Raw genomic sequence first — 71,786 nt, 5'->3', positions numbered from 1 at the left:
CTCAATGACCTTGTTCCTCATCTAGCACATCTCCGATCTCTTCCTACAATTTCCTTCACACGTGACTGTTGTTTGTTGCCTCCTGATCCATCTCACGTCACTGTTGCGTATTGAACGAAGTTGAGCAGTGTATAAGTATGTGTATACGGTGCCTTGTAATTATCGCAGAAAAAAGAGAAATAGAAAAAAGAAAACAAGGCTCGACATGGGCCTTTCGCTATCCAGCAAACTCCAATCGATTTTCCAAGCTATGTGTGGAGGTGCGTGCTCTGCTTTCGGCCAGCACCGATTAGGCAAAGGAGGAAATCGAGCTAGCTGTGCTTGTTGTTCGTTAGGCAGAGGAGGAAATCGAGATAGCTTTGCTTGCTGTTCGTTAGGCTCTGTGCGCGTGTGAGTTTGAGACCTAGGATTTGGGTTAATTTCCAACAGCACAGCGGTGCAACGGCAACAAGAGGAGGAGGAGTCTGTGCAGCACGGCGCCAGCCAACTGCACTAGTGCGAGAGGCTCAACGAGAGCTTTGAGGCGCACATAGCCCTGCTTCCTCTTGGATCAAAGATATGATGTGATCAGTGGTGTGCCAGAGAAAGAAGAAGGTCATTGAATGGCTGACAATGAAGCTTTACATGTCAGAGTGTGTTGTAGCAAATGGCCACAAAATCATAATGGTACTCAGCAAAGACACAATTGAGTAGTTTGTCTGAGCAAAGGACATGAAATAACGGTGTCCAGGAGCAAATTTCCCCTTATTTTTTCTCACCTTAAACTTTAGATGCTGCTACACTCATGTACTATTGGGGCTTAGGGCTGCTTAGGGCGGGAAAAAAAGCTCAAGCCCCATAATCTTAGGGCTCGTTTGGACGCACATGGCTAAACACCCATGGTAGCAAATCCCTCGAGAGGAATTTAAGGTGCAACGGATATCCCTGTCCCCATGGGGGAGAAATCACCGTGGCCTGCAAGTAGTTGTTTGGATCTAAGGAAGAGGAGAGATTTGCGCACACGGATAAGGTGGGGATGATAGAAGCTCTCCATAATCCATATCCTGCTTCGTCCGATGGGAAGAGGAGCCTCGAGCGGGAGCGGAGCTCGGGCAAGGACGCCCTCGGTCGCCGCAGAGAGGCGGCTGGGTCGCTCCGGTTGCCGAAGAGAGGCGGCGGGGTCGCGCACAGGCGCCGGAGAGAGGCGAGAGAGTCGCTCGGGTCGTTGGAGGTAGGACGCGGGACGCTCGCGGTCGCCGGAGGGAGGGGAGGGCGTCGCCGGAAGGAAGAACTCTGGAGGACAGCGCCGTCGCGCCTACGCATCGAGAGAAAGAGGGCGAGCGAGCGAGCCGGGGATTACCTCCCGACCTATCGGGTCATGGAAATGTCTCCCAGGGAAAGGCCAAGGAAAAGGCCGGGATACCTCCCCCTCCTGGTGATATGGCTGGGGGTGGCCTGATCTTTCGATGAGATTGGTAACTCTCGATTTGGGTAGGAGGTGACGTTGACGATCCGACTATGATCTAAGAGGCAGCGCCTTAGCAATCGATACACCAACTTCAGAGGGTTATTGATCCCGCGGGGGCACGATCAATCTGACCACGAAGGTCTTTGTTCCTGCAAGCAATCGAAAAACGAGCAAGAACAAGATAAATAGCAGATGCAATCTAAAATTTGGACCTTACGACTATCTAGTACATGGAAGCATGTGGATTGTTCAATTAGAGCTATTTCCCAATCAATATAAGCTTCAGCATCATTATTTCCATCAAAGAAAGGTCCAAAACAATTATTGGCATTACAAGGATTGCGATATACCTTTGCCTTGCCAATGTCAACAAGAGACGAGGAGGATGGATGTGGTGAAAAGCACTCATCGCAGTCATGTGATAGCACCGGTCTATTTTCCATTCTTTGTGTAATTCCTATCATGGTTAGTAGAAAACAAGAAACAAATCGTAGGAATATGTTCCTATCAACTACTAGGATGTGGCTACAAGTCACTCAACTTTCAAGCTAAAAATCAAATTCTTACGAGTTCTTACCATGCAAAACAGGAAGGTGATGGCCAGCGGCGTAACCAAGCCCTCTGAAGATTGAATGTATCGATGCCTCGGTAACAAACCAACCTAGGTGTAGAATCTGTGGAGCTTGGAGGCTTTTGTGAGTAGAAAGAATAAGCAAATAATCAAATTAGCAATGCAAAGTTGAAAAAATGCTCAATAATGCTAGTCCTAGCTGCTCGAGTCGATAAAAACGAATTACAGAAATAATCTAAGACTAGATACTGAAGAAGGTATGATAGAAAGATCAAAACAAAGGTAAAAAAAGTAAATCTCTGGGATTTCTTTTTCTTTTTTTTTCTTTTTGTGTCCTTTTGTTTGGCTTCGTTTTCTTTTTTTTTTATTTTAAATCTTTTAACCCCAGAAACTCACGCAAAAGAAGTAAAGACCGGAAAACTGCACGTCGGTCTGTCAAAGAACAGCAAAGGATGCTGTAAGAAAATGTCAGAAAAATATGGAAAAATATGGGTTAGGAGCGTATCGAAACAAGTTTTCCAGCAAGTGCAAGATCACTCAAATCGGAGGCCGGACGGTGGAGATAACGGAAAAACACTGGGCTTTAGCGACGCCTGAAACCGGATGCAAAAACTTGGAAGCTCTGAAAGTGCACCTTACAAACCGAATTTGAGGGCCAAAGGGCAGGGAAAAAAGCCCTGGATATTTTACTGTGCGCCTCGTCGTGAGCTTTCCAAAAAGTACTAGAACGTCCAAATCCGAGTTGGTATGCAAAAGATATGCCCGTTTTACTGAACACGGGTCAAACCCACTCGGAACTATAATTCTCCTCAAGGTGGATCCGAAACTGATTCTTTCTCTCTCTTTTTTTTTCGTTTTGTTCTTTCTTTCTTTCCTTTTTTTCCTTCCTTTTCTTTCTTTTCTTTTTTCACAACTTTCCAAAAAACAAAATTTGACCTATTATGAAACACTTTCCAAAAGCACTCTCGATTGGACTCAGACTCAAACTCGGTGTAAGACTCGATGGAAGATATGGTGGCGGTGGAAGAGTATGGCGTGACAGTGTGGCAGGAAGTTTGGCGGCGGAAGATTGATGGAAAGCCTGCGTCACACGAAATCAAAAGACAAACACAATTTCGATCTAGTAGAAAAAATCTAAAAAGTGATCCAATCTAATCCATCAACTCGACACGATCAATGCAGCAGAGATTCAACAATGGAAAACTAAAGTGAAAATTGCAAGGCTCAGATTGGTTCTAGGACAAGGTAACTAATCTAATTTTTTTGGCTTTTTCTGGACGATAGGTAAAAACAGATCTAAACTAGGGATAAATTGAAAGATCTCACCGAGCAACCTTAAGCTTTGATACCACGTGATATGGCTAGGGGTGGCCCGATCTTTCGATGAGATTGGTAACACTCGATTTGCATAGGAGGTGACGTTGACGATCCGACTACGGCCTAAGAGTCAGCGCCTTAACAATCGATACATCAACTCCAGAGGGTTATTGATCACGCGGGGGCACGGTCAATCTGACCACGAAGGTCTTTGTTCCTGAAAGCAATCGAAGAACGAGCAAGAACAAGATAAATAGCAGATGCAATCTAAAATTGCGAGTATACTATATCAAACCAATGTCTCAACGAGACGATAAGTTGGGGTTCCGACAGCGGTAAAGCAGGTGGTCTAACCGACACACGCGATTACACGAAGTAGTAGCGATGGCTAACTTTTAAGTAAACAAAACCCAAGTCTCCATAGGGGGCCTCATGGGGTATATAAGGTATATAAAGGAGGAGGGAGAGAGATTTTCGTCCACCTTGATTAAGGAGGCCGAAATCAAATTCTATCTCTAACTTTTGGAAACCGAAAAACAGAACCATCAGTTTGTTTTGTCCGCCACGGTCAGCACGCGTGGAATCTTCTTGTGGGGCCAGATCCGTTGGAAAGGTATTGTAATTACCTTTCCAACCAGTACTTGTTTGCTTGATTTGGACTCCGGGTGGTGCCTGGGTGATTATAACAAATTCGGGTCGTCTGACAGCTCGGACCCGAATCGGATTCAACTTTAATTCGTGATATCTTTCTCTAGCAAGCTCCGAATCATGTGCCATTTGATTTGTTGGAAAGTACACTTGAAATCCTTCCCTCTCAACTGCATGGAAGTTTTATTCTTGTTGCATCTCCCGCTGGCCTCCATTGTATCTCATCTTGACCTTGGATTAGAAAAGCTCGACCAAATACCTACATAATATAATGATACAAGATACTAGCTCTGCCTCTTCATGCATATGAAATTGGAAACAAATAGTACTTGACTTCACCTGATTATAAATGTTATTGAATACTCTAGAATTGACGGTGCCAAAGGCCGTATGCATGGTTAGCATGTCCATATCACCTGGCCTACCAAATGTGTCATTGGGCTTCCCTGGGTTAATTTGGTCCGTGGTTTTTTCACCCAGGGAAAGGGCCGGGATCCCGGAGGGAAATTGGGCTACCAAACGAGCCCTTATGGTGTGTTTGGTTGGTGACCCAAATTGAGTGGGTTGGCTCCAACCAGATTTTGAGGGTGGAGCCAACCAAATTTCTTGTTTAAGAGGTCGACTAGAGTATATTTGTCATGGCCCAGCTGGAGACCCACAAGAAAGCCTATTACGATTCTAGAAGTCCATATGCAAAATCTTGAGACCCAAGATAAGGAAGCTTAATTAGAGTATATCACCTTATTGTAACCGACTTGTACTCTACCTGAGACCTGACCTCCTGCATATATAAAGGACCAGGAGGGGGAGCCAAGAGGACATCAAATCTAGCATAGAAGCCGCCTAGACGCACTCGCCAGATCAACAAGCAGGACGTAGGGGTTTTACCTTCTGAGGGCCCCGAACCTGGGTAAATCGTGTCCCCTGTGTCCTTGTTAGCCGATGAGATCGCCAACACATACACTTGAAACTTTCCTAGATATAAGTCCACCAATATGGACATTGTCGAAGTCCCAACTTCGTCATTGGCGCCGTCTGTGGGAAAGACGTGTGTTGGAGACACGACCTCGGCGGTTCCATCATCAGACAACAAGTCATCGACTCAGGCGGAGTCGATGATTGTCGGAGCACGGTCTCCGGCACCGGGGATGCCGGGCACCCCCTTTTTGGTTCGGTGAAGGGCGAGGTGATCGCTCCGGCGATCGCCGGCGTGGCGATAGACACAAAGTGTAGACACACGGATTTTACCCAGGTTCGGGCCACCCGGAGGTGTAACACCGTACGTCTTGCTTCGAATTGTATTCATAGGTTTTAGTGCGTACAGATCACCCGAGGGGTTCCCGGGCTAGCTACTTAGGTGAGCGCTAGGCTATGTTCTACTTACTCGGGTTCCAACTGAGCTCAACCGAACCCTTTGGCCGGTGGCATTGGCCCTCCTTTTATAGTCAAGGGGATACCACAGGTGCCATTGCATGCAGCGTGACACGTTGCCTGGACGCATGTCACAGCCACACGGAACACACTTTCGCTCATCCATGCTGGACGCCATGCAGCGCCCGTTCCACTGTACATGGTAAAAAAAATGGTTCTCAGGTCAGCCGCTCTAGCCTTGCTAAACAAGACTAGGCCTGCTGATAAGACTCCTGTCGGTGCAATTAAATGCACTGCGCCCACCGTATTGTGCTGTCTTCACTGTTCCGCGGGTCCCGCCTGCATGCCCGAGCGCGGGTTGCTGGGGTGCACCTTCCCGGCTAGCGCACCTGCTAGTTGCCGGGAGGCGTCCCTTCGGCTTCCCAGGACCGGGGTTCCCAGGAGCACTTTGTGCTCAGCCCTTAGCTTTAGCTTCACTAGGAGTCGTTTCCTCGAGGTAGACTTCCCGGGCTCGTCGCTTCCTGGGAGTCCTTCCTGATGGGGCTTCGTCACTGGCGACCCACGCGTCCCGTATCAGTGGGACCCCGTCGGCCACTAGTACGACAGTAGCCCTCGGGCGTGGGCCTATCCGACGCGTGGGTCCCAAGGGGGAAACCCCTTGGCACCCGGCCTCGTGGGCCGCATTTATAGTTCCACTTCTCCGAGCGAAACAGTCGGGCGCACGATTTTGTGTCTTATCCCCCTTAATCACCAGAGAGTTAAGGCCACGTCGCGCACCCCCCTCTTAATCTCCGATTCTTTAGGGCTCTTTATTGCCCATCGTGGGGGTGTCCATTGCAGTCCGCCAGCCCCGATAAAATACCCAAGGCCAGCGGCGGGCACTGCCCATTGTCTCCTCCCAAGCTCTCCGCGCCCCAACTCCGACCAAATCTCCTCTCCACCTCTGCCGATGTCTTCCAAGGGCCAGAACCGTCCCAAGGGGAGCACCAGCAAAGGGGAAAAACACGACAAGGCCAGCAAGAAGGAGCTGTCAGACAGAGCTCGGAAGGATGACGTGATGCGAGCTAAGTTCGCTTTCTTCTCCCCCGGGTACAACGGCGAGGAGTCGACAAGCTGGTCCTGGCGCTGGCCACCAAGCACAACGAGCACGGGCCAACGCGGGTCCTCCCCGTCACCGCGGAGCGCGACGGGCACTACTTCCGGATCTTCGGGAGGTTCATCCTTACCGGGTTCGTGCCGCAACACTCCTACTTCCTCTCAGGGGGTCCTACGGGCTCCTCATGGCACAGCTTCACCCCACGTCGTTCTTCACATTGGTTGTTTTCCAACACCTCTGTGAAGCTTTCGTGGGGGTGATGCCATCGGTGGCGCTATTCCGCCACTACTACTACCCGAGGGTGGAGAAGAAGGCTCCCCTGTCCTCGGGGGTAGTGTTCCGATTCTGCGACAGGATGAAATCGGAATTCATCGAGCCGGGGAAGAAGAAGATCGAGCACGAATGGCACCGTGACTGGGGCTGGGTGCGCACCGACGAGCTCCAAGAGTTCCACAAGGAGCCCCTCGGGCCTCTGAAGGGATCTGACGACTAGACGCTCCGCGACCCGAAGGACAAGGAGCTGGCCCCAATCTGTGCGAAGATCAAGGCGCTCCATGAGGCCGGGCTCACGGACACGGATGTGCCGCGCCGCTTCATCGGGAGGCGCATGGCCCCCTTGCAGCAGCGCTCGCATATGGCGTGGATGTACACCAGGGCCGGCGACCGGACCTTGGCTCCAGCCTGGCTGACAAAGTCATGACACGCAGGTCATGCAAATATTACACACATGCATCAGATACATATAAGCCATACTATTCACAACAATCCTGCAAAAACAAGTTAAGCGTAGAAATCCATTCTACCGAATTGATGTGAACTCGCGACGACAACTAAGGCGCTACGAATACATAGCACGGCGGTCCCTATTCTGAAATTTCCTTCATGGATCTCTATTCCGATTTGATCAATCGCATTGATCTCGTGAATCGTATCCAGATTTACGTTTCACTGTCTACTCCGATGACGGAAATCCGACCGGTAGGAGTATATTGTGTCACGATGTGGCGACCTAGACCATTAAGGACCTAGAATCACTGTGTTTATAGTACTAGTCCCTGGATCAATGCTAGTACCCACAGTTCACGATGAAATATCATAATTCATGTCTTTATTACAACGTATAAAAGATAACAATCCAGAGTATTATTACACAACGAAAGTCTAAAAAATATCAAATGAAGATAAATGAGCTTCCATCCACGCCACAGGCAAGTTGAATGTAGACTCGCGACCCTGTGTACCTCCTTCCTTTAATTATCACTCTCTGCACATGTAACATCCCAAAAATTCAAACTCTTCCATATGCATTGCATTCATGAGCATCATGCCACATTTGCATCCTTGAATCAAAATTTGAATTTCAAAAGACTTTAAAATGGTTTTATTTCATTTTAAAACCCTAGTATTTCACCCATTTGAGCTTTGGATTTTAAACCAATAGGGTTTATCTATAAAAAGGGGTTTATTGCATAAATGAGCTATCCCATAATTCTTAAGATTTAATTTGGAGTTGAAAAACTATTTATTTCAAATAGTTATAAAGCCCTAAAGGCCTTTATAGGGCAAAATTAATTTTAACTATTATATTTTGAAGGGAATTTAGTCCCAAAAGTTGAATCATATTACAATATGATTTTACAAATTTTCTAGAATTTATTTGGATCAATTTGGAGTTCAAAATCAAAAGATATCAAAGAAATCAGAAAAGGAAAAAGAAAAGAACAAAAAAAAAAAGAAAACCGGACCGGCCCGGCCAACTTGGGCCGAACCGGCCCCGTCCTGACCGACCCGAACCGGGCCATTCCTCGCGCGCGCACCCGCAGCCCAGCGCGCGCGCGCACATCGCCACGGTCGCTGACAGGTGGGCCCCACCTGTCAGACCCTTTTGTCCCCGAAGGAAAGCCGCCAGAATCCCCGCGCGCGACTGCCGCACACAATCTCCGCTGCCCCGTCTCCGCCATGACCGCCGCGAGCTGTTGAGCGCGTCACTATAAAGGCAAGCCATCCCCGTTCTTTTCCCCCTCTCGCTCGCCCGAATCCACGCGCCCACGCTGCGAAATTTCTTGCCGGAGCAAAGCGGCCGCCGCCGCGTTTCTTGGTCACCGCCGGCGACAGAAAGGTTCATCTTCGTCGGCGCTTGCTTTCTTGTTCTCCCCTCGCTTTCGCGCGCCTCCTAACACGGTTCTTCTCGTACTTGGTTCACCGCAGCGCCCCGACGACCCGGACCCGAAGCTCCACCGCCCGCCGCCGCGTTCAAGTCGTCCTAGGCGTCGACTCCGACGACCCCGAGGGACGCCACTGCCGCCTTCGTCTTCGCCAGCTGAAGCCGCGTCGCCCGCGCCCTTCCCTGAGCCTCCTGCCTCACCGGAACGCCGCCGCCGCTGCTCCCCGCCGCCGCCGCCGACCATGCCGGAACCCTAGGCCGCCAGAGGTGAGCCTGATCCACCCCGACCGTTGGATCTTGATCAACGGTCAAGATTAAAACATTTAAATCGAACCGGTACGCTTAGACCTCGGCCGCACGTGTTATTTTAAGTTAGATCTAACAGGTCACGTTATATCCCATCCCGAACCGGTACTGGACAATCACAGAGCGCCACGTGTCCTTGTTAAAAATGAAAAACTTAATCCCCGGTTTAATTAAATGGCAGTTTTGCAGAAAAACCCCTAGAACATCAAATGTTTATAACTTTTAAACCACTGGGCCAAATTTGACAAATTTTACCTTTCTGGAAAGCTCTTGACCCGTCGAATCTTTTAGCATAGTTTAAATTTAAATTTTAATAACTTAACCACAGTCAATTTACAGAAAGGCCTTTAATGCCTTTTAAATCATATCTTTTTATTAAGAAATTCTTTTTAATTGAAACCAGTGCCCAAGAATTTGTTTTATTGTCCTCTGTCCATTGGACAGAGAAATAATTTTTTTTGAATTAAATTAATTGGCGGATGCCAATAAAACCTTTTTTTAGGGTTTTAATCCCTTGTTTTGTTTATTGCAATTAACCTAGCATACAAAGTCTTAATGGCAAATGCTTTGGACGAAAAATATAATCTGGTTTTATTTCAAATAAAATCAACCCAATCATGTCACATGATATGCATTGCATCATGGCATATAATTCTTTTTGCTTGTATTGTATGTTTATGTATGCATTGTGTGTTTCGTTTAGTTTTCTCGGAGAGCGAACAGTGTGATTGCGAGGAGTGCTTGAATCCCAACTGCTATCGAGGCAAGTTCACTTTGATCATCATCCTAATATTTTATTATGCACTAGTTTTGTTAGTTGCATTGTTAGGATTATTATTGTACCTATGCTAGCTATGATTCTCCTAATAGTATAGGATACTCTTGCCATGTCCTCACCACCAATTGCCATCGTGGTAGTAAATGCTATGATATGATAGTATACGAGGGTGGTATTATTACAATGTGATATTATTGAATTAAAGTGTGATTTTCCTAGTGTATGGCAAAACAAGTAATTCAATGAACCGTCCTAGGTGGGCTGCTTTGAGTATTTGAGATGTATGCGACGTCCTAGGTGGGCTGCTTTGTATCTTGATATTTCATCATGAAACTGTGTGTGCTAGTCAGTCGATCCTGGGACTAGCACAGTAAGCACAGAGATCGAACCCTGTAAGGGGGTGGTCGCTTCAGCACATGATAGGTGCAGATAAGTACATTCAATGTACTCGCAAGCAAATACCCGTGAAGTTAGGAGAAATGCAAGTACATGCTTATTGGATAGTTCCTAAGTGACTTCTATGGTTCTTTTGCCAAAACAGCAAGTATTATTTTGAAATACTCATAATAGCTTTTCTTTGCAAAACTCTAAATCTAGAATTTCATAGAAAATAGTTTGGAAAAGTAGATATGGTCTTTCTGTGGAATCTCCATGACCTAACTATGTATTCTGGGTCAAACTGACACTCACATAGCAACCCTTGATTTCCCTGACCCATTCTGTGGGATCCATCGAGTAGATACTCATTCTGTGGATGCTTCCATCGAGTCAAAATAGTTTTTGGTTTTTGAAAACAAAACTAGAAGATCTCCTCTTAACCAGACTTAGTAGCTCAAAGATCACCCGTAACCAAGGGCATGGCTAATCGATTAGATTGACACTCTCGAGAGATTTGTACACCTTACCCACCAGACACAATCAGTCCAAAGTGTTGCCTAACGACAAGCGTGCGCAACAGGTAAAGATTGTGACGAAGTTTTTCACTAGAAGCCCCCTATACTTAATCCTGGCACCGCCCGCCCCATTTGAGTACACTGGCCCCTCTCCCAAGTAAGGGTTTCCTGCTAGTTACTCGACTAAGCCAGAGCCATAATAGCAGGTGGTTGTACAGGTAAGCTTTTGGGTTCCATTGGAAAAGAATTGAACTTTTAGATTCTGGACGGCGGTCCCCACCGAATTCCTGAGCATCTGCAAAGCCGAATTGGATGCTGCCCTTGTCGACAACCAATAATGGTCTCAAACATACCACTCCGCCCAGTTGAAAACATTTTGCACTTAATACTTTGAAAATAGTTTTGGGTCTCTCCCGGTACAATAATGTAGCAAGCACTTTGTAAAAATCTTACAACTAATAACTTAGGGTAATTGGTGGCATGACAATAACCTATAGGCATACTACTTAGGACATAGCTAATAAATTGCAAACGCATTTTATAAATACTTCATAACAATATAAACCTACACATGCATGCCTACAACTTGTAAACAAAGTAGCATATGCAAAAGTTATAGGATTCTAGATGATCAAAGGTATCCACTTGCCTGAGCCTGAGTTGCTGTAATGATCAGAATTTCCCTGGCACTCTTCGCACTCACACTCGGGATAATCTATCGCGAAGAACGAAAGCAACAATGAATAACTTGTTCAACAACTCCAAATAATAACTCCAATAAGAACCGAATAAGAATTACAAAAACTTAAATTTAGAAAAGCAGCTAACAAGTCACAACTAATACTAATCCAACTGTAAGCACAGATCTAAGGCTAGGAACAAGATTTGGAACCAAATGGAGACAAATTGATAACCTACATGCTGATAACAGATAACAATTCTAACAGAAAGGGAACAGTCGAAACACGTCTGAGCTAACGGCACAGAAGGTACTGAAACTAAGAACGTAACTTAAGGCTTATAACACAGAAAGTTTCATCTAAAACGGAGCTACGAAACAAAAGATACAAGCCTACGAAAGTAGCTAATCAAAAAGAGGGTTCTGTGAATACAGTTTTCAATTATTAATCTAGTGGAGTAATCTAATTACATGTTACGTGAAACGTGTTCTGAGGTGTAGAGTTTTATCCAATGTTTACATTACAGAAAGAATAAACCAAAAGGGATTTATAGATTTTAAACTCTACAAAGTGTCTAATCAATAACAGTGCTGGCTAGACTAAGCCGGTGTCTAAGTTCTTTTTAACAGGTAGCTAGTTTTGACAAACTTTTAGTTCATTATCTAAATCTACAAAAGGTGCACAAAATTAACAGGGTGTAACACAAGACCTACTCGTCAAACTACAAAAACTTACAACCTAAACGGGTCTACAATCTAGCTAACAAGAACGTCGAAAGGTATCTAATCTAAAATAGACTACTGGGAATAGCTAAGTTTCGAGGGATTGGTCGGGGCTCTTGAGGGTGTCAGGTTGGAGGTATTCATAGAACGCGGGGCGCTCGGGATAAGGCCGGCGGCGGGTGAGATTTGAACGGGATTAGGTTTTGCTTAAAATTCGGACGAGATAGAGTCCGGGTCAGTTTGATTCTTGTTGGGATTGATTCCTTGCCGTGTGGATCACGAATTGGCGAAGAAATCGCGGAGAAAAACGGTTCGAAGGGTGGTGTTCGAGGTGGACGGCCATGGATGCCGGTGACTCGAGCTCGGGCTTGGCCGTGGCAGGGGCTGCGCGGGTGAGCGGCGGGGCTGCGGCGGCGAGCGGCGGAGCTGGGACGCCGGGGGGGGGGGGCGGTGGCTGGAGCTTGGCCATGGCGTTCGGCCAGAACAGGCTATGGTTGTGCCTGCGTGAGGAAGAAGGAAGAAAGGAGAAAAGAAAAAAAAAGAAAAGGAAAAGGAAAAAGGAAAAAAGAAAAAATGAAAAAGGAATGATGGCCGTTGGATGGGGAATGGATGGACGAGATTAGAAGACACCCCTTCGGTAGACTTAAGTGGAAACGGGTTTCACGGGAACACGCCTTCATGCAGAGAAAATGTACTCAGCGGAAGAAAAAGAAAAACAAATAAAGAAATAACTTTTCTGGGTTTCTAAATTGCCAGAAAATCAAATAAGGCAAATAAAATACCAAACGGCATCGAAAAAATTTCTGAAAATTCCTGAAAATTTCAAATACCTATTTGGAAGTTAGGAAAAATATTTTTAATGCATATGCAGCTCAAAAAAATTCAAACAAATGCATATAATCACTTTTAAGGTCCAAATAAACTCCCTATTAAATTGTAAGATCATCTCCAAACTCAAATATGGGCAAAATGATATGCATGTGACGTGAAAAGGTAATAACATCCAAATTAGAAAAATTCGGATGTCACACATGACCTTCAACATCATCGCATCCGGATTTACGTTTCACTATATACTCCGATGGCGGAAATCCAACCGGTAGGAGTATGTTGTGTCACGACCATCAGCATCACGATTATTAGAATCGAATATCCATGATCCCCGAGTATAATCGATCAATCGATTGAGTACAAAACCGATCTAACACTTAGATCGACCACCAAGATAGCAATAGATCACATCTACTACTAACCGCATAACACTTATGCACGTAATCCGAATCCAAAATAGACAGCATCAGCTCTGATACCACTGTTGGGGAATGCAGTAGGCTACGCTAGCACAAAATAAAAATTCTACCGATTCCGCCCGGATCAATGCTGTAGATAATGGATCACGAGATTATCACTACACGCGTAGACCCGTAGCGGAAGTAGAGTCGATGATGCGTGTCGATGCCGAGTAGTCGTTCGGCCTGCTCCGTCTCGTCGATCCCACGAGTAGTTCGTCCAAGCGCCACAGGTGCAGCGCCTCCAAGGTATCCATACGTACAGGGAGGAACTCCGTTGTAACATCCCAAATTTTCTATTTCGGATGTTCGCACCTTTTCATTTCTTATGCATACCACCTTGATCATATCTTAAAATTTTGGTGTTCGTTATGATGCATTATTGAAAGTGTTGGAAATGGTGTTTTGAAATGTGTAAGGTTGATAGAAATTGATTTGAGAATTTTCTAAAATTTAAAAATGCATTATTGGATTTTATTTTAATTTATTTAAAGCTTAAAAACATTAAAAATATTTTTATTAATCTATTTTTAAGTGGGAATAATTTTCCTGGACTCTAAATGAAATATATTATTTTACAGAATTTTGGGAATATTTCTGAAGCCATTTGATATTTTAAATGATTTAAATAGAATTTCGGGTGAATTATAGATCTTGAAAAGTGTTTTATAATCATTTTCTTTTATTCTTTTTCTTTTTCTCCGGAATTTCGCTTTCTCCGCGGGAAAGCGTATTCTCGGAGAAATACACTTTCAACTCTTCTCTCTCTCACTGACAGGTGGGGCCCACCTGTCATCTTCTTCCTCAGGCCACCTCGCCCACGACTCCGGCAACCGCCGCCTTCGCCCGCGATTTCCGGCCACGCCGCGCCGCACCGACCCCGCTCGCCCCTGCGCCTGCCCGCGAGCGCCCGCGCCACGCCAACCTTGCGCCCGCCCGCGCCCTCGTTCGCCCGCGCCCGCGCAACCGCCCCCACCGCCGCCCACACACTACGACCCCGCATCGACTCCGCGCACGACCGCCCCGCCCAAGCGCGCCGGCCCGCGCTCGCCTGCGCCAACCGCCGCCCTGCGCGCGCCCGCACCCGCCGCCCGACCCCACCGCCGCCGGCGCCACGTTCTACACCTCGCCCACGCGCCCCCGTGCCCTATAAAGCACCCGCGCCCCCTCTCGCGCCCGCCCTCGCCGCCCGCTTCACCCCTGCCCCGTGCGCCGCTCCCTGCACCCAAAACCGCCACCGCCGCCGCCCAAACTCCGGCGAGAAATTGCGGAGCTGCGCTGCCCCGTCGCCGAGCCGCCACCGCCTGCGCGATCCCCGTGACACCGGGAATCTCCTCCAACCCTTCTTCTTCCTTCCCAAGCTTCGATTCGTCGATTCCGTTCATCTCCAGTGAGATTTGGGGTATGGTTTGGTTCATCTCCATTTCCTTCGAGTAGCCCTATTCTTGCGTTGATTGTTTGCAACCCTCTAATCATTACGTGCTCTAGTTTTCACCATGGTGTAGACTGTATGTTCTTCTACAATTTCTCTGTAGACAGTAGCTGTAGATGGTTCATCTCCTGCATTGCATCATCATCGCAAAACGGTATTCTTAGCAGCTTTTCTGCCGTATCTCTGCCGCGGCAGGAAGTTGTAGCACCATTCTTAGCGGGTAGCCTATTTCGCAGTAGTTCTTCTTGTTATCCGTAGCATCATTTTAGTTGATTCTTTATGTATTTTGAACTTTAGGAACACCCCTTCACAGCAATTTCCTAGTTGGACCGTTTCAACTTCACCTTCACTAGCAGCACGACGGTAGAAGTTCATATCCTGTACTGTTCCGTTTTAGAGTAGCCACATTCACCTGTTCATATCTACTGCCTCATATCTCCATAGTTAGTGAAACCAGTGCCATTTGGAAGAGTAGATCATATTCTTGGATTCCTTTGTTTAGTTCTCTGTCATTGGAATATTTTAACACCAGTATTTTTTCAGTAGAAATTAGTATTCTTTGTCTGTCAGAATCTGACTAGCCACCTTTGGAAGCCAGTAACTTTTGACCTGTTTATCCAATTGACCTGAAACCTGTTCCGTTAGTTAGTACAACCTTAGAACAATAGTGTAGCATATGTTTCATGCCATGTTCTGTACTTTAGCACCTTTTACCTGTCAACCCTAGTTGCAATCTGTTAACAGTAGCAGATTACTGAATCTTCAGACTTAGCCACACTAGCCTTAACCTTAGACTTTAGAACTTTGTTTGTTGATACTATAGTATTGTTTGCATGAAGTTGAGGCTTTGTTCTTGAATGTTTGTAATACATTCCTTTATTCGAAGTTATTTGGAGTTATATTTGGATTTGGATATATATTTGAAACTATGTATTTATTTTGTTTCGTTCTTCGCGTTAGATTATCGGACTGTGATTGCGACGAGTTCCAGGGAGTTGACGACCGCAACAACTTTTCTAAACCAGGCAAGTTACACTTATTGATCATGTAGTACCTATATTTTGCTTAAGCTATCTTGTTTACAATGTCATAGGGATGCATGTTAGAGTTATTTCTTTATGAAGTATTTATCAAATGCGTTTTCAACATGTTTAGTTATTCCTAGTAGATTGCTTATAGGATTTTATTGCCATGCCACCAAATACCATAATTTATGTATTTACATTTTGCCAAAGCATGCTATACTATTATAACAGGACGGGACCCAAACTATATTGAAAAGTATTAAGTGCTCTTTATGAGCTAGTATGTTTTTGGAAAAATGTTTTCGAAATAAATCCAAAATGTTTTATCTGGATGGAGTGGTATGATGGAGGTCAGTTGGCTGTCGGCAAGTGTTGTAACCCCGTAACGGGTACATGCTCAGGAGAAGGTGGGGACCGCCGTCCAGAAATCCAAGAGTTCAAACCTTCTCATGTACCAAAAGGCTTCTTGTGCAACCACTTGCTATTATGGGCTCTGGCTTGGTCGACTAACTAGCGGGAAACCCTTACCTGGGTATCGTCATCCGGAGAGGAGCCAATGTGCTCCTATGGGGCGTGCGGTGCCAGAATTAGGTATCAGGGGGCTTCTAGTGAAAGACTTCGTCACAATCTTTACCTGTTGCGCACGCTTGTCGTCAGGCAACACTTTGGACTGATTGTGTCAAGTGGGTAAAGTGTACAAACCTCTCGAGAGTGTCAATCTAATCGATTAGCCATGCCGCTGGTTACAGGGTTCGATCTCTGTGCTTCCTGTGCTAGTCCCTGAATCGACTCACTAGCACACACAGTTTCATGGTGAAATATACAAAAAACAAAGGTCAAAGTACTTTATTACATCGCATCATTCAGAATTAAATAGTACTTACAACCTCGCATGACCCCTTGGGCCAGCATAATCAAATACTATTTCAACATCATAAAACATTGTTTTCAAAACTGCAGCGAAAAAGGGTAGAACATAAGGAACACACTACTCCAAGGTGAGAGCATGTTGGAATGTAAGCACATGACCCACAACATAACGACGAACCTCACTCATCGTCGGATCCACCTGCATTGTTAATTGCACCACTATGTGGTCAATACATTTGAATGTATTGGCAAGTTCACCAGAGTTATAAAGGACCTACCAAGTACATGCATAATTTGGCTAGGAGGGATTTGGCTATTTGCATAAAAGCATGATTGTTCAATCCTATCATTTTTAAACAAATAGTTTTAATTCTATTAGACACGGGGTAGAAACACCCATGATCCTATTAACCTAGGCAAATTGAGTAGATACATCAATGCTCCTATGCAGTTCAATCAATTCATTTTATTAGGAAATTGGAATGAGTGAGACCTTCCTTACAGCCCCAATATCTAGTTGTTCATAATTGTCCGTAACCGGGGACACGGCTAAGTACTTAGTTTGACACTCTCGAGAGGTAGTACACTTTACCCACAAGAAATCGACGTGTTAATCCCTTGCTGTCCTCAGGGTAGAGTAGCAACGGCATCAATTACAGGAATTTTCAGAACATATTCCCCCAAACCACCTGAGGGACGCGTTCCAACCTACACTGCTACATACCGATGTCACCTCGGATCCAGGTTCATATCTCTTACATCCATCCTGGCAGAGCCCATAATACCATGTGGTTGTACTAGAAGCTACTAAACAGGAAACTCGTCCAGTCTCTGGTTACCCCAGGTGGCATTCCTCAATTGCAACGCAGGTGCTCCCATAGAAATGGCGAGACGATTCATAGAAATGGACCTGACGTCGCATACATCTCCAATTCCTCAAAGCAGCCCACACAGGACATTTCATTGAATTACTTGTTTTGCCATACACTAGGACAACCATATTGTAATTCAATAGTATCCCATTGTAATAATACCACCCTCGTATATTATCATAGCATAGCATTTTAATACTACGATGGCAATTGGTGATGAGGACATGGCAAGGGTACCCTATACTACTAGGAGAAATCATAGCTAGCATAGATACAATAATAATCTCCTGATTGGTTGGTATCGGTTCGATTAAAATTTAAATGTGAGATCTAATCTCGGCCGTCGAATGAGATTGGATGGTCGGGATCGAAGATGGAGCTCACCAGCGAGGTCTAGGGTTCCGGCTGCGGCGCGGGCTCGGGTGGCGGCGGCGCGGGCGGTTCGGGGAAGCGCGCGGGAGGTGCGGCGCGTCGAGGCGGGGTCGGGGTGGCTGACGGGGTCGGCGCGGCTCGGGGTGGTCGGCCGCCACGCCTAGGACAACGCGAATGGGACGGCGAGCGGCGGACGGCGGCGGAGCTTCGGGCTCGGGCGTCGGGGCGCTGCAGTGGACCAAAATCGATGAGGTTCACGTCAGAAGAAGCGCGAGAGAGAGAGAGAGAGAAGAAGAGATGTGCAGGTGGCTTCGAGGATGGCTCACCGGGACGTCGTCGGCGAGAGAAAATGCGGCGGCGACAGTGGCGTCTCCGGTGAGGAATTAGGGAGGCGTGGGCGCGTGATCGGTGAAAAGGAGAGGGGGAAGAAGATGCGCAGGCTCTGGGCTTTATAGGGACTCGCTCGGTGCACTTTGGGAAGGCCGGGGCGAGGAGATCGCGGCGGAGACGGCGCGGCGGCGAAAACGGCAGGCGACGCGGGGATTCCGGCGCCTTCCTTCGGGGACGAAGCCTGACAAGCGGGCCCCACCTGTCAGCGGCTCGGTGCGGGCGACGCGTGCTGGGCCGGTTCGGGCGCGGTCGGGACGGGGCCGGTTCGGCCCATTTGGCCGGGCCGGTCCGGTTTTCTTCCCTTTTTTTTCCTTTTAGCCTTTTCTTTTTTTCCTTTTTCTCATTTCTTTGATATCTTTTGATTTTGAACTCCGAATTGGCCCAAATAAATTTCAGAAAATTTGTAAAATCATTTTTTATCATGATTCAAATTTTGGGAGTAATTTTCCCTCAAAATAAAATATATGAAAATACATTTGCCCTATAAATGCCTTTAGGGCTATATAACTATTTAAATAAAATAGTTTTTCAACTCCAAATAATTATCCAAAAATTATGGGTTAGCTTATTTATGCAATAAACCCCTTTTATAAATAAACCCTATTGGTTTGAAGATCCAAAGCTCAAATGGGTGTAAACCCTAGAGTTTAAATTGAAATAAAAACTTTTAAAGCCTTTTGAGATTCAAATTTGAATTCAAATATGCAATTGTGGCATGATGCTCATGGATGCAATGCACATGTAAGAATTTGAAATTTTGGGATGTTACAGACCTAACCCCCTTAAGATGAATCTCGTCCTCGAGATTCTTGAAGATCATCTTCAAATTCCCAAGTGGCTTCGTCTTCAGTGTGATGGTCCCACTGAACTTTGCAAAACCTGATGGTCTTGGATCGGGTTTGTCTCTCAGCTCTATCCAAGATTCTAATCGGTTTCTCCTCATAGGTGAGGTCACTTTGTAGCTGGACTTCTTCTAGTGGGATTGTATCTCTCAGGGGTGTGTCGGCCATCTCGGGGTGATACTTCTTCAGCTGTGATACGTGGAAGACGTTGTGGACATTGGACAATGCTTCCGGTAAATCCAACTTGTAGGCTACCTCTCCTTGGCGTGACAAGATCTTGAAAGGTCCAATGAAACGGGGTGCTAACTTTCCTTTGATTCCAAATCTCTTAACCCCGCGTATCGGTGAAACTCTGAGATACGCTCTACCTTCAATCTCGTAGGTAACTTCCCTACGTTTGGAATCTGCATAACTTTTCTGTCTAGACTGAGCTACCTTCAGTCTGTCTCGGATCAGCCTAACCTTTTCCTCGGCATTCTTTATCATATCCGGGCCGAATAGGCTACGGTCTCCTACACCATCCCATAGCAATGGTGTTCTGCACTTTCTTCCATACAAAGCTTCAAAAGGTGACATTCCTATGCTGGCTTGGAAGCTGTTGTTGTATGAGAATTTTGCATATGGCAGGTTGTCATCCCAACTGGATCCATAATCTAGAGCGCAGGCTCTCAGCATATCCTCGAGGATCTGATTCACACGCTCGGTCTGTCCATCCGTCTGCGGAAGAAAGACTGTACTGAATTCCAGTCTCCTTCCTAGAGACTCATGTAGCTGCCCCAGAAATCTTGAGGTAAATTTGGTACCTCGGTCTGAAACTATTTCCTTGGGTACTCCGTGTAAACACACTATCCTGGATATGTAGCGTTTCGCTAACTGTGCGCTGGTGTATGTGGTCTTCACTGGTATAAAATGGGCAACCTTGGTCAAACGGTCAACCACTACCCAAATGGAATCAAATCCTGATCTGGTCCTTGGTAAACAGGTGATAAAATCCATGCCAACTTTATCCCATTTCCAGTCCGGTATTGGCAGCGGTCTTAGAATTCCTGCTGGTTTCTGGTGTTCGGCTTTAACTCTGTTGCACACAGCGCACAAGGCAATGAACTCTACGATGTCTCGTTTTAATCCGGACCACCAAAATGTTTCCTTTAGGTCCATGTACATCTTTGTGTTTCCAGGGTGGATTGAGTACGGTGAATCATGGGCTTCTTGTAAAATCAGCTTTCTGATTTCCTTGTCCTGCGGTACGCAAATGCATTTACCGAACCATATGGTTCCTTGGTCACCCTCACGAAAATCTTTGGCTTTTTTGATAACCATTTTTTCTTTTATTTCCTTTATTTCAGAATCGCCCTTCTGTGCTTCTCTATTCTTATCCAGCAACGTGGGTTGTACTTCCAAAGTAGCCAAGTAACCTTTCGGTATGATTTCAGGTCTGAGGTCTTTGAACTGTTCGCACAATTCTGGCGGTAATTCCCCAGCTGTCAGTCCATTCAAATATCCCTTGCGGCTCAAAGCGTCAGCTACTACATTAGCCTTGCCTGGATGGTACTGTAAGTTCAGATTATAATCCTTTATCAGCTCTAACCATCTTCTCTGCCTCAGATTCAACTCTTTCTGGGTGAATATATACTTCAGGCTCTTGTGATCTGTGAACAACTCACAGTGTTTTCCCATCTGGTAGTGTCTCTAAGTCTTCAAGGCGTGCACTACTGAGGCCAATTCCAAATCATGCGTGGGATAGTTGCCTTCGTGGCTCTTTAGTTGTCGCGAAGCGTACGCTACAACTCTTCCATTCTGCATTAAGACTCCTCCCAATCCTTGACGTGAGGCGTCACAGTATACTTGAAAATCCTTCTGCAGGTCAGGCAAAACAAGGATGGGCGCAGACACTAGTCTTTTCTTCAATTCCTAGAAGCTCTCTTCACATTTCTTATTCCAGGCAAACTTCTTCTCTTTCTTTAAGAGCTCGGTCATGGGTTTTCCTATCTTGGAGAAGTTTTCAATGAACCTCCGATAATATCCAGCAAGTCCAAGGAAACTGCGGACTTCTCCGACGTTCTTCGGTGCCTCCCATTCTGTAACTGCGGCAACCTTAGCTGGGTCAATAGCTACTCCGGCTCCTGACACTATGTGTCCTAGAAAGCTGACTTCAGACAACCAAAAGTCACACTTGCTGAATTTGGCATACAGCTTGTGCGCTCTCAGCTTCTCCAATATCATGCGCAGATGCTGCTCATGCTCTTCTTTGCTCTTGGAATAAACCAAGATGTCATCGATAAAAACCATGACAAACTTGTCCAAGAATTCCATGAACACCTTGTTCATCATGTTCATGAAGTATGCTGGTGCATTGGTCAAACCAAAAGGCATCACGGTGTACTCATACAGTCCATACCTAGTGGTGAAAGCTGTTTTGGGAATGTCCATCTCTTGGATTTTCAGCTGGAAATACCCTGATCGCAGATCGATCTTTGAGAACACTTGTGCTCCCTTCAATTGATCGAACAGATCATTGATTATGGGCAAGGGATACTTATTCTTTAAAGTCACCTCATTTAGTGAACGATAGTTAATGCACATCCGCTGGCTCTTGTCCTTCTTTTCCACAAACAGGATAGGTGCTCCCCACGGTGATGAACTGGGGCGAATGAAACCTTTCGCTAACTGTTCAGCTAGCTGCTTCTTTAATTCTTTCAACTCATCCACAGCCATCTTATATGGTCTTGGCTATGGGTCCACTTCCTGACATTAACTCAATGAGAAACTCCACATCACGGTCTGGTGGCATGTCTGGTAATTCCTCTGGGAATACGTCTGGGTATTCCTTCACTATTGGTACTTCGTCCATGCTAACACCCTTAAGAGCATTAACCTTGGGTTTCTTAAGCTCATGGGTTGACTTGTACCGGATGCTTCTCTTGTCTGGGGTTGTAAGTGTGACAGTCCTCTGGGCACAGTCTACTAAACCTTCATACCGTGTCAGCCAGTCCATTTCCAGGATTAGGACCAGTCCTCGGGAATCTATAACTATGAGATCAGAGGGAAAAGTGTGTCTCCCAATACTTAGGGGTAGCTGGTGGCAGTGTCGGGTTGCAAGCATTGTTCCACCTGGTGAGTTTACTTTCATAGGTCTACTCATGGTCTCAGAAGGTAGTTTGCCTCTTTCTACTAATACTCCTGAAATGAATGAATGCGATGCACCAGTGTCGAATAGAACTAGTACTTCAAAAGCATTAATATGGAATGTGCCAAGTATGATACCTGGTTCCTCGGTGATCTCTTCCACGTCCACGTGATTCACGTGGCCCTTCTGAAACGGATTGGGCTTGTTCCCAGTGCCATCTTGGTTCTCCGGGCAGTTGGTGGCGTAGTGTCCCAACTTGTGACACTTAAATCACTCTACTTTGCTCAGGTCCTTGTCGGCGTTGTGGTTCTGACCAGTGATGGGCCTTGGGCTGTAACATTCCAAAAATTTCAAACTTTTACATGTGCATTGCATCCATGAGCATCATGCCACAAATTGCACATTTGAATTCAAATTTGAATCTCGAAAGCCTTTAAAAGATTTTATTTCAATTTAAACCCTAGGGTTTTCACTCATTTGAGCTTTGGATCTTCAAACCAATAAGGTTTATTTATAAAAGGGGTTTATTGCATATATAAGCTATCCCATAATTTTTGGAAAATTATTTGGAGTTGAAAACGTATTTTCTTTAAATAGTTATGTAGCCCTAAAGGCATTTATAGGGCAAATGTATTTTTATATATTTTATTTTGAGGGGAAATCACTCCCAAAAGTTGAATCATGGTAAAACATGATTTTACAAATTTTCTGAAATTATGTGGACCTATTTGGAGTTCAAAATCAAAAGTTATCAAAGAAATGAGAAAAAGGGGAAAAGAAAAGAAAAAAGAGAGAACCGGACCGGTCCGACCGCTTGGGCCGAAACGGCCCAGAAAACCGACCGTGCCCGACCGCGCCCGAACCAACTCGCGTGCGCGCGTCCGCTGCCACTGACGCGTGGGACCCACACGTCAGGGTCTTCGTCTTCGTTTGGAAACCGCCCGCGCCGCCCGCGCTGAGTTCGCGCCGGACGCCCCGCCGCCGCAATCCCCGCACCCGCTCACCCCGGCCTTCCCGAAGTGCCCCGAGCGCGTCCCTATAAACCTCAAGCCCCCCTCTCTCCTTTCCCCCAGTTGCCTCGCCGTCTCCACGCGCCCACGCTGCCGGATTTCACCGCCGAAGAGCTCTGTCGCCGCCGCCGCTCACCGCGTCGCGCCGACCTCGCTGGTGAGCCATTCCGCCCACGTTTTCAAATTTCCGGAGCCCCTCACGCTTGCAGACGTTTTGACACGCTCATTTTGTCGTTTGATGCACCGTAGCGCCGCCCCCGTCGTCGCTCGAAGCTCGCCCGAGCCCGTGCTCGCGCCGCCGTCACCATTGTCGTCCTAGGCGAGGCGTCCGACCTCCCAAGACGTGCCGACCCCGTCCTCGCCTTCGCCGCGCCACGCCGCACCTCCAGTGCACCTCCCCATCACGCCCGCGACGCCGGAACCACCCGCCCGTGCCGCGCCGCCACCGGAGAAGCTCGCCGGAACCCTAGGTTCCCGGAGGTGAGATCTCATCCGTCCGTTCTTAACCCACGGCTGAGATTAGATCCATTTTATTTCATTTAACCGAACCGGTACCGACGAATGAGATGCGACACGTGGAACCCATTTTATGAAAATCTAATTTTAATTCCCCGGAATAATTAAATGGCACTTTTGCATAAAAGCCCCTGTAACTTCAAATGCTTATAACTTTTAAACCCTTTGGCCAAATATGACAAACTTTACTTTTTTGGAAAGCTCTCAACATTTAGAATCTTTTGGCACTGTTTAAAATCAAATTCGAATTTTTGAATCACATTCAAATTACAGAATAAGGTTTTATACCATTTAATTCATAACTAATTATTTAGAAGTCCTTTTTAAATGAAACCAGTGCCCAATTTTTTTTTTATTATCCTCTGTCCATTGGGAAAGAGAAATAAATATTTTGAATTAATTTATTTGGCTGATGCCAATAAAACCTTATTTTACGATTTTAAACCCTAGCCTTTGCTATTTGTTTAAAACCCAAATTGCATATGCCTAATTATCAATGCTTTGGACCAGTAGATCACCCGAATAAAATAAACCCAATCATGTCACATGGTTGCATCGCATCATAGCATACATTCTTTTGTCATTTTTGAATTGTATGTTTATGTGTGTGTATATTGTTTGTATTTGAATAGTTTTCTCGGAGAGCGAACCTTGTGATTGTGACGACTGTTTGAACTCCAACTGCTACCAAGGCAAGTTCACTTTGATCATATCCTATTACTGTCTGTTTTTAAAATACTTATGCATTAGAGTTGTTTGTAAAAATGCATTGACAGGACTATTACTCGTACTTATGCTAGCTATAGGGTTACCTTTGCCATGAATCCTCCACCAATAGCCATCGTGATTAGTATTGCTTAGCCATGCTATGTCAGTAAACGTGGGAGGGAATCTCAATCACTATGAAATGATGATGTGGAGTGATTTTGGAAACTTGGCAAAAACAACCCTAATGAACCATCCTGGGTGGACTGATTTGAGATTTGAGATGTTATGCGGCGTCAGGTCCATTTCTATGGGTCCCTCTGAGTCGAGTCTCCGTGGATTCAGAGATGGATCGTCCATGGACGTCTCTTCCGTGGATTCGGGGAGCGCTTGCGTTGCAAATGTGGAATGCCACCTGGGGTATCAGAGACTGAACTAGTTTCCTGTTTAGTAGCTTCCAGTACAACCACATGGTAATATGGGCTCTGCCTGGATGGAGTAAGAAATGTTTACCCAGATCCGAGGGATTGTACTGAGGTAGTTGTGTAGGTGGGAGCGCGGGTCCCTCAGGTGGTCTGGGTGAACATGTTCTGAAAATTTCTTGAAGTCGATGCCGTTGCTACTCCACCAGGAGGACAGCAAGGGATTAACACGTCGATTTCTTGTGGGGAATGTGTACAACCTCTCGAGAGTGTCAAACTAAGTACTTAGCCGTGTCCCCGGTTACGGACAATTATGAGCAACTAGATATTGGGGCTGTAAGGAAAGTCTCACTCATTCCAACTTCTTAAATAAAATGAATGGTTTGAACAGGGTAGGGGCACTTGATGTTTCTACTCAATGTGCTCTAGGTTAATAGGAGCATGGGTGTTTCTACCCCGTGTCCATTAGTTAACATTATTGTAACCTTCAATTGTAGTATGATAAACTATGTTTTGCTACCACGCCATAAAGCCTGAACCCCACTATACCTCAATTGCATATATTTTGTAGGATCTGTTATAACTTTCAGGTGAGCTTGCCAATACATTCAATGTATTGACCACGTAGTGGCTGCAATTAATAATGCAGGTGAATCAGACGAAGAGTGAGGTTTCGTCGATGTTCTTTGGGTCATGTGCTTACATTCCAACATGCTCTCTCCTCTGTGAGTAGACGAGGCCCATTTGCTCTACCTTTCCGCTGCAGTTTTATGATACAATGTTATTATGGTTTTGAAACAATATTTGTTTATGCTGGCCTGAGAGGTCATGCAAGTTTGTAAGTACAATTAAGTTCTGGATGATACGATGTAATAAAGTACTTTGACCTTTGTATCTTGGTATTACATCTTGAACTGTGTGTGCTAGTGAGTCGATCCAGGGACTAGCACAAATAAGCACAGAGATCGAACCCTAGTAAGGGGGCGGTCGCTTCAGATGGTATCAGAGCAATGTGTTGCCTGTAGGAACATGACCCTAGTTTGGATTAGGATAAGACAGACCAAAGACCAAACCTTAGGACTACTTCTTATCCCTATCTGATCTTTATATATGTATATATATATATATATATATATATATATATATATATATATATATATATATATATTTATTCCTTATCCCTATTCATCTAAACCTTTGCATTTATAGCTTACATATGCATGACATGTTTATTGTTTTATTCCACATATACACCATATATTATGCTTTATACCACAGATGCATATTTATTTTTATTACCCCATACACCACTATAATCATGTTGTCATGTTACCCACATAATATTATGCATCGACTTTTATATTGACATTTCCACCCTAATATTAATGTTTATTACTTCATTCCCACTTTACTACCTTTACCTTATTTTATTTTTCCTTCATACATCCGACCATTTGATCATGTCACTGATACTCCCTTATCTACCTTCTTTGTTTTCTATAGATGGGAAGCCCAACACCGTTCGGCAATGTACCGCTGTTCACCCGAGTCTACTACCCCTCCACGGACGATGACCAGTTGTTCAGTGCCCCTTTGGCGACACTGTGTGCATCTCTCGACCTGCCACCACCCAGGTTCAGAGGCTGAGTCGAGCCCGCCGTGCCAGAAGGATGGCAGCCCCGGTGGGAGATTGAGGCGAAGATCCGCGGGCGTGAGATCGCGCCAGCAACGCCGGACATCACGTTCATCGCCCGCTACCCCACTTTTGAGCAAGGCCTTCAGTTCGCCATGCAGTGCGCTTTCGCACAGGTGTGCCGGGACTATCGGCACGAGTTCCCCGAGGACTCCCCCTTCCTCCTCTTTGGAAGGCGGAACCATGCATGCTCAGCAGTGGCTACAACCAACAACGAGGATGCCACCCCAGTGACGACCCACTTCGAGAACATGGAGATTAACACCGTGGACTTGGAGTCTTGCCTCGAGCACGAGATGACCAAGGCCGACCTAGCTGAGGAGCAAATTGGTAATCTGTTGGGAGAGAAGACTCAGTGGCAGGAGGACAAGACTTTGTTGCAGAACACTGCCATCAATATGGAAGGAGTCATCAATCAGTTGCTGTATGAGAGGGACCAAGCTCGTTTCTACCGCGAGAAGTTCAAGACGTTCCTTGAGGCCCCCACCCCGGCCGAACCCACAGATCCGAGATAGCAGGCCCGCTACTACAACGAGCGGTTTAAGGCTTTCATGGTAGCCGAAGCCGCAGCAGCCGTAGCCGCCACCGAGCCAGCCCCAGCTGCCGCAACGGCACCAGACCAGGCCCCACCTCCACCACAGGATCAAGAGGTGGTACCACCGGAGGAGGTGCCGACTGAGGAGGAGGAGTCCCAGGAGGTCGACGAGATGGACACCCCTGCCACCAACACCTGCTCCAAGAGGAAGAGGGTGAATGGAGCCGCGACATCAGCCCCACCTCCCTAGTCTCGATGCCTGCCAGACTTTATCATTTCTTTTCGTTATCAACTTTGCGAGTTAGTCATTGACCATACAACCTATCTGTATGGCAATGTAGATTGATTGCATTTTTCGTACTCTTTATGGGCAGTACCCCATCATGAACAAGTGTGCTTTTGCTATAATTTCCAAAACCTTTTTTTTGATTGATTGAGTGTATGATTGTTATATGCCTGAGTTATATCTTGTTTTGGGGGTTTAGACATTCTTAGATCTATTCTGTCTATTATTCCTCATCTATGCTACCCTAAACAGATGCCTCCGAGACGCCAGAACCCCACCAACAACGCCGAGGCTAACAATGCCGACGTGAAGGGAACGCTGCAACCATGCAGCAATTATTGGCCGCCCAGACCCAGTTCTTCCAACTGATCACTCAGCAAATGGCCAACAACAACGCCAACCACCAGCAGAACCCCAACAACAACCAGCAACACCACCCTCCAGAGGTGGATATGCTAACCGGGTTCTTGCGTTTGCGCCCACCCACCTTCTCCAGCTCACCCGAGCCAATCGTGGCAGACGACTGGCTCCGCTCTGTTAACAAGAACTTAGTGACCATCAATTGCACCAAGGAAGAGAAGGTGAGATTTGCAGCCCATCTGCTTGAAGGACCAGCAGCATCCTGGTGGGAGAACTACCAGATCACCAACCCCATTGAACATGTCACCTAGGATATGTTCCAAGAAGCCTTCCGCACCACCCACATCTCAGCGGGGGTGCTTAACCTGAAGAAGAAGGAATTTCTGCGACTCAGACAGGGAAGCCGTACGGTGGTCGAGTTCATCGACTAGTTCAACAACCTTGTCCGCCATGCGCCGGACGAGGTGAACACAGATGCCAAGTGCCGAGAGAGATTCTTGGATGCGCTGAACGATGAACTCTCTGTGCAACTGTCTATTGTTTACACTCCTACTTACCAATCGCTCATTGACAAGGCGATTGTGTTGGAGAACAAGCTCCACCAGATGGAGAACCGCAAGAGGAGACTCCACCAAGGAGGCTCTCACGCGGGGCCACATCAGAAGCCGCGCATCACCCAGGACGGCGGTGACAGTTTGTCTGTTCACAGGGCCGGGGGCCACAATGACAGACGCAGTGGAGGGTATGGCCATCAGAACTGCCATAGCGGGAACAACAACAGCAGCAGCAAGCACCAGCACCACTAGCATCAGCACCAGCATCAGCAGCAACAGCATCGCCCGAGGCACCACAACGGAAATGGTAACCACAATGGAGGTGGAAACCAAAATGGAAATGGAAAGGGCCTCACCAACAGCAATGGAGCCGGACAGAACCGCAACCCTGGCAGGGACATGAGCCAGGTGGAGTGCTTCAAGTGCCACAAGATGGGGCACTTACTCCAACGACTGCCCGGAGAGGTTGAGAGGGAATGTGGTTAAGCCAAACCCATTCCAGAAGCGCAACGTGAACCACATCGACGTGGAAGAGATCACTGAGGAGCAAGGTATAGTCATCGGTACCTTTAGCATTAATTCATTTAAAGCTTTAGTACTGTTTGATACCGGTGCATCACATTCATTCATTTCAAGAGGATTTGTGCATCAAAATGGATTACCTGTTAGCACATTAGCCAACCCCATGAAAGTAAACTCACCGGGGGGAGAATTGATAGCCGCCGACTGTCGTGGACTAAGTTTGGAAATAGGGAAACACACCTTCCCCACGGACCTAATAATAAAAGGGTCCAAGGGTTTGGATGTCATCTTAGGAATGGATTGGCTGGCCAAGTATGAGGGACTCATAGATTGTGTCAGAAGAACCATCACCCTCACCCCCAGAGAATAAGAGAATCCGTTTCAAGTCTGCTTTTGAACTTAAGAGACCTAAGGTCAATTCTCTTAAGGAGGTTAGCCTGGACGAGGTTCCAGTAGTGAATGAGTATCCGGATGTCTTCCCGGAAGAGTTTCCAGGTATGCCACAAGACCGTGATGTCGAGTTTCTCATCGAGTTGATGCCTGGAAGTGGACCCATAGCCAAGAGACCATATAAGATGGCTGTGGATGAGTTGAACGAATTGAAGAAGCAGCTAGCTGAATAGTTAGCAAAAGGTTTCATCCGCCCCAGTTCATCACCATGGGGAGCACCTTAACTGTTTATGGAGAAGAAGGACAAGAGCCAGCGGATGTGTATCATTATCGGTCACTAAATGAGGTGACGATAAAGAATAAATACCCCTTGCCTATCATCAATGATCTTTTTGACCAGTTGGAAGGAGCCTGTGTGTGTTCTCAAAGATCGATCTGCGATCAGGGTATTTTCAGCTGAAAATCCGAGAGATGGATATACCCAAGACGGCATTCACCACTAGGTATGGACTGTACGAGTATACCGTGATGCCATTCGGTTTGACCAATGCACTAGCATACTTTATGAACATGATGAACAAGGTGTTCATGGAATTCTTGGACAAGTTTGTCGTGGTGTTCATCGATGACATCTTGATTTATTCCAAGAGCAAGGAAGAGCATGAGCAGCATCTACGCATGGTTTTAGAGAAGCTGAGAACGCACAAGTTATACGCCAAGTTCAGCAAGTGTGACTTTTGGTTGTCAGAAGTCAGTTTCCTCGGACACATCGTGTCGGGAGCAGGAGTAACTGTCGACCCAGCTAAGGTGACCGTTGTTACCGAATGGGAGTCACCTAAGAGTGTTGCAGATATCCGCAGTTTCCTAGGACTCGCTGGATACTATCGGAGATTCATTGAGAACTTCTCCAAGATTGCTAAACCTATGACAGAATTACTAAAGAAAGAGAAGAAGTTCGCCTGGAACGAGAATTGTGAAGAGAGTTTCCAGGAGTTAAAGAAGAGACTGGTGTCCGCACCTATTCTTGTGCTACCAAACCTGCAAGAGGACTTTCAAGTTTATTGCGATGCTTCACGTCAAGGTTTGGGAGGAGTAGTGATGCAGAATGGAAAAGTTGTAGCATATGCTTTGCGGCAAATGAAGAGCCACGAAGGCAACTACCCCACGCATGATTTGGAGTTAGCATCAGTAGTGCACGCCTTGAAGACTTGGAGACACTACCTGATGGGAAAACACTGTGAGTTGTTCACGGATCATAAGAGCCTGAAGTATATATTCACCCGGAAGGAGTTGAACCTGAGACAGCGGAGATGGTTAGAACTGATAAAGGATTATGACCTGAGTTTGCAATACCATCCCGGTAAGGCTAACGTTGTAGCCGATGCATTGAGCCGCAAGGGCTATATAAATGGACTGACAGCTGGAGAGTTACCGCCAGAGTTGTGCAAACAGTTCAAGGACTTGAGACTTGAGATAGTGCCTGAAGGACATCTGGCCACTTTGGAAGTATAGCCCACGTTGCTGGACAGGATTAGAAAAGCACAGTAGGGCGATTCGGAAATAAATGCGCTAAAAGAGAATAAACTTATGGGGAAAGCAGAAGATTTTCGTGAGGATGACCAAGGAACCATATGGTTCGGTAAACTCATTTGCGTACCGCAGGATCCGGAAATCAGAAAGCTGATTTTACAAGAAGCCCATGACTCACCGTACTCAATCCACCCTGGGAACACAAAGATGTACATGGACCTAAAAGAAACATTTTGGTGGTCCGGATTGAAGCGAGATATCGCCGAGTTCATTGCCTTGTGTGATGTGTGCAGCAGAGTTAAGGCAGAACATCAGAAGCCAGCAAGATTACTAAGACCATTGCCAATACCGGACTGGAAATGGGATAAAGTAGGCATGGATTTTATCACTGGTTTACCAAGGACCAGATCAGGATATGATTCCATTAGGGTAGTGGTTGATCGTTTGACCAAGGTTGCCCACTTCATATCAGTGAAGACCACATACACCAGCGCACAGTTAGCGAAACGCTACATTTTTAGAATAGTGTGTTTACACGGAGTACCAAAGGAAATAGTTTCAGACAGAGGTACCCAATTTACCTCAAGATTTCAGGGACAACTGCACGAGTCTCTAGGAACGAGACTAGAGTTCAGCATAGCTTTTCATCCACAGACGGATGGACAGACCGAGAGAGTTAATCAGATCCTTGAGGATATGCTGAGAGAATGCACTCTAGATTATGGATCAAGTTGGGATGACAACCTGCCATATGCAGAATTCTCATACAACAACAGCTTCCAAGCCAGCATAGGAATGTCACCCTTTGAAGCTTTGTATGGAAGGAAGTGCAAAACACCATTGTTATGAGATGGTGTAGGAGACCGTAGCCTATTCGGCCCGGGCATGATAAAAGATGCCGAGGAAAAGGTTACACTCATCCGAGACCGACTGAAGGTAGCTCAGTCAAGGCAGAAAAGTTACGCGGATACCGAACGTAGGGAAGTTACCTACGAGGCTGAAGATAGAGCATATCTCAGAGTATCACCGATACGCGGGGCGAAGAGATTTGGTATAAAAGGAAAGTTAGCACCCTAATTTATTGGACCTTTCAAGATCTTGTCGCGACAAGGAGAGGTAGCCTACAAGTTGGATTTACCGGAAGCACTGTCCAATGTCCACAATGTCTTCCATGTATCACAACTGAAGAAGTGTCATCCTGAGATGGCCGACACACCCTTGAGGGATACAATTCCACTAGAAGAAGTCCAACTGCAAAGTGACCTCACCTACGAGGAGAAACCGATCAGAATCTTGGATACAGCTGATAGACAGACCCGATCCAAAACTATCAAGTTCTGCAAAGTTCAGTGGGACCATCACACCGAAGAGGAAGCCAATTGGGAAGGCGAAGATGATCTTGGAGAAGACCACCCACACCTCTTTGCTGACCACACCTAATCTCGAGGACGAGATTCATCTTAAGGGGTTAGGTCTGTAACATCCCAAAAATTTCAACCTTTTACATGTGCATTGCATCCATGAGCATCATGCCACAAATTGCACATTTGAATTCAAATTTGAATCTCAAAAGGCTTTAAAAGATTTTATTTCAATTTAAACCCTAGGGTTTTCACTCATTTGAGCTTTGGATCTTCAAACCAATAACGTTTATTTATAAAAGGGGTTTATTGCATATATAAGCTATCCCACAATTTTTGGAAAAGTATTTAGAGTTGAAAAAGTATTTTATTTAAATAGTTATATAGCCCTAAAGGCATTTATAGGGCAAATTTATTTTTATATATTTTATTTTGAGGGGAAATCACTCCCAAAAGTTGAATCATGGTCACAAATTTTCTGAAATTTATTTGGACCTATTTGGAGTTCAAAATCAAAAGTTATCAAAGAAATGAGAAAAAGGGGAAAAGAAAAGAAAAAAAAAAAGAAAACCGACCACGCGCGCGCGCGTCCGCTGCCACTAAAGCATGGGAGCCACGCGTCAGGGTCTTCGTCTTCGTTTGGAAACCGCCCGCGCCGAGTCCGCGCCGGACACCCCGCCGCCGCAATCCCTGCACCCGCTCACCCCGGCCTTCCCGAAGTGCCCCGAGCGCGTCCCTATAAAGCTCAAGCCCCCATCTCTCCTTTCCCCCACTTGCCTCGCCGTCTCCACGCGCCCACGCTGCCGGATTTCACCGCCGAAGAGCTCCGCCGCCGCCGCCGCCGCTCACCGCGCCGCGCCGACCTCGCCGGTGAGCCATTCCGCTCGCGTTTTCAAATTTCCGAAGCCCCTCGCGCTTGCGCATGTTTTGACACGCTCATTTTGTCGTTTGATGCACCGTAGCGCCGCCCCCGTAATCGCCCGAAGATCGCCGGAGCCCGTGCTCGCGCTGCCGTCGCCATTGTCGTCCTAGGCGAGGCGTCCGACCTCCCCAAGCCGCGCCGACCCCATCCACGCCTTCGCCGCGCCACATGGCACCTCCCTGTCGCGCCCGCGTCACCGGAACCGCCCGCCGCCGCCCACCCGTGCCGCGCCGCCGTCGGAGAAGCTCGCCTGAACCCTAGGTTCCCGGAGGTGAGATCTTGTCCGTCCGTTCTTAACCCACGGCTGAGATTAGATCCATTTTATTTCATTTAACCGAACCGGTACCGACGAATGAGATTGCGACACGTGGCACCTATTTTATAAAATGAAAATCTAATTTTAATTCCCGAAATAACTAAATGGCACTTTTGCAGAAAAGCCCCTGTAACTTCAAATGCTTATAACTTTTAAACCCTTTGGCCAAATTTGACAAATTTTACCTTTTTGGAAAGCTCTCAACATTTAGAATCTTTTGGCACTGTTTAAATTCAAATTTGAATTTTTGAATCACATTCAAATTACAGAATACGGTTTTATACCATTTAATTCATAACTAATTACTTAGAAGTCCTTTTTAAATGAAACCAGTGCCCAAAAATTTGTTTTATTATCCTCTGTCCATTGGGAAAGAGAAATAAATATTTTGAATTAATTTATTTGGCTGATGCCAATAAAATCTTATTTTGGAGTTTTAAACCCTTTGCTATTTGTTTAAAACCCAAATTGCATATGCTTAATTATCAATGCTTTGGACCAGTAGATCACCCGAATAAAATAAACCCAATCATGTCACATGGTTGCATCGCATCATAGCATACATTCTTTTGTCATGTTTGAATTGTATGTTTATGTGTGTGTATATTGATTGTATTTGAATAGTTTTCTCGGAGAGCGAACCTTGTGATTGTGACGACTGTTTGAACTCCAAGTGCTACCAAGGCAAGTTCACTTTGACCATATCCTATTACTGTCTGTTTTTAAAATACTTATGCATTAGAGTTGTTTGTAAAAATGCATTGACAGGACTATTACTCGTACTTATGCTAGCTATAGGGTTACCTTTGCCATGAATCCTCCACCAATAACCATCGTGATTAGTATTGCTTAGCCATGCTATGTTAGTAAACGTGGGAGGGAATCTCAATCACTGTGAAATGATGATGTGGAGTGATTTTGGAAACTTGGCAAAAACAACCCTAATGAACCATCATGGGTGGACTGATTTGAGATTTTGAGATGTTATGCGACGTCAGGTCCATTTCTATGGGTCCCTCTGAGTCGAGTCTCCGTGGATTCGGAGATGGATCGTCCATGGACGTCTCTTCCGTGGATTCGGGGAGCGCTTGCGTCGCAAATGTGGAATGCCATCTAGGGTATTAGAGACGGGACTAGTTTCCTGTTTAGTAGCTTCCAGTACAACCACATGGTAATATGGGCTCTGCCTGGATGGAGTAAGAAATGTTTACCCAGATCGGAGGGATTGTACTGAGGTAGTTGTGTAGGTGGGAGCGCGGGTCCCTCAGGTGGTCTGGGTGAACATGTTCTGAAAATTTCTTGAAGTCAATGCCGTTGCTACTCCACCAGGAGGACAGCAAGGGATTAACACGTCGATTTCTTGTGGGGAATGTGTACAACCTCTCGAGAGTGTCAAACTAAGTACTTAGCCGTGTCCCCGGTTACGGACAATTATGAGCAACTAGATATTGGGGCTGTAAGGAAAGTCTCACTCATTCCAACTTCTTAAATAAAATGAATGGTTTGAACAGGGTAGGGGCACTTGATTTTCTACTCAATGTGCTCTAGGTTAATAGGAGCATGGGTGTTTCTACCCCGTGTCCATTAGTTAACATTATTGTAACCTTCAATTGTAGTATGATAAACTATGTTTTGCTACCACGCCATAAAGCCTGAACCCCACTATACCTCAATTGCATATATTTTGTAGGATCTGTTATAACTTTCAGGTGAGCTTGCCAATACATTCAATGTATTGACCACGTAGTGGCTGCAATTAATAATGCAGGTGAATCAGACGAAGAGTGAGGTTTCGTCGATGTTCTTTGGGTCATGTGCTTACAGTCCAACATGCTCTCTCCTCTGGGAGTAGATGAGGCCCATTTGCTCTACCTTTCCGCTGCAGTTTTATGATACAATGTTATCATGGTTTTGAAACAATATTTGTTTATGATGGCCTGAGAGGTCATGCAAGTTTGTAAGTACAATTAAGTTCTGGATGATACGATATAATAAAGTACTTTGACCTTTGTATCTTGGTATGCTGATGCTGGTGCTGCGGATGGTGCCGGTTCCCATTGCCACCCTGGTGGTGGTCCTTGACTTCCCTGGCGGTGGTGGTGACTATTTCCTCCACTGCGGTGGCTGTTCTAGTTCCCGTTCCTGCTCACAGAGGAACTGCCACTTCCATCATAGGAGGTGCGCTGCTTCTGGTGCGGGCCAGTGTGAGAACCACCTTGATGAAGTCTCTTCTTGCGGCTCTCCATTTGAGTGAGCTTACTTTCCAAAATGATGGCCTTGTCAATCAAGGACTGGTAAGTGGGGGTGTAACCAACAGCAAGTTGAACCGACAGCTCGTCGTTCAAACCGTCCAAGAACTTCTTTCTGCGCTTGGCATCGGTTCACATCGTCCGGCGCGTAGCGGGACAACTGGTTGAAAACTTCTATATATTCTGACACAGAGCGGCTTCCCTATCGTAGCCCGTGAAACTCTTTCTTCTTCAGGCTGAGCACTCCCGCAGAAATGTGGGCGGTGCGGAAGGCTTCCTGGAACATGTCCCAGGTGACATCCTCGATGGGGGTGGTGATCTGAAAATTCTCCCAGCATGACGCTGCGGGTCCTTCCAGCAAATGAGCTGCAAACCTCACTTTTTCTTCGTCTGTGCAGTTGATGGTGACCAAATTCTTGTTGACTGAACGAAGCCAATCGTCAGCCATAATGGGCTCAGTGGAGCTGGAAAAGGTAGGCGAGCGCAAACGCAGAAATCTGGTCAGCATATCTATTTAAGGTGGCTGGTGTTGCTGGTTGTTGTTGTTCTGTTGATTGTTGTTAGCCATTTGCTGGGTAATTAGTTGCAGAAATTGGGTCTGTGCTGCCAACAGTTGCTGCATGGTGGCAGCATTTCCATCTGCTTCGTTGCCGAACGGGGTTGGGCTTCCCACCTATAAAAACAAGAAGGAAGGTAAGGGAGTATCGGTGACATGATCAAATGGTCGGATGTATGTAGAAAATAAAATAAAAGCTAGTAGAGTGGGAATAAAGTGATAAAGATTAATATAGATGGTGGAATTGCAAAATAAAATTGGATGCATAACATTATGTGGATAGCATGGCAACAGGATTGTAGTGGTGGTTTGTACAATTAAACAAATATGCATCTGTGGTATAATTAAAATAAGCATGCATATGTGGTATAATAGAAGAAACATGCTTCTGTGGTATAAGGCATAGTATTTGGTGTATATGTAGAATAAATCAACAAACATGTCATGCATATGTAAGATATAAATGCAAAGGTTTAGATGAATAGGGATAAGGAGTAAAATATATATATATATATATAAAGATCAGATAGGGATAAGAAATAATACTAAGGTTTGGTCTTATCCTAATCCAAGCTAGGGTCACGTTCCAACAGGCAACACATTGCTCTGATGCCATCTGAAGCGATCCTCCCCCTTACAGGGTTCGATCTCTGTGCTTACTGTGCTAGTCACTGGATCGACTCACTAGCACACACAGTTTCATGATGAAATATAGAGAAACAAAGGTCAAAGTACTTTATTACATCGCATCATCCAGAATTTAATAGTAGTTACAACCTCGCATGACCTCTTGGGCCAGCATAATCAAATACTGTTTCAACATCATAAAACATTGTTTTCAAAATTGCAGCAAAAAAGGGTAGAACATAAAGGCCACACTACTCCAAGGCGAGAGCATGTTGGAATGTAAGCACATCACCCACAACATAACGACGAACCTCACTCATCGTCGGATCCACCTGCATTGTTAATTGCAGCCACTATGTGGTCAATACATTTGAATGTATTGGCAAGTTCACCAGAGTTATAAAGGACCTACCAAGTACATGCATAATTTGGCTAGGAGGGATTTGGCTATTTGCATAAAAGCATCATTGTTAAATCCTATCATTTTTAAACAAATAGTTTTAATTCTATTGGACACGGGGTAGAAACACCCATGCTCCTATTAACCTAGGCACATTGAATAGATACATCAATGCTCCTACCCAGTTCAATCAATTCATTTTATTAGGAAATTGGAATGAGTGAGACCTTCCTTACAGCCCCAATATCTAGTTGCTCATAATTGTCCGTAACCGGGGACACGGCTAAGTATTTAGTTTGACACTCTCGAGAGGTGGTACACTTTACCCACAAGAAATCGACGTGTTAATCCCTTGCTGTCCTCAGGGTAGAGTAGCAACGGCATCGATTACAGGAATTTTCAGAACATCTTCCCCCAAACCACCTGAGGGACGCGTTCCAACCTACACTGCTACATACCGATGTCACCTCGGATCCAGGTTCATATCTCTTACATCCATCCTGGCAGAGCCCATAATACCATGTGGTTGTACTGGAAGCTACTAAACAGGAAACTCGTCTAGTCTCTGGTTACCCCAGGTGGCATTCCTCAGTTGCAACGCAGGCGCTCCCATAGAAATGGCGAGACGACTCATAGAAATGGACCCATAGAAATGGACCTGACGTCGCATACATCTCCAATTCCTCAAAGCAGCCCACACAGGACATTTCATTGAATTACTTGTTTTGTCATACACTAGGACAACCATATTGTAATTCAATAGTATCCCATTGTAATAATACCACCCTCGTATATTATCATAGCATAGCATTTTAATACTACGATGGCAATTGGTGATGAGGACATGGCAAGGGTACCCTATACTATTAGGAGAAATCATAGCTAGCATAGATATAATAATAATCCTAACAATGCAACTAATAAAATCTAGTGCATAATAAAATTAATAGGATTATGGTGAAAGTGAACTTGCCTTGATAGCAGTTGGTATTCAAGCACTCTTCACAATCACACAGTTCGCTCTCCGAGAAAACTAAACAATACATACATAAACATACAATACAATCAAATGAAAAAGAGTACGCCATGATGCAATGCAGAACATGTGACATGATTTGATTTGTTTTATTTGGGTGATCATCTAATCCTAAGCATTGGTTTCAACTAAAAAGGACTTCTAAATAATTAGTTATGAATTAAATGGTATTAAACCCTATTCTGTAAATTGACTGTGATTCAAATATTCAAATCAAATTTAAACTGTGCCAAAAGATTCTATAGGTTGAGAGTGGCTCGGGGCGGGCGGCGCGCCAGTCAGCGGCTCGGTGCGGGCGGCGCGCGCGGGGCCGGTTCGGGCGCGGTCGGGACTGGGCCGGTTCGGCCCATTTGGCCGGGCCGGTCCGGTTTTCTTCCCTTTTTTTTCTTTTAGCCTTTTCTTTTTTTCCTTTTTCTCATTTCTTTGATATCTTTTGATTTTTAACTCCGAATTGGCCCAAATAAATTCCAGAAAATTTGTAAAATCATGTTTTATCATGATTCAACTTTTGGGAGTAATTTCCCCTCAAAATAAAATATATTAAAATACATTTTCCCTATAAATGCCTTTAGGGCTATATAACTATTTAAATAAAATAGTTTTTCAACTCCAAATAATTATCCAAAAATTATGGGATAGCTTATTTATGAAATAACCCCTTTTATAAATAAACCCTATTGGTTTGAAGATCCAAAGCTCAAATGGGTGTAAACCCTAGGGTTTAAATTGAAATAAAAACTTTTAAAGCCTTTTGAGATTCAAATTTGAATTCAAATATGCAATTGTGGCATAATGCTCATGGATGCAATGCACATGTAAGAATTTGAAATTTTGGGATGTTACAGTAGATGAGTATATCATCAAAGAAAACTAGCACACATTTTCTGAGTAATGGCTGAAAAATATCATTCATCAGTGATTGGAAAGTTGCTGGGCATTAGCTAGGCCAAAAGGCATCACCAAATACTCATAATGACCAACATGAGTTTGAAGGCAGTTTTTGGGATATCTTGTGGGTTCATCCGGATTTGGTGATAGCCAGAGCGCAGGTCAAGTTTAGTGAAGACAATAGCTCCCTGAAGTTCATCCAACAAGTCCTCTATAACAGGAATGGGATATTTATTTTTCACTGGGAACTCGTTTAACTCTCCGTAATCCACACATAAGCGCCAAGATTTGTCTTTCTTTCTGACCAGAATGGCTGGAGAAGAAAAAGGACTGACACTTGGTCTGATTTCTGAAGTGTGAAGCATCTTCTGGATCAGTTCCTCAACTGCATTCTTCTGCTTGTGTGGCATCCTGTAAGGTCTCAGGTTAGGAGGGTTTGCACCAGCCACCAAGGGAATTTGATGATCACAATTCCTGACAGGAGGTAGCCCTGTAGGACATTGAAAAATATCCATGAATTGGTGTAGAACCTTAGCAATATCTGGTGGGAGAGATAGTATGACAAAATGTGGAGATGCTTCAGGTTTGTCAGTACTAGCAGAAGCAAATGGATGGAATAACCAAGAGCCCCTTTTTCCAAGATTTTCTGGCAGCCCTTCACATCAACAATGTAATTTGCTTGAGGAGTGGTGTGATCAGTGAAAGTATGTTTGATTCCTTTATCTGTGATAACCAGATATCTGTCATTGAAGTCCATTGTAATGGGACTGTAGAGTTTCATCCAGTTGACACCTAAGATAATGTCATAACCCTTGAGAGGAAGTAATCTGAAGTCACTGGAGAAGGTCTTGCTGACAAGTTGTTATGGGAGATCAATTCACCACCACCAGCTACTTTGACTCTTTTAGTAGATGCTGCTTGGAATGGTAACTGTTTCTTGATTGCATAAGTATAATCCAAGAAAGTACTAGTACTACCACTATCCACCAGTGCTACAGCTGAGTGTCCATTGATTGACAGTATCAAAGAAAAAGTACTATCAGTTGTTGTCCCATTAATGGCTTCAGATGAAATGTACATCACTGCTTCTTCAGCTTCTTGATGTTGTTCTTGCTGATGTTCCAACAGCAATTGTGCTGGGCCTGCATCTTCAACCTGTGCCACTTCCTCCTCATCACTATCAGAGTTGTACTGCATCTGTATAGCATTGACAGCACGTTGCATACCTCTGCAGCGATGTCTAGGGACCCAAATTTCAGGACAATACCAGCATTTCCTAGGTTCTCTTGGTCTGTCATTTTGACCCCTCTGTCTATTGTCCCTGGGAGCTTGATTAGGTCGTACTTGATTGGGAACAGCAGCATTGGGTTTGGGATTTGGAGCAGTAGGCCGAGTTTTCTTGAGAGTGCATAGGTAAGTTTGTTCTAGTTGTTGAGCAAAGGCATAAGTCACCAATAAGGTCATGGGTTTGTGACACTTGATGAGATGTTTGATATGGTCTTTCAGCCCACTAATGAATCTCAGCACAAAGAAGTACTCTGGTAGGTAAGGACTTTCCCTTGTCATGACTTGCATCCATGTTTCAAATTGATCAATGTAAGAATCAACAGAGGTGAGTTGTCTCAAGTGCTGAAATTGATCCATGGCATCATAAGAAGTTGCTTCAGGGAATCTATTACAAAGCAAACCACAAAGTTGAGGCCAAGTAAGGAGATTGAGACTAATGTTGGTACCAGCTAACCAAGTTTGAGCTCTCCCCCTGATATGAGCAGTTGCCCAATTTACTTTCTGCTCATGTTGAATACCAGCTAGATCAAAAATCCTTTCACATTGCTGGATCCAATCCAAGGTATTATCACCTGAATATACAGGAATCTCCAAGCTAGGTGGTCTAAAGAATGGGTCATGGTTGTTGTGGTGAAGGTTGTCTTGGTGATAAGGTTGATAGGAATTGAGTGGCTGTGTGTATGTAGGTTGAGTTTGATAGTAGGGTTGTGGCTGATATGGTGGGGGAAAAGGCTGGGTGTTTGTATGGAGTAGTAGGAAACAAGGGTCTATTGTGAGGTAAGTGTGGGGTGTGGGGAAGTTGGTTTGGGGTTTGTGGAGTAACCAGGAAACCACTGGAGTTGTATTGAGGTTGGGATAGTAGGGATGGGTTCAGAGTACCAAATTGAGGCTAGGTGGAAATTGGTTGGATGTGGAATGAAGTAGGAGGAGGTTGAGGTGGTATGATGGGAGTGGAAGTGGGAATGGTGGCTGAGAGAATTGGTTGAGGTGGAAAGGTGCTTCCTTGCATAGAACTCACTGTCAAAGCTTAGCTAGCAGGTGTATATCCCTCCAAAATTGGAGACAGTTGAGCATGTGAGTTAGTAGGAGTGGCCAATCCTGATAACTGGGAACCATTGCCGTGTTCTACAACTGGCTGAGTAGAAGAACCTGGACGAATGTTCACAGCTTGACTAATCTATTGCACCATACTGGTAAGTTTAGGCATCTCACCCTGCAGCATATCCAGTGAATCTTGCTGATGAAGAAGCCTGTCATGGATGTTGAGGACATCCCGTGGCAGATGGTCCTTGATCGCCTCCTCTGCAACACGAGCCGCCGCAGCTTCCTGTTGAGCCGCCTCCGTGGCCTGCGCTTCCGCCAGAATCTCCTGAGATCTGGTTCGTGTCGACATGATGACACCAGTCTACCGTCGCCAACTCGGTAGGGGGTTGGAATACAAGCCAAACACTGACCGTCCCCCAAAAATTTCCTGAGCAAAATCGCCTCCGGCTCACGAATCCGACTCGAAGAAGGGGGTTTTACCGCTAGAACCAAGGTGGTCTGGAACCCTTCCTCGCTGGAATCGCTAGGTAGAACCGAGAAGGCTCTGATACCTTTGTCAGCTACCGAGAGATCTGAAGCAGAATCAAACAGCAACCGACGGATTTGGTGGTAGGATTTGGGGAAAGTAGCAGCTATGAACTAGGGTTTCTAAGTAAGAACAGAAGGTAAAGTGCGGAAAGTAAAAGGAACAAGGAAAATAGAGTTTCTCTTTTTGCTTCATTCTTCGCAGCAGGGGATTATATACTTCCCAAGCTCGGTTAAGTTTCAGATAGTAACAGCAGTAACAGGTAAAAGGGAAAAGGCAACAAACGGTAAACAGTGATAACACTGTGGAAAGTTACTGGAATGACAGCCAGCCGTTGGATGAAGATCTGAGCAACTGGGTAACGGTTGCAACACTTTAATGAAAGCGCCTTTTAGGAAATCGTCTTCTCCCCTGGTTCGTCTTCAACACTGAACTGAACTTCAGTGGCACGCGATATTCAGTAGCGTCCTGACATCCATGCCACGACCTCGCGCTCTCGCGCCCCCACGCCATGACCACGCCATCGTTCGCCGTCCTCCCTCGCACCCCCCCTGCCGTATCCACGCCGTGACCCTGGCGTCGTCTGCCGTCCTCCCTCGCGCCCTCGCGAGCCCCTGAATTAGGGGACACATACAGTTGATTAGTTGTGTGGCAGTGTATGTTGAAGATTAGGTTATTAGCTACCCTGGAGTTTTCAGGAACAACAGAAATTACGATCCTTCTGCTATTAGCGCTCACTTCAGATTAAGGTGCTGTCTAAGATTGCTGGACTGGATGATATGGACATGCTAACCATGGATACGACCTTTGGTACCCTCAATTCTATAATATTTGACAAGATTTATAATCAGGTGAATTTAAGTAGTAATTGTTTTGATTGTCATATTTATGAAGAGGCAGAGCTACTACTATCTTGTCTCGTTTTATTACGTAGGCATCTTGTCGAGCTTTTCAAGTCCAAGGTCAAGATGAGATACGATGAAGGCGAACGCGAGGGCCAACAAGAATCAAGCATTCATACAGCTGAGAGAGAAGGATTTCAAGTGTACTTTCCAACAAATCAAACGGCACATGATTTGGAGCTTGCTAGAGAAAGATATCACGAATTAAAGTTGAATCCGATTCGGGTCCGAGCTGCCAGGAGACCCGAATTTGTTTTAATCACCCAGGCCGCATCCGGAGTCCAAATCAAGCAAACAAGTACTTGTTGGAAAGGTAATTACAAGACCTTTCCAACGGATCTGGCCCCATCAAGAGATTCGACTCGTGCTGACCGTGACGGACAAAACAAGCTGACGGATCTGTTTTTCTGTTTCCTAAAGAGTTGTAGTTTGTTAGGAAAGTTAGAGATAGAGTTGGATTTCGGCCTCCTTACTCAAGTTGGACGAAAATATCTCTCCCTCCTCCTTTATATACCCCATGAGCCCTCCTAAGGAGTCTTGGGTTTTGATTAGATAAAGTTTAGCCATCTTTGCTACTTTCGTGTAATCGCGTGTGTCGGTTAGACCACCTGTTTTACCGTCGTCAAGACTCCAACTTATCGTCTCGTTGAGACATTGGTTTGATATAGTATATTCGCAATTTTAGATTGCATCCGCTATTTATCTTGTTCTTGCTTGTTCTTCGATTGCTTGCAGGAACAAAGACCTTCATGGTCAGGTTGATCGTGCCCCCGCGTGATCAATAACCCTCTGGACTTGGTGTATCGATTGCTAAGGCGCTGCCTCCTAGGCCGTAGTCGGATCGTCAACGTCACCTCCTACCCAAATCGAGAGTTATTAATCTCATCGAAAGATCGGGCCACCCCGTCCCGTATCACTGGAAGATTTTTTGTTTTCTCATTGTAGAATTGAGTATCTGCATAGTTCCGTTACAATGAACCACGGTTGAACCATTGTGTCTTTCTACAGTAACCCGTGATTTACTATATGGAATATTTAGTTTATGGTTTAGTGTCTTGCATATTCACGTCAAAGATAAATAGGCTAAGCTGGTCAGGTTCGTATTTTTAATTTGGCGATATCCTTTTATTCCCCTTAGTTGAGGCTGAACTATTTGATATCTTTTAGGAGTTTACTGATATTTGGTTAAAGTGTTGATTATATAACCTGCTCTATTTCTCAATTTCTGCAGAAGAAAGACTGTTTCAAAGTTGCCTCTTGCTGTTCTTGCACAATCAAGCTGTTCTAGAATCAGAAGAGTTAAGTAAAGATGCTGAATTTGAAGTCAAGGATGTCCAGTATACCTATGCAGAGGTTTGTCGCTTTAATTGCTCTTTTCATGCTATTTTTAAAGTTGCTGCTATGACTTCTTACGAATGCTTATTTGATATGGCGCTATACAAGGTTGGCCAATGACATTCTTGTGATTCACATACAAGTTACAACCAATTGCTTTTTAAATGTTAACCAACCAAATATTTCCTTGTCCTCGCCTCTTTGGTCCGCCGCCACTGTGGCGTTCGTCGGCCCAAGGGGGAGCTCTACTGGCCTTCGATGACCTCGTGGCCATTCATATTTTTCTTATTACAGGATACAAATATTTACCTCCTTTTATCCTATTCAGAAAATGCAATTTACATGACAATTGCGGCATCTTTTAGAAATAATCATGCACAGGTAATCCTCTGATTTGATAGAACAATTTTAGACTGAACATTTGCAGAACTTCACATTCATAGGACAATCACTGAATGATAGCCTGCAATGTGGAGGTAATCCTCTGATTTGATTCACGAAAGATAAACCTGTACATTAGCTTATCGAGTGCAAGCTACTTAGTTTTTTAGTATCAGTTGCTGGTTTAAACAGCTAATCACTTCCATGTTTACAGGATGCTTCACAGATTTTTTTTGTATTTCATTTTTACTAATTAGAGTGCTACCCAACAAAATTAGTTGATGTTTTCAATGGAGAGGATTTGTGTGTTGTGTGTTGTTTAGCAAACCTCACTATACCTTGTACTGAACTCTTGGATCCAAGAGTACTACTACTTTCCACTCTGTTCCAACCTGAAACTGTACTCTTACTTTTAGCTGACTTGAAACTGTACTTCGTATTGGAATTGGCTGGTCATACTCATATTGGCATGCCTTCTTGTTAAGTGTAGTACATACCTGCTTAAGGGGCTCTAGGAACAACAGTGCGGAAGTACATGGTTAGGCTGCATCTGAAAAAATAACTTTGGATTCATGTCTGTGGTCTCTGAGCATTGAGTGCAGGCATCCAACTATTCAGTTCTGCTCTCTTTGGTCAAAGTTGATAGCTGGGAGGTGTGTATTTACATTCAGACAAATGTAGTCTTGATATTAGCTAGATCGACAACATGAGTTTTGTTTTGATATTAGCTAACTCTCGAGGCATTGTTTTGTATTTCTTCTTTTGTTCTTAACACTGTTGAAATTTCCAAGTGTTATAACTGTGCACGAATGCACTGACACCTACAAATATACCATCTGTGCGGCATGTCCTCAATTCAACAAATATATGATGCCCTTCTGTTGTTGTCATACCACTTCTTACTGGGTTTTGTTAGCTGGTCCTGTATTATCGCTTGTCTTTGTTGGCATTCCAGATTTAAGCAGGTCTAAATTGCATCCAGATGGAAAATTGTGCTTTTCAAGAGCCTTTTTAATAGTTAGACCTACCTGGGTTATTGTGATTTGTACTTTCAGCTTTGGTATTCTTTCTTCATTGACTCATACAATTATTATTTTGGGTACACATCTTGATTGAATGACCAGTTGAGTAATTGGTGGTAAAAACTTTGGTTGTGTTCAAGGTGACAAGATTGCCTCAGTAAGATCGAATCTCCTCTAAGTAGCTGCTGGGATGTTAGTTGAAAGGCAGTAGTCTACAAGGGCTTGCTGGTCCCTAGCTGAAGAAAAGGTAACTTGGCTCTTGAGTTCTGGAGACCGGACATTAGTGCATATTATGTTCGGAGATTCCAAGTGTTGCACGTGCCCCACTTGGTCTTATCGGCGCGCTCGGTCGGATCAACTCACTCGGGAAACCCCCTCCCCCTCTCTCTCTTGTTCTTTTCCTCCTCCCGACTCTTCCTGTTCGCCCGCCACTTCTCTTCGCCGTCTCCACTTCTCCTGATTGCAGCAGGGCGCGGCGGCGGAGCGACAGGCGGCCACGGCGGCGGAGCAGCGGGCGGCCGCGGTGGCGGCGGACGCCCCTCACCCCCTGCCCCTCCCCACCCCCCGCGCAGCGGTCGTTGCGCATGGAGAGGAGCGGCTAGGCTTCCTGTTGGCGGGTGGTGGCGGCGGATCTGGTTCCAGTGGTCCATGGTGGTGCTCAGTGAGGCTGAGCGGCTTCAGCTTCCGGCTCCCTGGCGGCGCCCATGCGAACCACTTCCTCGCCGCGACGTCCTCTGTTCTTCCTCGACGATGGGCACCACGGCGGCGCTGGCGGGCGTCTCTGTGCGGTGGCGGCGAGGAGCAGCACCTGGAGGAGAGGAGGGAGGCGAGGTGCATCGTGGGAGGGGAGGAGGGAGGCGAGGTGCAGCGCAGGAGGGGAGGAGGCGGCGAGGGAGGGATTCCAGTGCGTGCCTCTCTGTTTAGGGTTCCTTGCATTCATCTTAGTGTGCACTGTGCTTTTCATGAAGTGTGTGTGCGTGCTAGCGTGTGATTGTGCGTTGAGGGGATTATTAGTTAGCATCCATGTTCCGCCAAGTGTATTTGCTGAACCTATTTACCATGTTGTTTGGTATTGCTCATCATATTACTGCTGCTATTTTTTACCATGTCATGCATTACTATATTTTTCTATTTTTACCATGTCGTGCATTACTATATTTTTATGTTACGTATTGACTACTTGTCATGTATTTTGGTCTTAATTGTCATGTCATTTCTATTGACATGTATGTCATGTACTACTGTCTAAGTATTTCGTGTACTATCTAGTTGCATGTCGTTTGGTCCTAATTGTTATTGTCATGCATCGTTGGTTGTCATGTTGTCTACTAGTAGTTGTATTGTTGTTTAACCTGGCAATTAGGCAATGGGTAACCTGGCAATTAGACATGGCTAATCTGGCAAGTATGCACGGCTAATCTGGCAATTAGGCATGGGTGACCTGTCAAATATGCACAACTAATCTGGCAACGAGGCATGGATAACTTGGCAAGTAGACGTCAATAAAATTGCAAGCATCCTTAAGTTGACAAGTAGGCATAATAAACTAGCAATTAGGCTGCATAAACCAGTATGTTGACACCTGGCAAGTAGGCATAATTAACTTTGCAAGTATGCACGAGTAACCTGGCTAGTAAGCACGGCTAACCCGACAATTAGGGATGGATAAGATGATAAGTAGATGACGATAAAATGGCAAGTAGGCGTCGATATGTCGACTAGTAGGCACATGTAAACCAGCAAATAGGCTTCATAAGCCGGTAGGTTGACACCTGGCAAGTAGGTTTCATAAGCTCGTAGGTCGACACCTGGCAAGTAGACACAATTAACCTGACAAATAGGCATAGTTAACTTGGCAATTATGCAGAGCTAACCTGGCAACGAGGAAGGAGTAACTTGGCAAGTATACATGGCTAATCCGGCAACTATGGATAAGCTAATAAGTAGACATTGATAAAATGGCCATTAAGTATCGATAAGTCGACAAATAGACACATGTAAACCAGCAAGTAGGCTGCATAAGCCAGTAGGTTGGCACCTGGTAAGTAGGCACAGTTAACTTGGTAAGTATGCGTAGCTAACCTGTCAATTAGGCACGGATAACCTGGCAAGTATGCGGAGCTATCCTGGCAATTAGACACGGATAACCTGGCAAGTATGCGGAGCTAATCTGGCAATTAGGCACGGATAACCTGGCAAGTATGCGGAGCTAATCTGGCAATTAGGCACGGATAACCTGACAAGTATGCACGGCTAATCTGACAATTAGGCGGGTGTAACCTGACAAGTATGCACGAATAACCTGGTACGCAGGGATGGCTACCTACCAAGTATGCACGACTAATCTGACAATTAGACATGAGTAACATGGCAAGCGGTGATGGCTAAGCCGATAAATAGACGTCAACAAATGACAAGTATAAGCACATGCAAACTAACAAGTAGGTTGGATAAAAAAGTAGGTTGGCACGTAACAAACAGGCACAGTCAAACTGGCAAGTAGACACGGTAAAACCGGTAAGTAGGTATGGATAAGTTAGTAACTGGTCACACATGAACTGAGCAAATAGGTGTTGATTTTTTTAGTAAGTTGGACAAACGTGACTGAGTCACATGGTTCTAAGTTGTTTCCGTTTTCTTTTCTGACGGGCTTATGTGTGGAAATTGAACGACGGCACGAAGAATTGACGGAGATGTTCTGTTGGGCTGTTCGCGGAGCTGGGCTAAGCTGCCAGCCGGCCTGTCTGCATGCCTACGCGAAATGCTGATTGCAGGCCTTCGCGGCTGCCAGCCGGGCTGCTCGCCGCGTGCACGGAAGCCAGCGGCTCGGGAGGAACACCGTTCGCTAAGCGATCATGGGGCATGCCGCTACGTAGCGCGGTCCTATTATGTTTAGGAAGAGGATTATTGTGTCTGCATTGACAAGCCAGACTATCCCGTTTATATTATGGTTTGGCCCGGTCTGTGAATGTAAGCTTGTAAATGATTGTGTTGCGCAAAAGATGTTTTAGTTTCTTCTTTTGGTAGGGAGCCTCTCTGCTCATCATGCGTCTGTTTTGTCCAGTCAAAATGGACTTAATTTTTGTTTCTTTTTTCACTCGGAGGAGGCTGCAATCTGGACCCGTTTAGGTGCTTTTTAGGTGGGGAGGTCTTTGTTGCCACCAAATTTGTCAAGGCTTCAAGCCCTCTTTATCCAACTCTTAATTCGACAAATCACGGGTCTGTATAACATCGTTGCATTTTTTTATATAGGCAATAAGTGTGTGCCTTTTCGTTATATTCAAGATGCACTCACGATCATGTACTTCTTTGGTGCAAAAGTAATTCTGAAGATGTAAACAACATAATAGTTCTGAAACAATCTAGGACATGCACGTGCTCACTTACCATGGTAGTCTCTTAAATTCTTGATTCAAATTTGACCAAATATGAATGTATTTGCTCTTAAAAAACGTCGATATACATATAATATTTCGACGACAACTTAGAATCGGAGTGAGTAGTAAATAGTGGTGTAGAACCTAGTGTTGCGGCTTGAGTCACCACCTGGTACTGGGAAGTTTAATGATTTGGATGGTAGTTTTGTTTCCATTTATCAATAAAGTACTCTGTACTCTTGATTCTCGAAAAGAAAAAGAAAATACTGCAGATATATGCTACTCCCTCCGTCTCAAAATAAGTGACGTAGATTTGTATAGAGAATCCAGACACTTATTTTGGTACCGAGGGAGTACACGTTGAAATTGATTCTTTTGAGAGGTCGATCGGTCACGATGTCCCTTCACTTTTTTTTTTGAGAGGAGACGTCCCTTCACTTGTGCGCACTGAGCGAAGGAACGAAACCCAAACGAAGGAGTAGATGAGAACAGAATCAAGGAAACGGCCAAGTCGACGCAGTAACAGATTCCAGCGAAGGGGCCGGAGGAGACGACAGCTGGTGCCTCCCCCGCTCGCCAATCCCGCTGCGGCGCGCGAGTCCACGGCTGGGCCTAAAGCAGGGCCTCTATAAAACTGGGTGCCCGACGAGCTGCCTGGCCCGTATAATCGGATCCATCCATCTCCATTCTCTCTGTTGAACCAAGAAGATGTTCGTGGAGGGGTTCAAGGTGGAGAGCCCGCATGTGCGGTACGGCGCCGGCGAGATCGAGTCCGAGTACCGCTACGACACCACGGAGGTCGCGCCGTCGCCCGAGGGGACGGGCTGGGTGGTGCGCCCCAAGTCAGTCACCTACAACTTCAAGACCAGCACCGCCGTCCCCAAGCTCGGGTAACACAACCAACTCCATCCATGGCACCATCGGCCTCTTGATTGATTCTTCTGAGTATGATTAGTCTCTGGCTTCTTTCGATCTTTGAGAAAGTTGCATTTCCGGTGCATGCATTTGCACAGGGTGATGCTTGTTGGATGGGGCGGCAACAACGGCACCACTCTCACAGCCGGGGTCATCGCCAACAGATTGTAAGTTAATTCCTAACACTAGCCGGTTTACCGGTGTAGAGTATATCCAATAAGCATTACTTGATTCAATCTCTTCTATCATGCCTGGATGCATGCATGCATGCATGCATGCATGCATGAACCACTGCTCACAGTTCAAACTTCAGATCTGTGATGTTTGATGGGGATCGAATCCGATCCAACATGCATGTCATCCGGTGCATCCTTGCATGATCAAATAACTGGAAAATGGTCTAATGTCTTTGCGTAATTGTATGTATTTCTCATCAATCCAATGGAGGGAGTAATATTGTTTATTTTGTTTTGTGGATTTTTTTTCCAGGGCCATTTCATGGGCGACCAAGGAGAAGGTGCAGAAGGCCAACTATTTCGGCTCTCTAACCCAGGCTTCAGCCATCAGAGTTGGCAGCTACAATGGAGAGGAGATCTACGCACCTTTCAAGAGCCTTGTACCCATGGTGAACAATCTTCTTAAACAAACTTCCTCCATTATATATCGTAGTAGCACCTACTCCCTACGTTCATAAATACTTGTCATGGTTTTAGTGCAAATTTGCACTAAAACAATATATAATGGAGAGAGTAGTAACGAAGCATGGATCTTTTTGCTCAACGATTTCAATTGATTCTCCAGGTGAATCCGAACGACATTGTGTTTGGTGGATGGGACATCAGCAGCTTGAACTTGGCCGACGCCATGGGTAGGGCCAAGGTGTTGGACATTGACCTGCAGAAACAGTTGAGGGTCTACATGGAGTCCATGGTGCCCCTCCCCGGCATCTACAACCCGGACTTCATCGCCGCCAACCAGGGCTCTCGCGCTAACAATGTCATCAAAGGCACCAAGAAGGAGCAGGTTGAGCAGATCATCAAGGATATCAGGTTCAATTAGATTACCAAATTCAGAAATTTTTTGTTTCTTGCGTGAAGCATAATTGGTTTGGAAACCAAACAAACAGGGAGTTCAAGGAGAAGAACAAGGTGGACAAAGTGGTCGTGCTGTGGACGGCCAACACCGAGCGGTATAGTGACGTCGTCGTCGGGCTCAACGACACCATGGACAACCTCTTGGCTTCTCTGGACAAGAACATGGCCGAGATCTCACCGTCATCGATGTACGCAATAGCCTGCGTCACAGAGGGGATACCATTCATCAATGGGAGCCCCCAGAATACCTTCGTTCCGGGTGCGTGCTTAGCTAGCTAGTAGTTACTCTACGGAACAAAAAAATGTGTGTGGCATTCCATTTCAGGACTTGATCAATTGATGCTTGGGATCGATCGATCTGTCTTGGCTCAGGGTTGATTGAGCTCGCCATCAAGAAGAACTCGTTGATTGGTGGTGATGACTTCAAGAGTGGGCAAACCAAGATGAAGTCTGTCCTGGTTGACTTCCTTGTCGGTGCTGGAATCAAGGTATATCATAGAACCGTTAGTCATTTGAATCCTTAATTGTTTGCACAACTTGAAATGGTAGTAATTGGTTTTGTGTTTGTTGTTGTTGCAGCCCACCTCAATTGCCAGCTACAACCATCTGGGCAACAACGATGGCATGAACCTCTCGGCTCCACAGGTATTCCGGTCCAAGGAGATCTCAAAGAGCGGCGTGGTGGATGACATGGTGGCCAGCAACGGCATCCTCTACAACCCCGGGGAGCACCCGGACCACGTCATTGTCATCAAGTATGTGCCGTATGTTGGCGACAGCAAGAGGGCCATGGACGAGTACACCTCCGAGATCTTCATGGGTGGGAGGAACACCATCGTGCTGCACAACACCTGCGAGGACTCACTCCTCGCCGCGCCCATCATCCTAGACCTCGTGCTCCTAGCCGAGCTCAGCACCAGGATCCAGCTCAAAGCCCAAGGCCAGGTATAATTAACTGGCATCATTCGTTGTATGGATCTGCCTTCTTCTTGCAGTATTCTTCATGTTCCAAGAAAGTTATCTTACTGATGATGCTGTTTATGTTCATCCTTTTTTGCTCACGATGCAGGAAAAGTTCCACTCATTCCACCCGGTGGCCACCATCTTGAGCTACCTCAGCAAGGCCCCTCTTGTAAGTTCATTATTTCATTTGTCACTGCAAATTCACTGTCACTTCCCTTAATGAAACACAGGTGCCTGTCTCCAAAACCTTTTTCATTATCAAATTAGAGAATGTTGCAATGAAGTGTGAAATCTTTTGGATTACAAGAAAGTTTGGTTATTGGATCAGGTTCCCCCAGGGACACCAGTGGTGAATGCACTGGCCAAGCAGAGGGCCATGCTGGAGAACATCCTGAGGGCCTGTGTTGGGCTGGCCCCTGAGAACAACATGATGCTTGAGCACAAGTGACATTGCCCAGCAAAATTCTCTCGTCACAAGGGAAAGGAGAACAAGTATCACCACATCAAGGAATAACTAGAGGCCAGTGGAAGGAGAGATCAGGTCAAACATGGTGTCAAGTCACTTGGACCCTCTTGGGGCTTTAAGTTCATTAGTTAGTTTGCCCTCCGCTCCCTGTGTTTTCACAGCTGTTTAGGAAATTTTTGGTGATGGGACTGGTCATGTATGATAGGGTCGAAGGAATTAGTCATCGTCTTTAGTTACATTTGCTTATTATGGAGCTGGTAGAAGTGGTCAGCCTAATATTTGGAACTTTTAATCAAAGAACGGCTTGCTCCTTGTTTGGATCATGCTTTGCCCTATCCTTTTCACTGCTCGGCGAGAACTCCTTTTTCTGGCTTCAGGGCAGTATTTTTCTAGTATAATTTTTCAATAGCCCTCATGAACTTTGTAAAGGATAAGGAAGAGACTACTTTCCACCTATGCAGCAGAGAATATGCAACAGGAGCATGAAGTTCACATGTAAATTTTCAATCAATATATCACCGCAATCTGATGCAGTCACGAAAAACCAAATGACCGGTACTGTTACCAGAGACAACTTTGATTTCACAATTTTCTAATCAATGTGATATGTGAATGCAAGTACTCCCTCTATTTTAGTTCAAATTTGAACTAAAACCACGACAAAAATTTAGTGACGGAGGGAATTGTCTCTATGTATGGTTGTCTTTCAACTTTTTTCCTTCAAAGCAGGTTACCCCCTTCCCATTACTTCCATAACAGACAGCAAGAGGATACAGGGAAAAAAGAAAGTAAGTTCGAGCAGTAGTATTTAGTCCACTGATTTATGAGTTATGACCGTTTGGGTGAACGACCTATGGGGCGGAAACCTATTACCACTGAATATAAAGTTCAATTACTATTCTAACAGGCAACCAACGACGACAATTCAAAAGGTCCGACACAGCCCAGCTTACAGAATATACAGAGTTTTTTAGCCATCAGAATGGAAGTGGACAGTAGAAACAGGCATGAATCAAGCTCATGATCGATCAGAGCACAACATTGCACAATAGTTCTACAGCCCAAATTTGCGCATTATGCTAGCACAAACAGAAATTAGATTACTTATCTAGGCTACTTGCACCTTGCTCATCATGGTAGGTGCATGTATCATGTACCTAAATTTTTGGGGAAGCACCATGCACACTAGCGCACTTCTAGTTGGGCAATATACTGAACTACGGATGAACGGCTTCCTATCAGTGCAGCTTCAACCTAATTAGGCTAACATCTCTCCAACAGTTGGCATTGTATCATTCAGATTTCAGATTTTCGGACGATAGACACAACAACAGCTGTGTCATCCAATTTCCCGCCACTGAAACCCAGGTAACCCGCTGCAAGGGCAGCATCTGAAAATGGGCTTCTCCCTGCTCCGGACCTTCCCACTTCATGCGCTCTAGCAGCGAGGTGCTCAGCCATCTCCTGCAAGCAAGACTGTCATGTCATGATTGATCAGACTGACACTGCACATATTATTTACAAGGCAAGTTGATTCTAACCGTTGGTTTTAGATCTGCCTGTAAAGTTTTCAAGATTATGGCTGCCACTTCTTGCTCATAGACATTGTCAAAAAGGCCATCAGTTGCTGTTACAATGACATCACCTTCCTCTAAATCAATAGTATAGTTCTGTAAACAGGAGTAGAAATTAGAGTGTTCATTGCAGGACTAACACTACATAGCTGGTAATCATTTCCACCTGTACAAGCGTTATGGGATCAACCCCTTTCTCAATTTGAAGTGGGAAATTGAAACCATAAACCATTGGTTTTGATTTTCTGAACACTTCTCCATTTCTTATCACCAGAAACCCAGAGTCTCCAATATTTGATGCATGAAGAAACTGTAGCATTGTTAGGTTCAAATCAATGAGTATGGCACGATGATAAATAAGAGGATGAGTTAGTCTTTATACAAAGAACAGACCTGGCCATCAAAGTGAGCAACCAAGACAGTGGAAGAGCCGGGAGACCTTGCTTCATCTGCAGCCTTGGAGAGAACTTGTTCAGGTTTAAGCTCTGCGTCTCCTTCATTTTCCGCAATGAACTTTTTGCAACCATCCATTAGTTCACTCGCATAAAGCCCTGCATTGACACCTGGGCGCAAAAATGACCAAAACATTTAGCACTGTGGTATTCCCAATATACATGATGCGCTCAACTGTGGTATTCTAACTTTCTGCTTCAACTTGCCAATCTACGTGCGCATCCACATATGTCTGAGGTATATATACTAGATTTCGATCACTCACATCTTATGAATTAATTATTACATGAAAAATTAATAAGAGGCAGGGGTACGTAAAGTTTGATACCATTTAAGTCTATAGTAGGTGCATAAGTCATGTTAGTTTTTCCATGAAAAGGAAATTGAAAACAAAACAGAATTGAACCGTCACTTTTTCAGCTCAATGGTAATTGTCATCATCCCGCCTCTGGTATCCCTTAATGCATGTACTTTCCTTCCAACCAGTTGAGCTTTACTACAGAATTGGATGCAAAAGATGCTTAAATTGCAGCAATACTTTAAGAACTTAAAGTGTGCACTGCAGTAATACTTTAAGAACTTTAACTCTCTTAAATCTTCCAGGGGCCAAAAAAAGGTCTAATACCTAAGTATGCAAAAGTTTTTAAAACTATAAAACAGCATCACTACCTTTTGTTGGTATATGTTACTTGATTTTCTCTCTAGTCTAATGTTTTTTTTTTACTTCCACAGAAGATAGGAACAACAACCTGCCAAGAAGTTCTTTTGCCCAAACCCCAATAGTTGTCTTCTCTAAGTAATGTTTGGTTGCAGAGCGGTTCTACTTTTCTATATTCTACTAACCAAACACCTAAAACCGCTGGTTCCAACTGGAACCAAATGATTCTTACTTTTTTGAGGAAATGAGATTGTTAGGTATATTAGAGGAATATTCCCTTTTGAGGAACCAAATGGTTCCATTCCAGCTTTCTATATTCTATGAACCAAACATAAGAACAATCTCACTTTTTGGAACCATTCCATTACATTCTCTTTCATCTAACACATGTTCTACTGACTCTGGCAGGTAATGAGTTATGAGCTGTTATCTTACAATGAACTAGCTTCTAAAAGACTAGGAATAGCACTGCCAAATGTGGAATTTGGAGTCTAGGAGTCCAGGCATGGTGCATAGAATTAAACTAGAGAATGAAAACATAAGAAAACAAAATCAAGTTATTCACCTTCAAATGACCACTGACCAACTCCATCTGCGACACCAAACCAACCATTGGGTGCAATCAAATACGCATCTTCACCACCTGTCGCTACCTGGGAAAATTATACACATATCATAGCTAAACTGTCAGTGGGATCTTGGATTGGTTCTTTATGATGGCTCAATAACTAAAATTATAATCTGGGTACCATTGATAACAAGTGTACTGCATATATTGCCATCATAACTATGTACTTTCATGCAACTTCTGTAGGTTCTGTAAATAACGGCAGAATGGCTCAAACGAACGGTTAAGTGGCGGCCAAACAAAAAGTAGAACATCTTCTGTGCGAGAGACGAAACGAACCGAGGCGCCGCTCTAGAAGACATTTGCTCATACCGCGGGGGGAAATGTGCAAAAGGACATTAAATGCTTGGTTTAGTTCTTGTCTGGCCATTATGTTAGTTAGGACACTAAGTTAGTGTGTGGGAGCCACCCTTGCCCTTAAGAGTGGAATCCCGCCAGCATCCTCATCGCGCCGCCGCCAGCATCCTCGTCGCGCCGTCGCTGCACTGCGTCGAGCCCCCGCGAAGCACCTCGCGCTGCCGCTGTACTGCGCCGGCGCCGACAGCCCTGCGAAGCAGCGAATCCACCTCCCGTGGCAGCCCCTGCACCCCTGCCGTCGTCTCCTTCACCCGCCGCCGGCTGGTTTCTCGTCGGTGCACATACCCAGTGCTGAGGCCAAGCCCGGCGGCGAGAGGCGCGTGCATAGGGAGGAGCAGCGCAAGTTCATGGTGTAGGGATTGGCCAACGGGGATCACTGGATAAGGCCGGCGACGAGAGGCAATGGCGGCCGACGGAGGCTCTCGTCGACTGAACACAAGGGAGCTTCTCCGCCAAAATTGGTTGAGGGCAAACACTAGAGGGGTCAACGAGATGCTAGAGGAGGGAGCAATTGGAAAATAATGGGGCAAGGCGCTTGCCGTGAACGGAGAGGTCGCCGAGGAGCTTCTCGCCGGACTTGAGGAAGACGCGGGCCGGCCTTGTAGTCCCACGCGTCCATCAGGGTGGCGTTGCTGGCCTGCATCTTGCCGACGTCCAGCATGGTCTCCGGCTATGTGCCCATCTGTCCCGCTCGCCCCTGATTGCAGGTGATGCTTGGCAGAGCACTATGCCGATCTGTCCCGCTGGCCCCTGATTGCAGGTGGTGCTTGGCAGAGACGACGAAGCTCGAGCTCGAGGAGGGGGGAGGTAGGTGGTGGCGGTGCTGATGTACCAAACGCTCCAATGTATTCTGACTTGATTTCTGAAGTTTCCTCTGTTGCTTGGTCGGCCATTGTTTTGACCCATCATGTGTTTGTGGTAATGCCTAATAGGAGCCTCATACTAGTTCTTACGCTGTTGCTTATGTTTGTGTAATCTGAAATTCAGTTGTTGAAAGGTAAGCTCCGTGTTTAGCTGCTCAATTCGCGGTTTCAGTTAGCTGCATAATCTGAGATTTCAGTTAGTCCAGTTTGCATCAGGAGGAAGGGTGTCTGGCCTGTTCTCTTCTGAACGGTTGTATGCTCGTGTCTGGAGATATCGTACCGCTGCTTGATTTTTCTGATGAAAATCGTTTTTAGATTCGATTTAGTCTTCTCAAGTTAAGATTAATGGCAGAGGAAGGGGCTAAGCGACGGCGTAACGAACTAGAGAGCAACAGAGCGAATGGGCGGGCCGTTGTGCTGTCCGCGCAGCCCAAGTCAGGCGAGTTTGTGGCCATGGTCGTGATCCCGGGCTCGAAAGAGGTCACGATCTGCCGCGTCCAAGCCGGCGTCACGTCCATGTGGACGCTGCTGTACCTTGAACTGAACTCGGAGCTGCACCTCGTCGGGATGGTTGTTTGGTCCAGGGTGCCTGCAAGGTGTTCGACGAAATGAGATCCGAATGCCAACTCCGGGAACTAACTCCTATAGGGTGTCTGATTCGGTTGAGGTACTCGTGCACTAGTTTGTTAGATGCATGCATGAAGTAGTTAGCTGCCTTGGTAAGAGCACATGAGGCGGCGAGATGCTTGTTTGGTCCAGGGTGCCCGCAATGTGTTCAACGAAATGAGGCGAGCCACCTGCGACCCGAATGCCAACTCCTGGAAGCTAGAAGAGCAGATGAGAGACAAAATGTGCTAGAAAACATGGGCTGAGCAGGAACGTGCTCGTGCTATGCCAATCCACATTTCTCCCCGTACGCATGAACACACCGTCCCATCGTCATGTCCGCCACCTCGGCGGCCGCCGGCAGGACAGAAGCTAGCGTGGTCGAGTCAGGCCACGTCAATCCTTCCCCTGCCATCCCCACGAACGCCTCCAGGGCCTCCGAACTGGACAGCCCAGTAACCAGCCTATTCCAAAGGACGGTGTCTGGCAACGGAATTGCATCGAACACCTTGCGTGCAGTAAACTCTGCATTTTGCAGATTTAGCCAAATTCGACTAATTTATGCAAATTTGACAGGATTCCAATCTTTGATTCAGCCATAGATTTTTATACTCTTTTGAGAACAAAACCTTCATCGACGCTGAATTTTAGATTTTCTGGACGTCACTTACTATATTTCGTACATAACTTAATTTTTTTTTCTAATTTCGGTTATAAATTGAAAAATCAACTTTATGTGTCAAAAATTGTGAACAAACGCTGAGATAATGTTACATTTGACTCACTGAAGTGTAATAAACATGATTTCAATCGGTTTTGGTGAAATTTGTGTGTTATACCTTTGAAATTCAATGTGTGTTTGGGCCATTTTGAAAAAATGATAATAATATGAAATTTAAGTCAAAAAAATCTGAATTTTGGCATGGGTTCATACTTTGTCATGAATACTTACCGTAGAAAAATTCAGAAGATTATATAAACGTTACATAACAGTTCGTGTGTAAAAACTACCACATATGTCTGAGGTGTTTTAGAAACTTGTAATGAGATGTTGGGGAAACGAACATTTTTTGAAAATTCCATCATGCACCTTTATCAAAATCGATTGAAATTTGGTACACACATCACTAAATTTGAGGAAAAAATAAATTTGAGGAAAAAATAATTTGTTTTGCTATTTTTTGAATTTTTAAAACATTTAAAATTGATTTTTTGATCAAGTAATTGCACAATATCTTGGTTTTGGAATCAGTAAAGACTATTTCAAGCATGGATAAGATTAAGTATGTCATATGAAGCAGAAAACATTTATAGCTTGTTTTCAGATTTGAAAGTTTTCGGTACTTTAAACCCGGTCAAACTTCGGCCAAATCTGGTCAAACCAAATTCGACTTTCTCAAAATAATATGAAATTTGGTCAGCGTGCGTAACTTCACATTCTGAATCATTTGGTGCCAAAATCATTGATATGTGCTGTTCAAAAAGATACCAAATTTGGGCATCTTTCATAGCTTCAAATGATTTGAAATTTCGACTAAATGATTTGAAATTTGGAAGTCCTGCAGAACTTTCCATTCTCACTCCTTTGGTGCAATCAGAATCCAATTTGGAGGAAGTTGAAATTTGAGGCTTCCTCAAAAATGGTCCATTTGGGTGGGCTAAGACCTCAATTTTTGGCTGGTCAACAAAAGTCAACTCTTTCAAAATGAGTTCAAATTTGATTAGTGTGCCTCACTTTCAGTGTACAATCTATTTTTGTAATCATAATCAAATTTGGGTGAAGTTCAATTTCAACAAAATTCTCAGGAAATGACAAGTGCAGAATAACAGTACAGGTTCACGTTCAGGCAAAGAGCTACAGCCATCTCTGCTATATGACATGTTCAGGTTCCAGTATTATAACACATGCTCGTCGAACACCTCGGGGGCTCTGCAGCTTCAAGCTCCCGTGTTCCCAGCCCCCTTGTTAGCTAGCTGCCGTGTGAGCTCAGCTCCAAGAGAGAATCAGGGAGAGGACGCATGGAGGTGACAGGGCCCGGATTCCCGCGTCATCTTCTCCACCTCTTCTTCCTCGATGTCCGTGCGCAAGGAATTGAAGCGAAATAGACTGCAAGGAGCTGCTGCTCCTCTACAACGCAAGGAATTGGCTCATTTCGTCGAACACCTCACGGGCACCCTGCTCGTATAGGACGCACGAGGCCACACGGCTGGCTTGGCGTGGCCAGCGACCAAGGAGGAGCTCCGCGGAGCCCCAAAATCGCGATGGGTTCCCCCTCGGCGTAGCTCCTGGACAGCATCTGCACAGCCGTGAATTGTTGTCAGGTGCACGAACTTCTGTGGCTCGCCGGCGGCGGCCAGGGCGCGTTCAGCGTGGCTAGAACGGTACGGAGCACTGAATCACGAGCGGAAAGAAGCCACGGATAGAGGAGCTCACCCTGAAGCTGTTAGAGGAAAGCACGAGCTTTCCATGGACAATACGCCGGAATTTCGCCGGAGAAGCGCCGGCGGCCGAAGTCTAAGAAACCAAACACCTTCTTGTTGTATTCGTTCCCGTGGAAATTACTCGCTTCCGGACGTAGAGGTGGACGTTGCGCATCTCATGACACAGTCGGTTTGTCCTGGTTCGAAAGGAGCTGATTGCTCCGCGGCAAGGCGGCGATGGCACATGGCGCTCGCGGCGGGAGAGAAGAAAAAAGACAGGAGGCAGGGGAGCTGGCTAGGGGCGGGCCATGACGCGTTCAAAGAGGACGGAGAGAGGAAAGGAGAGGCCGAGAGGGCAAAGCAGGGCTAGGCGTGTGCACGGAGGCAGCGAGAGGCGTCCGTGGTAGAGCGCGTGCACAGGATGAGCAGCGCGTGGCGGTGCAGCGGACAGAGGAGGAAGAAGACGCCCAGCGGACAGTGGCGGGCTGACTGGGGAGCCGGACGCGCATGCGCGAGGAGGCAACGAGGGCGCATGCGCGGGAGGAGCAGCGTCGGGCAGCCGGCCGGAGGAGGAAGGCAGCCGGCCAGATCAGGAAGAAGATGGCGGACGTGGCTAGTTAGTGGGACCCACTATGGTCTGGTTCCTCCTTAACCAAAAGAGCACGTGACAAAAACCGACGTGGCAAGTTGTGGGACCCACCGTTGTCTTCGGCCTCTTAACTGTAACAACACATGTTTCAATCTATCCTGTTGACAGTTTTGGCATTTTGCGTTCAGCCCCCTGGGGTTCAGTTTCTACGCCTTGACTCGTACAGTTCATAACGTCACTTGACCAGTAGAACAGTCCACTTCGTGTTTGCCACAACATGCAGAGTCGGAATGAGTGATTGGCCCGTAAATAACTTCCTGTTTGAACTATAAAGTGACTTACTTACTTCAGCCATAATGTTGTCAAAGGGCAGATTTATCAAAAAAAAAAACAATGCTTCCATTATATTACATTACAGTTTTTCTATGTGCTATTATAGAACTTACTGGTCGAATCTTTGGCATCATGAAGACTAAAAAACAACGCCAAATCTAATTTCTGCCTGCGCACTTTCTTGTCTTGCGCAGTGCGCGCTGCTCTTCGCCGTCCGATTCAACGCGTGGCTCACAGAGTCACAACGGGTCTCCACCTTATCCACTCAGCGGCCACGCACAGCGCCACACCACTCTCACCCCCGACTCTTCCTCTCACACACAGGCACGCAGCGGCCGGCGCCTGCGCCTCCGCCTCGCCTCTTGCCGGCTGCCGCTGCTCTCCTCGGCCCCTCTTGCCGCTGCTGCCTGCTGCAAATTCGGCAAGCCCCCTCCAGCACCCGCCACCGTGCCGCCGCGCCACGGAGGAAGACAGCTGCGGGCCGCGCCACCACACGAAGAATAGGGCAGCGGCCACGCCGCCGTGAAGGAGAAGGAGGGCGGCGCTCTACCGCGGGGAGGAGAGCTAGGCCACCACACCGTCGCCGAGCCACGGAGGAGAGGCTACTGCGGCCCCGCGCAAGAGGAGAATACGGGCACGCCGCTGTGGAGAGGCCAGCCGTGCCGCCGTGCAGGAGGAGGGCGGCACTCCACCATGGGGGAGGCTGTGGAGTAGAAGATAGGGAGAAGCCCTGCGCTGCTTGCGGTGCGGCGGTATAAGCGGTCGAAGTTGCCTCGGCTCCCGTGGACGTCCGACCTCCACATGACCTTCATCCATGCTGTCGAGAGGCTTGGTGGACAAGAGAGTAAGTGTACCTTGTGCTTGATTTATACTGGTACTGAGTTGCCATCATTTCTTGCGATCGATTACGGCACTCTGAAATCTCATGATTTGCTTGCAACGTCTAGCTTTTTAATTTCCCTTTGATTGATGTGATAACATAGGAGCGACCCCTAAGCTAGTGCTTCAGTCTTCAGATGATGAATGTTAGGGGGCTCAGCATTACTCATGTGAAAAGCCATTTGCAGGTAAAAGATACTAGAATTACAATTAGTTGGCCTCACAATACTAGATTACTGGTACTTTCTCAATTTCACTCCCATCGATTCACAGGGTAATGAACTAATTAGTTTGGCTTGCTTGTGATCAGAGAATTCACAGGGTACTTTCTCAAAAGACAACTTTCCCCTCTGCTATGCTTGTGTTAGTAACCATGGTGTTAGTTTGGCTTGCATAAGCAAGATTTTTTTTTCTGGACAACTTTTGCTGCAATTCATTGCGTATTTTGGTGGAATTTTCTAACTAGGGTAGCAATGTGAACTGAACACCTCAATTATCTCAAGCTGATGGGACTCATGTTTTGCACTGTATTTTGATTATATTAGGATGCAACTGCAGAAAGTATATCCCATTCTGCTTAAATTTTGATGAAATGATTTTGGCATGCTTGAGCAAACAAGATTGAAATGCAAGTAATTTATTTTACGCTCAGATTAAGTGAATCACTTGGGTATTTCTATTTGTTGAAATGGATGTAGTTTCTGTAACTGTTTTAAGTCTTTTTGGTAGCATTGGATGCCTGGATGTAGTCATTGACTGCTTTAGATGTCCTCATCTCTTTCTCCCCTCCTTATCTCTTTCACTTGTTTCTCTTCCTCTCGTGAGGGCCTCTATGTGAGTCGCCGCCACCACCACCCTCCTCTGCGGGAGCTGCCGCTGCACACCGCCTTCCTTCCCCCCGCCCTTCATCCCGTGAGGGCCTCCGCACCAGGCCGCCGCTGCCACCTCCCTCCTCCGCGTGAGCCGCTGTCAGGGTCACCTCCCTCCGCAAACCAATGCCGCCTCCCTCTTCCGCTTGTGCAGCGGCCGCCTCCTTCCTTGCTGTTGCATCGCCGGCGATGGCAGGAAGGTTGCACAGGCTCCGGGGCAGGAGGGAAGAAGGGGGTAGGCGGTGCCGGCATCCGGACCTGGTGTTGTTGTTCAAGTGGGGGTGATGTGTGGTGACGAGGTGGAGGTGCAGTTGGTGCTGGTTGGCCAGGATGGGGTGGTTGTGTTTACCCTTGTATGTGTTGATCACCACAGCGGCATCCTGGTACGACCTTTCCACCACCTTCTTCACCGGGCACTAATACGTCGAGCACCGGCAGTAGCTCATATATGATGCATCCATTTCCATCAGTCCATTGCAAAAGAATTGGATCCCATTTCTTGTTGGATGTTTTCATTTTTAAATATTACATCTAAGTGAGTCAGATGCAAATTCGAGGTTAAGAGTTACTTTACGATTCTGCTGGATGTAATTTCAATATATGTAGTTACTTTCATGGGTTCAGTAGATGTAGTTTTAATGTTAAGAATTACTTTCCTGATTTTTTTAGATGTAATTGTGATGTTAAAAGTTACATCTACTTTGAACTTGGACAAAGTAAATTTTAGTAGATGTGTGGAGTTCCTTTTCAAGCTACCTGGATTAGTTGTATTTTCCTTTTGTATGTCATTCATTGGATGTAGTTTTGTAGTCAATAGAGGTAATTATGTGCGCACACGATGTAGTTCTCTTACTCAGATGTAACTTTTTTTAGTTACTCTGATTTTCTTCTTCTTTTGTACTTTAACTTTTGAAGCATGGCTAGTGGTATTGAACTACCATGCTCTCCTTGTGGTTATAAGTGAGCTGCCTGAAGTTTAACATGCATTTTCTTGCTCCTTGCTTATTATATGTATGCTTTTCGGTGGATGTAGTTCTTATAATTGTTAGAAGTAACTTTTTGGTTAACTTCAAGTTTGGGTCATGTCCAGTTATTATTAGCCTCTTCAAGTGTAAAAAAGTACCAAGCACAACAACTAAGATTTTTGCATAAATAAAGGCAGATCGTATTGTCCTGTTGTTTAAGTCTTTCAATTTCTCTTAATTGAAACAATCAGATTCTGGATTTTACATCCAGATACTCTAGGTTGTGTTCTAGAATTATCGTATTTCAGTTTTGTTACTTTCACTGCAAACCTTATATCTCATGTTACTAATTTTGAGGACCTGTTTTGTCCGCCAGGTTTCAGGCCAGGTGGGTGTACAAAGCTGGATGGGTAGCGGAGCTATGCAGAGTTTTGAAAAAAAAATTATGGATGTAGGAGGCGCATGGAATTTAGTTCTACATAATACATCAAGTAGTTAATTACATGCTCGTTTAGTTCTGAGATTTACACCAATTAGTTAATTAGCTCCAGCAATTTGTGCTCTTATGCTGACGTGTATATGTGAAATAAAAATCCAGTTGTAGTAACTTCTTGATGTGTACGTGTTTATCTTTTCTATTGGAGTAAATTTTGTCGCTGCTAGAGATGCCATGAGGCCGGTTTAAAAAAAAAGAAAGAGACCACGGTGAGGCACCAGAGGAAGAAAAGCAAGGCATGAAGCCACGAACGAGTAGTACCTGTACGTACGGCAAAACGACAAAAAAACCAAGCCGCCTGGGAGCAGTTTCGGGAAAGCAGAGGGCTGCATTGAGTTTCCTAATGCGGGTCGGTCAGGATGTTAGAAGCGCGCACCGCGCAGAGCTAAAGGGTGCGCGCGCACCGCGTAGCCCTCCCCAAAAAACAATCATTATTATGATGAGTACAGGTGAGCAGAGTGTGGAAACATTCAATAGTCACTTACTTCAGCAGTTGACATATTTAATAAGTGAAAATGATTCTGCCATTTGGTCAAGACATTAATGATATATGTCCTAAAAGAGAAAATGGAGATGCAGGACAGTTATTACCTTAGAAGGATGAGGCAGCATTGCAGCACCTGATGTCAACACAAGCGCTGATGTGGCTAATGGAACCATCCTTTTTATGAATATTGAAAATGACAACATATTTTGAAGTTTGGTTAAAAGTACAAGGACAAGAAAAGCCACAAGAGTTTGGGATACAGAGAGGCATAACTATATGAAAACAAAATAGTATAAGCCATATCCAGCTTTAAAAGGAACTGAAGCACGGAATAATTTATATGTGAAAATATGATTACTGACCACCTATGATGTGACCAAATGAAATACTTGAAATAAAAGGGAGGCAAAGAAAGTCATACCGATCAGAACTCTTAAATTCTGAAGTGTCATTTTCCAAATCTACCTTGTTGCTAACTTCATCCTATAGGGGGAAAAGGAGGAAATGTTATGCCGCTAACTTCCAGCCGAATACCCCAAAGATTTATTTTATAATATCTATTTATTTACTGCATTACAAGGCATATGTAGTTGTGGATTGTAACAACATATGATCATACTAGATGAGGATAGAGCAAATAAAATCTCATCAAAGCAACACATGATATCAAACACGGTCCAATTCATAATATCAACAGCTGGGGAAAGCGATGCTGGGATGGTATAACAAACCGAGTCTCACAAAAACAAAAGCAAAAAGGTTATGGTGCGTGATCTCTGGATTCTGGGAATAGAAAACCAAGAGCATTAAAAAAATGCTGCAAGTTTGCGTTCATAAGCTTTGCAACCTTGCTGATGCCTTGAGAATGAAATATCTTAACCATTTTAAAAATAGAGGGTTTTCACGGTACCTTTTGCTACCCACGTAGGCGTGCGTAGTACAAATCTAATCACACCGTTGAGTTTCAAGGGCACCGAAGACCTTTTATGTTCAAATGATTTTTGAAGGGTAATTTCAGCCATGGGTGGATTGAATTCAGGCCCAATCATGAATATGGTCTGCTCGGCCTTCTGCATCAGCCTCCGCAGCGACGACGCCCTCGTTCACCCACATCGCTGTTCTCACGCTTGGCTCTGCCCTAGCTGCTGCGCTCGTCCTCCCTGCACTCTACTCCACCTCCATCCTTGCTGTATTTTTTCAGGTAAATCCCTAGACCGCCTGAATTCCCACACCAAATCGATACTACGGCAAGTAAATTGAGTCATACACTAGCACGCAAGTCAGATGAATGTCAGGTACAAAGGTGTGACAGCTAAGCAATTTACATAGGCTTGTCAGGATAGGCTCAGATTGATATATCTACTCTCCTGCCTCCGAGAACATGAAACTGCGAATCACAATCAGTTCATAATCAACTTGTATTTTCAGTTGTCTCTGTTCATGTTTATGTCTATGTTAGTAGTTACCATCTTACCATTTTAATTTCTGCAGCACAGCCCATCTTGATGCCAGTACTCAAAGTGACTGAATGGTGATGGTAGCACCGTAGCAGCATGCACCATCAACAACTTTCAAGTACTCCCTCCGATTCTTTTTTAAGGCGTATTAATTGTAAGGCTAAACAATAGGATAAACAACTTTCAAGTACCAGAAATTTCACACATGGATAAACAATAGGGACTCGAATTCCAGCCTGGAGTACAATGACTGCTGCTGGCTGTAAGGGATTTTGGTCTGGAGCAGAAAGGAGAATAGCGTTTGGTGAAAGAGAGCGGAGTCACACAGAGAGATAAATTGACGGAGCTCCATGGCGGACTGTGGGGCTGTTTGGTTTGAGCCCAGAAATGACTTGCCAAAAATTTGGTTGAAGATTTGTATGCACAACAGCGGCATCGCCGACCGGCCGTAGTCATTCTGTCTGACCAGAAAAAGGGCTATATTGGGACACATGGGAGCCGGACTCCCTCCTTTTTTTTCCTTCCTAAATAAACTACCATACCTTCAAAGTGCGGGATTTGTTACAAGTTGTCTTCCAATCTTCACTACTCTTGTTTATTACTCAGCTTTTTGCCAGCACTATAGATTAATGCAGATCCTTCTATACACAAAAGTGAACGGGCTTATAACGAACTGAGGGTACTACTATAAAAGTTATCCAAAAATTAACAATCTTTTCTTATCATCCTTGAGAAAAAAAATGAATTAACTGAACTCCAAAACTACAGATGAGTTAATTAACCATGTTACATATTTACTCTCTTCTATATAGAAAGTACTCCCTCCGTCCCATAATTCTTGTCGTCGCTTTGGTACAAATTTAAACTAGAACAACAACAAGAATTACGGGACCGAGGCAGTAGTGCTTTTTACTGCAGACAAATTTCGTGGAGGCATCAGGAAAGACTCGATTACTGGAACAGAGAAAAAGACACCGGTGCATCCGCATCGAACAGAGAAAAGCCCATAAAAGAGTAACTGAGCAGGCCAGCACAGGAACCATACCGCTGTCGGAATGGGGATTCCGAACTCCGTGGCCTCTTGCTCGTCGCCGCTGGAAGCACTAGACTCCTCCGTGTCGTTGGTGTCGAAATCCTGCGTGATGGAGACTTCCGACGAAGCCTCCGCATCCGCGTCCTCGACGCCCACAAAACCGGCCGGCCCCGTTACACCCGCCTCCACACTCTCACTCTCCTCCACAGCAACACGCGCCAGCACGCCAATCTCAACTCCATGGCCGTCATTACCGAGCTCGGTTTCGACCCCAGCATCCCCGATACTCGAACTGGCGACCTGCTCAGGGGCCTCCTGGCATGTGATTTTCCCCATGGCATCCAATGAGGCCAGCGAAACCTCAGCCGCCAAATTTGCCGGGTTAGGTTCGTTGACCTGCGCCGTGGCCAAGACCAGCTCAGGCGGTGGCGAGCCCGAGGCGTCGGCACTCCCAGGGTCGAGACCGGCCGCTTCCGCCTCTGGGTCTTCCACAGGAGGGTGCGCCGCAAAGTGGAAGACGATGCTTCCGTCCGCCCGCTCTGCGGCCACGGCAGCAAAGGCACAAAATCAGCTGGGGAAGGGGACGGAGATGAAGGGGACGGCGTGGAAAGCGAGCACGTGAGAACTCGCTATTACTTACCTGTTGTTGAGTGGAACTCGGGGACGGCGCGGCGTGGTGATGCGACGGCTGCGGCGGCCTGGGAGCGGAACGGGCTCCGCCGGGCGGGCATGGGCAACGGCGGCGGCGGTGGTGGGGGTTTCGCGGAGAGCTTGCCGGGGCGCAGGTCTAGCAAGCTCCCAGTCAGCGGCAGCTCCGCCATGTGTTGCTTCGCCTTCTGAGAGAGAGAGAGAGAGAGAGAGAGCGAGCGTGAGGCGGAGATGCGAGGGCTCAAAGTTCCGAGATGAGCTTTTGATTTCCTTGAATACTCTGCGCAACGATTTAGAATTGGAGGGAATATTTCTCAGCGAAACCAACAAACTTAACTCAATTCCGCCGGAAGAAACTTAACTCAGTTATTTAAATTCATCTCAATTAGATAAAAGAGGTTCGAAAAAGGTAAAAGGGTCTGTCTAGCTAGCATGAGTCTGGTTTTTTGTTTGAAAACCGGCACCTGTTTTTTCAGGAAAAAACAGACGCTGGTTTTGTTTCTAAAAGCATGCAAATATTTGTGAGCTATAAACCTTGAACCTAATGGCCAGATACAAAAGACAGTTTCTGTGTTTTCCCTCCAGCCTATTGCTACAGGAAGCAAAACTACCCCCACATATTTCCCCCAAAAATACACATTCAAAATGTGCAAAACTAATCCCCGCCAGCAAATGATTATGTGCAGGTTATGAAAACAAAGACCCGCGACAACTAGCTGAGAACGAATTGCACAAGCATTGTATATATGTTGCAAATCGGAACACCGGAACAACAAAATGCTTTTAGGAAAGGTTTAGCCAAAGGCATTGCATACAGTACATGATAAAATACATAAGTTAACCATAGGTGGTAAGTTATATCCTATAGATAATAAGTTATATCTCTCTGGTTTCATCGTACTTAAGACTATATGACTACCAAATTTGGTTATGGAAGAGAAGACAGAAAAAGCAGAAACTGAAATCCTAGAATTGAGACCTGGTAGAACCCATCAATTGCAATTTAGAACTTTCTAAATTGTACTACAACTCCAGCACTTCAGAAATGCAATTGCAAAAGTTGGGTACGCTAAAAAGGGATCTGGCCAACACCTCTGGTTTCAAACAGAATTTGAATATTGTCAATGATCAAGTCAATCTCTGAATAATGTTCAGATGAAGACCCATCCTGCATCCTGCACTAAAATAAAACCAATATGCAAGATTGTCAAAAGGTATACAATCGAATCATTTCATAAAAGCAGTCCATACAATTAGATTCAGAATCAACCATACAGCAGAAGGAGCTTGGGCATGACTAACTTACTGCTACAAATAGCAGCCCATCAGAATCAACACATACAGGAAATGAAGCGCTCAAATCAGCCAAAAAAAAACAACACACCACAAGGGGAAGGTAAACCTAAACGTGGCGGAGCTAATCCACTAAAAACACATAATGAACACATGTTTCTCCAGGGGTTTCGTCGGGCACAGAGGGGCCAAAGCTGAGAACTCACCAATCGATGCAAACAAAGACACAAAGGGACACACATCGCCTCTGCTGCCATCAACTCGCGGAAATCCCCTCGAATAAGAGGAACAAAAATTAGCCGCAAGTTACTGAAATAGAACATCAATATGAGAGAGGCCAAGCCAAGAGCAACTGTGAGATCGAGATAGGCAATCAGAGGGGGGTGAATGATCGCGCGGAAGCAAATTATAACTTTTCCCGAAAGTTCAAACCCTAAATTACCTTTCTGTCCGTGATAGTAAAACAGCCTTAGCTTTTGATTGGATGAACCAAAAAATATGTATGAGTATGAAAAAGAAAGGTATTGAAATTATCTAACCAAAGCAACAAGAATCGGCTCAATTGGACTTACCAATCAAAAGATATGATCAAAACAGTAACAACTGACAGAAAGTTACGAGAATTAATCTATAATCGATTTCGAAGAATAACAAGAAAGATGAAGTAATCACGATCTTTCCTTGATCTCGTGATAAACCTGCAGCAAAGTATTATGAACTCGTGATAAAACTGCATCAAAGTGTTAGAAAGATCTAGCACGAAGAATCCACGAAAATCCGAGAAGAACAGAGATGACACCGCCAACGAATCTCTTTATTTCAACGATGTCAATCGATTACAAAAGATACAACCATGCATCCAAGAATTCTTCAAGGATTGATCTAAATCCAAAGTTCTGAGTTCCCTCACGTCCTTGCAAAACCCTAAGCTAGACGCCTCTATTTATAAGAGAAAATTCGCGACCCTAAACCGAGTCTGAATCCAACACCAACTCCTCTGTGCCGGTCGCTATTCTGAAATTCGCGACCCTAAACCGAGTCTGAATCCAACATCAACTCCTCTGTGCCGGCCGCTATTCTGCCAGTGGGGCCCGCATACGACCTCGGATTGAGATGAGTCCAAAAGAAAAGTTGTTCATCTGGACGACTCGCACAACTTTCATGTGGACCACTTTTCCATCAAACTACTGTTTAATCTTTAAACAGCTCTCATCCATCCACGGCTGGACCTACAGGTCTTCATGTCAATGCCACTCCATGCCATCAACTCTTCTTGTGATGTCTTCAAAACTCGACCATCACGTATCGAATATCTCCAATACCATACATCTCCGGTATAAATAACGTACAACAAACCGATGCCCTCTCGGATCATCGCAGGCTTCCGTTCCAATGTTCCTTCGCACGAACGTCCCGCATGACCTCGATCCTCAACCTCAGCTTTTCCCAAGCTTCGTCCCTTGATCCCGTCATCGACCACGTCCTCTTGCTCCGACAATACCTGAAAGCGAACACAAAAATAACTAGTACGAGCACAAGTCCACGACTTGACTCTGGGTAAGTTTCACACAACTCAATCCATGTTTTCACATAAGAAACTAATGAATCAACACACCACTAGAAAAGTACTAAATCCAAACAAGATACATGTCATCACATAAATATCCATATTATCCAAAGTATCCACATCAATGTTTCATCTAGAACGCTTGCCAATGTTACACATCACTTGTGATTTCACAATCTCCCCCGTGATGAAACCATTTGCAACATCTCCTTAACACTAGACATTGAACATTGATTGGCATACACATTTACTTAACTCTTAGATTTTCAAGATTTTGAAAAGAAAAAGAAAAACATCAAAATGTTGGAGAAACACCAATAAACATCAAAATATGGTATGTATACGTGTTGAAATCTCTTCCCCTTTGACAATGAATTTCATCAAAACCACACAAAATAAAATGTTTCTTTAAACTAAAAGCGATTTTTTCGTTTATTTTGTCATTTTTCTTTTTTTATTGTTGTAATGAGCATTATGAAACATCATGAACATGATAATTGTGCATCCAAGTCATGTAAAAAGTAGTTGTGCTCGACATGTATATAAGTATGATGTAATCTACACATGACTAAAAATCAAGTATTGTTACGATTTATTGCAAGACATGGTCTCCCCCTGTCAACTACATCAATATTTGGATACAAAATAACTTACGGCACATTATATTAAACAGAGCACTTTATAAAAACATAATATTTATTTTCATTGAATTTATATGCCAAGTCAATTCAACCTTGTCAAGCCTATATTTAAAACATCATGCCAAGCCTATGTCCAAAGTGCAATCATTAACAATCAGAAGCTTAAGGCAAATGGTAAGCAATCAGAAAATTAAGACAAATGTTTCAATAAACACAACAACTTCCAAGTTCATACCAAAGTGCAATGGTAAGCAGTCTCGTGAAGATGTAGTCCGACATTGGCATATTTATTTAGTAAAAATTGCTTGACACCACGTGTCTTTGTATATTTGGAACCTTGATACCATTATATTTTCATCATTGCTAGTAATTAAGTATCCAAGACCAAAATAGCTAACAAAGTTTAACCATGACAAGATTTAGTTCAAGTTATCATTTATTAAAGATAAAAGAACGAAAAAGAAGCAACCGACAAGATATTTTACATATCGTACAAGAAGAACAAACTACCCCTCAAACCATCCCATATGGTTTGACTACTCCAAGTTCACCTCGAAGAAAAGCAAA

General features: G+C 45.2%; 2 protein-coding genes and 1 long non-coding RNA gene across 4 annotated transcripts; 2 read left to right on the top strand and 1 right to left on the bottom strand.

Annotated features, from left to right (window-relative positions):
• The first annotated feature begins 49,658 nt into the window (after nt 1-49,658).
• LOC100839116 (inositol-3-phosphate synthase 1) lies at nt 49,659-52,783 on the top strand. Its single transcript, XM_003573845.3, has 9 exons — nt 49,659-49,854; nt 49,978-50,046; nt 50,369-50,504; nt 50,681-50,928; nt 51,006-51,232; nt 51,346-51,461; nt 51,553-51,918; nt 52,043-52,105; nt 52,265-52,783. The coding sequence occupies exons 1-9, from the start codon at nt 49,673-49,675 to the stop codon at nt 52,382-52,384; spliced, it is 1,527 nt and encodes a 508-aa protein (XP_003573893.1). The 5' UTR covers nt 49,659-49,672; the 3' UTR covers nt 52,385-52,783.
• A 546-nt stretch (nt 52,784-53,329) lies between these two features.
• Nucleotides 53,330-67,986, bottom strand: LOC100846514 (probable protein phosphatase 2C 71). 2 transcript variants are annotated; one of them, XM_010236409.3, is made up of 9 exons: nt 67,711-67,986; nt 67,083-67,609; nt 65,002-65,063; nt 64,685-64,754; nt 55,653-55,740; nt 54,370-54,539; nt 54,143-54,286; nt 53,944-54,072; nt 53,330-53,878 (listed from the first exon to the last, which is right to left on the bottom strand). In XM_010236409.3, exons 1-9 carry the CDS (start codon nt 67,889-67,891, stop codon nt 53,699-53,701), a joined length of 1,551 nt encoding a protein of 516 aa, XP_010234711.1. In that variant the 5' UTR covers nt 67,892-67,986; the 3' UTR covers nt 53,330-53,698. The 2 variants fall into 2 exon arrangements, with proteins under 2 accessions (XP_010234711.1, XP_003571765.1); XM_003571717.4 differs by having other exon boundaries at nt 53,330-53,866; nt 67,711-67,982.
• LOC104583637 lies at nt 60,727-64,259 on the top strand. The gene is made up of 2 exons (XR_002965578.1): nt 60,727-63,015; nt 63,974-64,259. It is a non-coding gene; the product is annotated as an uncharacterized LOC104583637 (long non-coding RNA).
• Nucleotides 67,987-71,786: the final 3,800 nt, after the last annotated feature.

The sequence above is a fragment of the Brachypodium distachyon genome, chromosome 3 (assembly GCF_000005505.3).
Source record: "Brachypodium distachyon strain Bd21 chromosome 3, Brachypodium_distachyon_v3.0, whole genome shotgun sequence".
NCBI lineage: Eukaryota > Viridiplantae > Streptophyta > Magnoliopsida > Poales > Poaceae > Brachypodium > Brachypodium distachyon.
This window is presented reverse-complemented; position numbering and strand designations above follow the sequence as displayed.

Coding starts and splice junctions, on each gene's coding strand:
- LOC100839116 (XM_003573845.3), top strand. CDS start 49,673: ATGTTCGTGGAGGGGTTCAAGGTGGAGAGCCCGCATGTGCGGTACGGC. Junction 50,047..50,368: donor GGGGTCATCGCCAACAGATT/GTAAGTTAATTC, acceptor TTTTTTTTCCAG/GGCCATTTCATGGGCGACCA. Junction 50,929..51,005: donor CAGATCATCAAGGATATCAG/GTTCAATTAGAT, acceptor CCAAACAAACAG/GGAGTTCAAGGAGAAGAACA.
- LOC100846514 (XM_010236409.3), bottom strand. CDS start 67,891: ATGGCGGAGCTGCCGCTGACTGGGAGCTTGCTAGACCTGCGCCCCGGC. Junction 54,540..55,652: donor TGGTCAGTGGTCATTTGAAG/GTGAATAACTTG, acceptor TTTTGCGCCCAG/GTGTCAATGCAGGGCTTTAT. Junction 54,073..54,142: donor ATCCCATAACGCTTGTACAG/GTGGAAATGATT, acceptor TCCTGTTTACAG/AACTATACTATTGATTTAGA.